At 37.1% G+C, this 72,089-nt stretch overlaps 2 protein-coding genes across 2 annotated transcripts; one reads left to right on the forward strand and one right to left on the reverse strand.

The window, feature by feature from the left end:
* Positions 1–249: 249 nt before the first annotated feature.
* Positions 250–28,086, forward strand: LOC110941646 (truncated transcription factor CAULIFLOWER A). The gene is made up of 8 exons (XM_022183312.2): positions 250–621; positions 23,182–23,260; positions 23,352–23,416; positions 24,522–24,621; positions 24,758–24,799; positions 27,288–27,329; positions 27,420–27,508; positions 27,821–28,086. The coding sequence occupies exons 1-8, from the start codon at positions 437–439 to the stop codon at positions 27,927–27,929; spliced, it is 711 nt and encodes a 236-aa protein (XP_022039004.1). The 5' UTR covers positions 250–436; the 3' UTR covers positions 27,930–28,086.
* A 6,453-nt stretch (positions 28,087–34,539) lies between these two features.
* Positions 34,540–37,704, reverse strand: LOC110941645 (isoaspartyl peptidase/L-asparaginase 1). Its single transcript, XM_022183311.2, has 4 exons — positions 37,510–37,704; positions 36,048–36,281; positions 35,843–35,929; positions 34,540–35,154 (listed from the first exon to the last, which is right to left on the reverse strand). Exons 1-4 carry the CDS (start codon positions 37,669–37,671, stop codon positions 34,696–34,698), a joined length of 942 nt encoding a protein of 313 aa, XP_022039003.1. The 5' UTR covers positions 37,672–37,704; the 3' UTR covers positions 34,540–34,695.
* Between the last annotated feature and the right edge of the window lie 34,385 nt (positions 37,705–72,089).

Genomic DNA, 72,089 nt, shown 5'->3' on the forward strand with positions numbered 1-72,089 from the left:
AATTGCAGGGTAGCAATGATGAAAGAGATGTAAATGCTCTAAAATCGGTCGAAAAGAGTGTCTCCATCTCTTGCTAGCATGATTTTGAACCCAATAAGTAACGAGTAAATGATACTTAACGAGTGTGAAACTCTACATTAAATGAGATTACGAAATCACGACCTATACCTGATGTCGGTCTTTTAAGACCGCAAAACATAATTACCACTAGAAGATAGAATTAAAGTCAAATTTGCAATATATTCGTACATACACACCCAAATTAATATGTGGAGTAGAATTGTTAAAAATAGAAAGGGGGTACATTTACGTGTAACATTATAGCAAGTGATAATAATATTCCCAAATTAGGTGATATAATAATATATTCTTCCACCACCACCACCAGCAACAGAAGCATCATAAACAACTGGTGGTTGTTACCGGCGGTTACACCATGGGGAGAGGTAAGGTGACGTTGAAGAGAATCGAAAACAAAATCAATCGACAGGTAACCTTCTCGAAACGGAGGTCTGGATTGTTGAAGAAAGCTCACGAGATCTCCGTACTGTGTGACGTTGATGTCGCTCTCATCGTCTTCTCCACCAAAGGAAAGCTTTCTGAATACGCTACTAATGCTTCGTACGATTTCTCTCTCTTTTTCTCCCTAATTTTGCCCTAATTTCTGCTCGCTTTTGTTCGTAATTACTACATCTTACGATATGTAGACAGTAGTAGACCTAAATCACTGTTATCTTCATGACTTCATGTTTGTTCATAACTCGATCTAAACGATTTAGGTTAACCTAACTGATTTGTTTATCGATCGTGTGTTCGATTTCTATATGATGACTGTTTATATGGATTTGCAGTTATTTTATGCTGTAGAAACTGTAAACATAGGTTGTTCGAGTGAGGATTTAGGGTTTATGGATTATAGTTAGGTTATGATTTATGAATCCGTACACAGTGCGAGTAAACGAATTATCGATTATGTTTTTCGGTTTCGGTTTTGGTTTGATGATATCTGGATTCAAATTTTGCATCTACTCCATCTTTTTAAATTTAAACACAGTGATTTAATTTAATTTCTTCCTTTTGTTAAACATATTTCTGATGATGATATGTTTGACTATAAAAGGAAATGAAATATTTTTGGTTTTTGAACTTGTCACATGTGATAATAAACCTTATTGATGATATGAAGCTGAGAATTGTTGTTTAATTATTCAAAAACAATGAATTAACCAGCTTTTTTCTGTCATAGTACATAAGTTTAATTCAACTTTGAGAAAGCTATATATATGTTTTAACTTATAGTACTTGCTTGCTATGCTCATACAGTACCAGGCATGCTATATATGTTTATATATATTCATACTATAAATATATTACTTTGATTTTACAAAATTTACTCTAAATATGAAATGTAAAATTCAAAAGAGAGACCATGTTTTTATTTTAATATATTTAGATTAGATTAGTTCTGTCACTGATTTCTTCTTTTAAATTGTATAATATTTGTCTATATTTTTATTAATGTATATACTGTCTCTACAGTTAAAGTGTTAGATATAAACTGTTTTCTTTGTATTTAGCATATTACTAGTTGTTAATTGTTAATAGTGTGCATTCTTTAGGGTCTTTCAACACTTCAAAGCATCTTAAAACTGCATGCTCATGAATTATTATATGAATAGATATTATGAGAACAGGAGTGTATATAACTCGATCAGTTCGGTATATGAGACTGCGCGAACTAACTATTTGTTCAACGTCTTTGACACGAATAGTCATCGATTATTCGAAACGGAAGATCAAATTTATAGTGATTGGAATGATAGAATAAACCGGTTTTGCTAACTTTCTTCATACTGTATACTTTACGGAAAGTCATGGCCTAGGTTTATTGACTAAAATGCCGAAGACAAATATTTTTCTCATGTTGACAACTCACTAGAAGTAATTTTCTCATCCGACATGTTTTCGTTAGTTCTAGATTGCTGGTAAGAGAAGAAAACAAAGAGCAAATAGAAATATGAAAAAAGGGTTTAAAAATTATAATCTAAGGGGGTGTTTGGTGTTGCGTTTTCAAAATAAATTATGCGCTTTCAAAATAGATTTTTGTGTTTTCTAAACTGCGTTTTGAAAAAGCATGTAGGTACATGCTTCTTCAAAACTGCGTTTTGGAGGCAGATAATCACTTTTTCTTTCAAACACTTTTTTAGATTATTTATGTTTTACAAACGGAATAATCAAATAATCACTTCAAAATGTAATCCCAAACACCCTCTAAAAGGTTTTGTAGAATACAAATTTTACATTTTCTATAAATGCTTAAATTCTTAAAACTCGTAAGGCATTAAATTAAAATAACTAGCACTAAGTATGAGGTAAGACATAACACTATAACGTACGTAAATTAAATAAAGATGCTCACCTTATTTTACGAGAAGCATACAAGATTGTTTATACAAATCACATAATTATTATAAAATGTTACAATACGTATTACATAAACATAAATCAAAGAATTTAAACCATTATCTACAAATCTAAGAATTGAACAAGCAAGATACTCTCCTTTGATAAAACTAGGGCTGTAAACGAGTCGAGCCGAGTCGAGCCAGGGTGGGGTCGAGCTCAAGCTCGAAACTAATTCAGGCGGTTAAATTTGGCTTGAGCTTTACGTCGGAGTTAAACGAGCCTAAGAACGAGCCAACGAGCCGAGCCATGGGCCGAGCCGAGCTTAGCTCGAGCTGGGCTTGGTTACAAAATGAGCCAACTTGGTTCACGTCATCTCAAATTGAGTTTTTTTAGCTAGTTTTTTTCGAGCTTCTTTCGAGCGAGCTACGAGTCGTGAGCTTTATGAACAGCCCTAGATAAAACAACCACAGCATCAATTACACTCTGAGAGACGAGTTCGGTAGTCTTAGATAGCACCGAATCATTCTGTGTTTAATCTCTTAAGTAAATAATAGTAATAATAATAGTAATAGTAGTAGGTAGGCATAAATTTACATAGGGGCATTGCCTCTAGAGGAGCTTGTAATCGGCTCCTCTCGATCCATACTCGATCAGTTCGGAGTTAGTCCCCAACCGAGGTGTTGCAATCTTGGAATTCATGATCATGTCAACGATTAGGTCCTTTCCAAAAAAAATCAGACTCCACAACTCAACACTTCTGTTCCTATGTGATGCATGTATTGTAAATTCCAAAGCTTCGAATAATCATTTCTACCAACAACAAGAAGAAAATCTTTTAGATACTAAACATCCAACGGAAACGGTTTTGTTTAATTTATCTTAACTTGGGCTATCCCCTTTCCCTCATTGTTAATTTTTTTTATCTTTGGCTTTGCGCCTTTTGTGATTCTTATTTTTCTTTCGGCTTTTGCCATTACTAATATCCATTGTTCTTAGGGGTGCAAACGAGCCGAGCGGCTCGCGTGTTACTCAAGATCGGCTCGAGAAAAAGCTCGAAACGAGCCAAGCCTTATCGAGCCCGAGCCGAGCTTGAGCCTAAAATAAAGCTCGTTTATTTATCGAGCCCGAACTCGAGCCTCGCATGTGAAGCTCGTTAGGCTCGGCGAGCCTTAGTGTAAACGAGCCAAGTCGACCCGAGCTTATTTAAACTTGTTTACAAGCTGACCTTGAACCTAAAAATAAGCTTATTTAGTAAACGAGCCCGAGCCCGAGCTTCACTTATCAAGCTCGTGAGCCTAAAAAAGTCTATAATTTATATTATTTTTATTTAATATATTAATTAATATATTAATTAATAGATAATAAACGAGCCGAGCCCGAGCCGAGCTCTAGCTCTCATAAGTTAATCGAACTCGAAGCTCGGGCTCGGCTCAGCTCGTTTTCACCTCTAGTTGTTCTTCTTTCAGGGAAATAAACTTTCACGTAACATGGTTTTTCTTGGTTTTTTTTTTTAGTGATCTACTCCTCGACTCATAAATATTTTCAATTATGATTTTCACGTATAAATGTCGTTGCTTTTAATAAATAATTGTAATACATATTGACAAACATTTAGTGATAAATTCTTCATTTATTATCATCAAAGTCCCCAACTTACATATAAATGCTTGCGATCTCATCACCAGGATTCACGGATCGTATTGAAATTCCTGTTGCTTCATCACTAACAACGCTGTCTTTTTTAAATGTGTGAAAGAGAGTTTTCATCTCATTCTTTATTTGATGTCCATCAACAACAACCTTCGACATGTTCTTTGATATACTTTTCGACTCCTTCATCTTCATCACTTTGAGTTCTTTTTAAACATAGTTTACTCAATCGACCCTTTTATAGATCTTCTATAAGATATCCCACATCCATTTTAATCATGTGGCCCTGTCAATGTCTATTAAGCATGAATCATCAAACCACAAATATATTGATTCTAGAGGTTGATCCTTTTACTTAATTCTAGAGGCATGTGTATCTATTGTGTCTTCATCGCTAATATATCATGGAATGTATAATCTAATATATCAAGCTACTTTTATAATACAATAAGCTTCCTTTTACAAGAGAATGTTAAATTTAACAAGTATCTCAAAACCTCAAAATTCAAAAACGTTTCATTAAAAAACGTCTGCGATCGAACTCTTCTTGGTGCAGACTTGGCCCAGTCACTTTTAAGATCTTCTAAGGTCTGCAGAGGGTTAAACACCATCACCCACCACCACCACCGTCCACCACCCACCACCGTCCACCACCCAGCACCACCACCGTCCACCACCACCAGTTTATTTTAGAAGTCTACAAACGTTAAAAAACAAACAGTCTTCGTCTTACAGACTGCAGAGATTTGGTCCACCTCTTCTTCTACAGATGTCTGCAGATGTGATCCGAAGACTGCAGAGATTTTACCTCTTAAAAAAACAAACTGCACCTAAAACTAAAGAAAAAATTTGAGCAAACCACCAATGGTGTTTGTCATATGATTCGTCCCATAGAGACATCTCCATCAATTACTTATTAGCTTGTAACTCCAAATGTAGCGAAAGTTATGCTATTTTTTATAAGGTGGATCATTGTTTCGCCAACTTGCCTCTGTTTAGTTGGTCTAAATATGAGTCCACTAGCTATTAGATCGATTTGTATCGCCAATTTCTCAAATTCCATATATATCTTGCAATTATAGTATGGTTTTCATTCTAGAGCACTATTATCATCTCTAAGGGTGAAAGGGGTGGTCATCACTCATCAGACTCCATCATACACAACACCCAATCACCATTTGACACCTCACTCCATCACATTCCATCACATTTTACTTTATCACACTTGCAATGGTCATTACTCATCGCTCACACTCACCACACCAAATCACAACTTAAAACCTCAACACCAAAGTCAAACCCACACACATATTCTCCTATCACATACGCGGTACACATCACGTCTTCAAGCTCCATCATGCGTGATCAAGGGCTTGCGGCGGTGTTCCATCGGTCATCACTTTCACGTGCCCACCCCGACCACCCTAATATGGGTGACAAATTTTCACAATCTTGTCTCATACCTTTTTTCGTGACTTTTCAACACGTCATTGTTATTCGTTGGACCCCCATTAAAACGATCACCAATCAAAGAGAATCAGTGTGTTTGGTGTCTCCTATCGCCAATTAGACGACTCAAGTGCTTGCCCATGCCGATGTTTTGTCAGTATATTACCAAGAGCATTAAGCCATTAACATTGGAATCCTCATTCGCAATCCCATAATTTAGCTAAAAGACCACATTTATCCTTACAATTTGTTCACCTTTAATACCCCCCCCCCCACACACACACACACATTTGATTCCTCATATCTATTCATATTCAATTAACTAATTTTTTTATTGATTATTTTTTCTCTTTCTTTAACTCACAACGCCTCATAAAAATTATAGGGAATATATACCGAGTGAATAGTAATTTTGGTATATAGAATAAACTCTTCACTCCTTATGTATGTTCCCTGTTTGAGGGAATCAGATGTACACTTGGTTTTATAAAGCGCGAGGCGTACTAAAGTGACGAGTTCTAAAACCGAGGCGTAAAACCCAAAAGCGGCGGGCTTTTAGTACCTGAGGCGCACAGTGATTAAGTAATTTTTTATATATCAGGTAGGTTTTTACTCCCTCTATCAAAATATAGATATAAATAAGGTTTTCATATGATTTTCCCTACATGTATAAGCCAGAAAACCAAGGGTACAAAACTTTCCTGCACAAAAACGCTTCAAGTACATGAGGTGCCTCAGGCAAAAAAAAACCCAAAAATCTACGCCATTTAGAAGCTTTTTGTATCTACCTTAGGCGCTATGCAAAAAAACCCTAACTGAGACGCGCCTTTCAAAACCAAGATGTACTACAAAAGCTAATGAAAACCTTCTATTTTTTCTTAATGGGGACAATGGAAGAATTCCAATACAAATATACAATTTTGGAAATTTTGAATGAAAGTCAATTCTAAGACCATGTGTAGTGGTGAAGAAAAATAATGCCCCCACCATGGGGCATTATCCGAAAAAAAATTACACTACTTGAAATAAAAAAAAAAACAGAAAAAAAATAAAGTTAAAAAAAAGAAGATTATCTAGAGTCCATATTTTTCTCGAATTTTTTGGCGACGCATTTGCGCAAGGATCAACGCATCGCCTTGGAGGTGGTCGATACGTTTGGACAAAAACTCAATGTCCTTTTCCATTTGCCTCGCCTCTTGCATCCCATTAAACTTTTTGGTTTCGGCCACTCGTTCTTTCATAATCTCATAACGTTGGTGGCCGAGGTCGCGAATGTCTTGGAGACGACGGTTCATCTCCTCGAAATCTTCCTTTAACTCGAGATCGGAAGACGACTCGACCGTTTTTTTCCCGGTTCGCTTATCCTTTCTTCTACCGGTGGGTCGGGTCAACTCTTCTTGAATTTCCTCGTCAACGTCCACCACCTCATTTAAATCGACATTGCGGGCATCCGATATCGGAGTTGAAGGGTCAACGGAGGATGATGTTTTTGACCTTTTAGCTCGACCTCTACTACTAGACGTCATTGGATTAACTAGCGCCCACTTTGGACTTTTCCGTAGTAGATCCCAACACTTATAGTACGTGAAAGGGCATTTCGTCCTCTCGAACTCCTCCAAAGTCCTCGTTAAAACCCCGACGTCACTTTCACCGCTCGGGCGAGTATCGTAGTTACGTTGGTAAACTTCTTGGAACGCGTGAGACTTGTTGTTGATGTCGGTCCATTTGCTAGAAATGGAATCTTTGTCCCGATGTTCGCCTTGACCCCACGTGCTAAAAAAGAGTGCACGAACCCTATCCCAAAAAACGGGACCCATTTGAAAGTTTGCTACAAATTAAAAAAAGTAAAAATATAAGTTGTATGTTAAAAATAAAAGTAAAAAATAAGTAAAAAAAATAATAAAAGAGTTACCGGTTTCTTCGTCCTTCGAAATGTCGAGCCACGCCTGAGTCAACGTGAATTCCTCCTCCTTCGTCCATTTAATGGTAGTTTTTGTACGTCGAGGTTCGTCCTTATCCTTCTTCTTATGCGACCTTCTGCCGCGTTTTGATTTGTCTTGCACCGGTTCGGGTTGCGTCTCCGGCACGACATCGACATCGGGTTCGGATTCGGATTCGGGTTGTTGTTGTGACGGTTGCGACCCGCCGGCTTGACCATAGCCGAAGGTGGGAGGTACAAACGGAGTGGCGCCAGTCAAGTAAGCCGCGTACGGTAAAAAGCTCGGGTCCATGGCTTGAAGGTTATACGGGTTTTGCGGTTGGGTTGTGTTCGGGTTCGTGGGTCTTGCGGGGACACCAAAAGGGGGTCGGAATGGATGCATGATTGTATAAAAAATAGGAGAAAGTGGGTGTTTTTTATAAAAAATAGAAGAAAGTAGGAGAGAAAGTAGGAGTTTTTTATAAAAAATATGAGAAAGTGGGTTGATATATATATAGTGGGTAAATTTTTAAATTAAAAAAAAATTAATTAATTTGACCGTTTGGCAACGGTACAATTTCGATCCCCAAGAATTTTTTAGCGTTTTAATTAAAACGCCATAGTAATTTTTTTTTCGAAAATAACGCCCAGTAACGTCGGGTGTAATGGCGGCCGGGGCGTTATGGAGCGTTTGTTTTTTGAAATTTTTTTAAAATCACGCCCCACTATAGGTGGTTTAAAAGAAAATAGTATGCTCCTCTATTTCTAAAGAAAATAATATGCTCCACTTTAAAATATCACCATCCTAAGAATTTATAAACTCATCCATTAATATCCAATAAAATATAATCTAATACCCTTTTGTTGTTAATAGAAAAATTAAATGTGACAAGATATCATCACATTTGAGATAATACACATGTCTTTCATTTTTCTCTTAAAAAACTATATGCTTAGATAGGACTAGAAAATAAAAGAAAATTTTTAACAAGAGTAGACCAAACAATAGAAGGATGGGAGATAAGGGGTTGTTTGGTAGCACCTTAATGACCATTCAGATGCTACATTTTAATGGTTTAAAACCTCTGAATGAATAAGAGGTAACCTCAAGTCTGAATGGTTAAGAGGTAACCTCTGAATGGTAAATCATCACATGTCACATTCTTCTACCTTCTCATTGGTAAAATTCTTAATGGTTCCATTAAGAGGTAGCCTCTTAATGACAATTCAGAGGCTACCAAACAACCCCAGATTGAGTGCCACATAGGCAAATGTTATGGGGCGACTGGGATGGACGAGGATGGTTGTACTAGTCAAGAGAAAATTGTGAAGGGGAAGAAGAGAGACCAAGATGGAGTGGACCGGGAGTGCGAGTACACCGTCACCACTCCAAACCACCATCGGTATTACCCTAAATTGGTCATCCTGAAACCATTCCGTGTGCATTAGGTGTGTGGATTTATACTATATGGCGTTTAATTGTATATACTACTACTATGTTATTGACTCACGTATCACATGAGGTTGTACAATAGAAATGATATAATTTATACGTGTAAAAAAATCATATAACCGTGTTTTTATTATCATATGAGAGTTCACAACTAACTTGAGCTTTTCACAAAAACTGACCTATGTTAATTAGTAATGCTGAGATGCCATAATAGTCCGTGTATTATACACAGATTAATACTGAAAAATATATAATGCATTTATATGTTTGCCATATGATAAGTATTAAATTACATATGATAGTGTATACAAATAATATTGTTTTTATTAATGTGTGCACTCTATATATAAGTTTTATTTAAAGTAAATAAAAATAAATTCATTGGTATGTCATAAAGTATATTTTTATGCTTATTAATAATTGTTATGCAAATTTAATTAATAATTAGTTATTATAAAATTATAATCTAAGTTAACGGTTCACATATGACAAATAAAATATTTTCATAATTAGTGGTTAATATACTAGGTAAAAAAATTATTATCAATATTAAATTAGGATTAAGTTCCTATTTCACATTTTATAAAACATTTTTTATTTAGAGTCATAAAGGGAATTTAACAATAGGGTACTAGAGTAGATTTTATTAAGATTGTTGTTACTTTGTGCTTAGATTTAACAGTAAGGTTAATTTCATACTGGTAATAGATATAACCATTAAAAGTTTTAGTTTTATGTCATCATGATCATTTAGAGGCTATTTTTAGCATTTTTTTCCTCGGAGTTCAACACCTGTCTTACATAATCTCTCTCTAAATCTTAGTCGTATCACTATCATGCCAGTTAGAGCTGTAAATAAACCGAACAAACACATACAAGACATTTTCATGTTTGTTCATTAAGGAGTAACATGTTCATGAATGTTTACCGAACAAGATTTCTTGTTTGTGTTTATTCATTAAAGAAATGAACATGTTCACAAATTGTTCGTGAACACTTACCACTTAGTGAATGTAAACGAACACAAACAAATGTTCATGAACAAAATTTGCATTTCTCATCAGAAAGATTACGAATAATCCACCAAAAATAAAAAAAGTACCTGACATAACTATCCAAAGATAGTTGACATGATTATCATAAACATAATTAACACAAAAATTAAGAAATTTGTCAAGCTTTAACACCAACTGAAATTGAAATGGTAAAATGAGGGATGTTGGTAGAGACGCATAGTATAACTATGGTTCATATTTTTTAAAACTAAAACCAATAAAATAGAAATATAAAAAAACCTTTAAACAAACATAAATGAACATAAACGAGCTAACGTAAATGAACACTTTACCGAACGTTCACGAACCTAAACAAACGAACGCAACCTCTGTTCATGTTCGTTTGTTTCGGAATTTCTTGTCCGTGTGTTCGTTTATTAAACGAACAAACATAAACGAACTTCCCGCCGAACGTTTCACAAAGTGTTCATTGAACGTTTGATTCGTTTACAACCCTAACACCAGTACCACCTTCCCCGGACTTTGTTGTCATCTCATCCGACTTTCCTCTCTCCATCCTCTTTCACCACAATTTAGGGATGAGGTCGGTACTGGTACCATACCGAATTCGTACCGTATCGCATAGTACCAATACCAAAGTTTAGTTAAAACCAAAACCGAATACCCTATCGTATGTGTTCGGTCGGTTCCGGTACGATACCAGTGACTAGTCACGAACCAGTACCATTCAGCATAGTACCTATACCGAAATTGAGCTAAATTCTAAACCGCATACTGAGGTCGGTAATGGTATGGTATCAATACGACACCGGTATTCGGTTCAAAATTTCTCATCCTTGGTCTACATCACTTATTGTGCTTTTCCTTATACTTAATTCTAGAATTTTAAGTTTTTAATCTTCTTTTTAACAAAACATTTTTTTTTTCTTAAACCAGTAGAAACCATCATCAAAAACTCATAGGGCACTACTAATACCCTACTAATTAATAAGATTATATAAAGCACAGTGTTTACGTTAGGCAGGTGATCTTCAAGAGAAATCTTTTTACGGTGGTCTTTGAAGTGTCATTGAGGTGTCAAAACTCAAAAATCTGTTAATCCTCCAGGGGCCAACTCTTTATTCTCCTCACACTGAGCATAGGCCAAACCCCATCTACAAAAAGGAGATTTGTGGAGGGCCAATAAATATCCTTTTTGAGACGTGTCCATTTACTCCTAAAAAGAGTATTCATACAAGTTTAATTGGCAGTCTCTTATTTTCTTTCAAGTCTTTTATATCCCCTCAAGTTCCATATGAGATTAGACTTCTCTTCTCCTGGTTCTTTTGCCGGAATGAGTAATGATCATCTAGTAGATCATGTATGACGGACCGTCATGACATGACAACAAAATGTGCATCATGAACTGATTATAGCCGGAGTAGTAATCCTTTGGCAGTGATCGCTTGGTACGTGGTGGTCCGTGGTGGTGGTTTGGATGATGATGAACTACCGGAGAGCGGTTGCATACTCTTGAGCATAACTAAGATAATCAATTGGTTTCTCATCACCTTTCATAGAGATTTTTAGAAGTTGTGTTTTCAATGTAAACTAATGTGAGGCCGTTGATGGGGCATATGCACGTTCCAAACGAAGCCACACATCACAGGCAGTTGCTCCTTGAACGTGTTGGAATGAGGATTTTGAGACAGTTGAGATAATAAGCATACGCACATGAACATCATTAGCAACCCATGCGGTATAGTTAGGGTTTGTGGTTATGGCATCTGTGGTTGTGAGTTTTTCATCAGGGCAAGACAGTGCGTTATCAACATAACAATAAAGGGAATTGGCTTTCAGGAATGGTTCAATCAGGGCCTTCCAGTGACCGTAATTGTTAGGGTTAAGGGTAAATGCGAACTTATGTGAGGTTCGTTCTTGAATTGTAAATGCAGTAATCGTTGTCATATTGAATAATAATCGATAATTACCTAGGGTTGATAAACCGATGAACGGACGTGATAAACCGAGAGAATCGAACCGATGAAGCTGTGTCGTTGTTGCAGATGATTTGATCGAACGGTTTTTTTTTTTTTTTTTTTTTTTTTTGCGACTGCTGTCGGAACAATGGCCGGACAAATGACCGGCGATTATTTTGTGACCGGCGATATTGGTTTAGGGTTTACAAGTTGATATGCTCTGATACCATATCAACTCATAATTTCATTCATTAATTAGATAAGAATAAACACGCGTTTATATACCCTACAAGTTACAGTCAACCCTTAAGAATATAATGAAAATACAATATAGTCTAATACAATGCCACTAGCTAGTTGTTGTGGATGATAGTGGCGACAATAGTGAGGAAGTAAGCGATTTCAATTCTTTTGGTTGAATTCCTTCTCTAGTTGAGATAATTATTAAAAGAGCTAAAGGAAATTTATTTCGATTTTAACTTCTTTTTGGAATTTGAGATAATTACTAAAAGAGTTAAAGGAATTTATTTCGATTTTAACTTCTTTTTCCAATAAAACATGTTATCTTTTAGATTCTAATTGGCAAATTGGAAAATAATAATCCCACCATTGTGAAATTGGCCAATAATAATCCCAAGTCAGGAATTAGCCAATAATAATCCCACCTCGTCCATTTTTGGAAAATAATACTTCAAATGCTGACGTGGCACTTTTGTCGTTTAGTGACTGTGGATTATTATTTTCCAAAAATGGACGAGGTGGGATTATTATTGGCTAATTCCTGACTTGGGATTATTATTGGCCAATTTCACAATGGTGGGATTATTATTTTCCAATTTGCCATTCTAATTTAAACAAATTATACAAACCAAACAAATAAGAAAGGCAAACTGGAAATAAATAATCCCAACTCACTGTTATTGGCCAATAATAATCCCAACTCATTTAATCACCAATAATAATCCGAATTATTCACTTTTATTTGTAAAATACTCCCACGTTAAAAAAACACTAACTAGGTTAAAATATTGCTGATGTGGCTTAACATGTGTGGATTGATATGGCTGGTTAACATCTTACCTGTGTATAAAATGATTATCAGCCTCATTTGCACACGCAATCGCACTCTCCTTCAAAACCCTAATTCTACAAATTGGGCAAATTCAGTCGATTGTGCGTGCAAATGAGGCTGATAATCATTTTATACACATGTAAGATGTTAACCAGCCACGTCAGTCCACACATGTTAAGCCACATCAGCAATATTTTAACCTAGTTAGTGCTTTTTTAACGTGGGAGTATTTTACAAACAAAAGTGAATAGTTCGGATTATTATTGGTGATTAAATGAGTTAGGATTATTATTGGCCAATAACAGTGAGTTGGGATTATTTATTTCCAATTTGCTAATAAAAAATTGTTATAAATGATGATAATGGACATACATCATGTACGATAATTCTCCTAATTATAAGTTAACGCTAGTTACAATTAGCATGTGTATATATAGATTACACATGGAATGGTTGATAGATAGACGAATAAATAGAATTATTTTCCATGTTTTTCTTCTTGTTTACTTTTGAAATAGAATTCATTTTCCATTTTTAATAAATTCCAAAAAAACTAACAAATCAATTGTCTCCTTAGTTTTTTAACTCCCTGATTTCCATCTATGTTATGTTGAGTATATGGTAAATAATATAAGGCGTGAAATTGACACTAAAAAATAAGATAACTATGTTTGACCACGTTCACGAACTTCATACTTGTTAGTAATACAATATTTGTATACACTATGGTATTTCTTCCAACTCAAGAATTGTTATTTGTAGATGCTTTTACAATGCACATGAAGATCGAAAGTTAAGCACGTATTTCTTGATGGGCCGCGTTTACGTTATGTTTATTTTAGTTAATGGGTCAGACTTTATTATTATGTTTAGTTTATTTCGGTTGGGCCGTAGGCCATGTTTGTCCAGGTTATGTTTAGTCCAGTATGGGTCAAAGAACAATGTCCGTGTCAGTTTGTTTATAGTCCAGTCCGATAGAATTATGATACGGGTCAAGGGTTTATAAAGCCCAAAGGTGAAACGGTGTGTCTCTTTGTTGTAACTGCTGCAACGGTTATTCAGGATACACCGTTTAAGGAAAAGACGCGACCGTATAGAGGCACCGTTTCACACCTATAAGAACCCTGCATCATTGTTCTATTTCGTAGCGTTGTAACAGACATTTGTTGAAGGTATTCGAAGTCAGTTTATGTTATTATCGAGTGCTGCAAGTATTTCTGTTTGTTTTTCGATCAATAAGTTTTTCATTCAAATCATTCGTATTACTGTTCGTTCATTATTGTTACAATGAAGTTCTGCGATCGTTGTTATATGATTGATTGTGATTGTGAATATAATAACAACCCGGTCCGTTCCGAATGGTCCTGGGTGTCAGACGATTCTGATACCATCAGAGCCGAAGGTTCACACGGACACGGAAAGGGTTGTAGTCATGGGAACGCGTGTCTTCGCGGTAAAGGAAAAGGGGTAGAAATCGGTAGTAGTAGTGATGTTGGGAACGTTGGAAAGTGCGGCCGGGGCTGCAACCGTGGGAAACGAGTTGCGCAGGGGAAGCCAACCAAACGTTCGGTGAAGTCATCCGGGAAGGATTATGCGAAGAAGAAGGTTCCTAAAGGCGTTGGAAAGAAAGTTAACCGGAAAGGGAAGGCACCGGTTGGACGGCCGAGGAAGGCCGGGGTGACATGTTTTATTTGTAAGCAATTTGGGCACATAGCCTCCATTTGCCCTAGTAGATATATCAATTTAGGCCCGTTACCGGAAGAAGATGATTACTTAGTCGATGGTACGAGCGGTGGTTTGTTTAGCGAAATGTGGGTCGTTGATCCAAGTTTCAAGACACACATGACCGGGAACCGTAGTTTGTTCAAACGGTTCAAGAGGCATTTCGGGGTAATCACGAACGAGAAAAAGAAGAATTTTTCGTTTGTTCATGGCATTGGTGAAGTGAGAATACCGGTCGATGGTAGAGATAAAACAATCTCGTGTATAAGTTATGTACCGAAGATGGAGAAAAATGTTCTTAGTTTGGAACAACTTTTGTTCCAAGGGATCGAGACGGTCACTACGGGTGACAAATGTATGTTAAAGCGAATGTTCGGTGCACAAGTCAAGAACTTTGATGTGTATGAAGATAAATCAAATGTTGATTTAGAAGAGGATTACTTGAATCGGTTTTATGATCAGTTTGATGTCGATAACGGTTATCGGATGGAGAAGGAGAAACTTAAAGAGTACATAGAAGATTACTATGAAGGAGAGTTTAAGAAGGAACGTGAAGAAAGAAGGAAGGCGAACGGCGAAGGAACATCGGGAACAAAAAAGGATGAAGTTGTGTTTTCAAAAAAGCATAAAGTTTGCTTTATGATCTACTACGAGGGGATGAAAGATAACCCTCTTCAATCTAGGCAAGAGTTACGTGAAAGGGCGGTGGTCCTTTCCCAAGATGAAGATGACGTGATCGAGAACGGCTTGATTATGGATAGTTGTTTAGAGCCGTTGGATTTGCTCTTAATGCACGAAGAATTGGCGGGTTATGACAAGTTTTATGATGCCAACTTTGATGATGTTTTGATATGGTTTTTACCAAGTTTTCTTGGTATTGTTAAGTCAAGAGAGATGCCACCGAAATTGCTAGACGGAAGAGATGTGAATTTGCTACTTTTGTACCGTATTGTGAATCTCAAGGGTGGAATTAAAAAGGTATTAGAAGATGATTCGTGGGCTGAAGTTGCACTCGAGTATGGGTACGAGAAGGTTGATGGCTTCGAGATGAAGGTTTCGTATGTTCACTATATCGAGTTGTTTGAATGGTACTTCGAATATATGAAGGAAAAGGGCGATAAGAATGCAAAAGCAAAAGAGAAAGATGGAAAGAAGAATGCTCAAGTCAAGGAGGTCAAGACCGAGGATGATGCGGACTTGGTGATCACATTCGTGGTCACCGATGACGAAGATGCGTGAAGATTGTTGCGGGTCAAGAAGATTCGTGCTTAAGGGGGAGAATGAAGATCGAAAGTTAAGCACGTATTTCTTGATGGGCCGCGTTTACGTTATGTTTATTTTAGTTAATGGGTCAGACTTTATTATTATGTTTAGTTTATTTCGGTTGGGCCGTAGGCCATGTTTGTCCAGGTTATGTTTAGTCCAGTATGGGTCAAAGAACAATGTCCGTGTCAGTTTGTTTATAGTCCAGTCCGATAGAATTATGATACGGGTCAAGGGTTTATAAAGCCCAAAGGTGAAACGGTGTGTCTCTTTGTTGTAACTGCTGCAACGGTTATTCAGGATACACCGTTTAAGGAAAAGACGCGACCGTATAGAGGCACCGTTTCACACCTATAAGAACCCTGCATCATTGTTCTATTTCGTAGCGTTGTAACAGACATTTGTTGAAGGTATTCGAAGTCAGTTTATGTTATTATCGAGTGCTGCAAGTATTTCTGTTTGTTTTTCGATCAGTAAGTTTTTCATTCAAATCATTCGTATTACTGTTCGTTCATTATTGTTACAATGAAGTTCTGCGATCGTTGTTATATGATTGATTGTGATTGTGAATATAATAACAACCCGGTCCGTTCCGAATGGTCCTGGGTGTCCGACGATTCTGATACCAACAGCACACACTCTTAACTCTTTAACTCAAGAATTGGTATTTGTAAATTAGATTATGGCACACAAGAATCCCTCCCGGGTAGGAAATGCATCCTTGTCCTCAAAGATGAAAATTGAATGTCTTGGCGATAAACTACAGTGGCCGCCACTCGGTTTCTCCCGCCACAATAGGAGAAGTATTAACGGAGTGCCACGGCGGACACCACTCAGGTTTCCCGACTACACCATTTTTAATGGTTGTTATCGTTGCCTTTGCAGTCGAGGAAGTTTCAGACTTCTTCAACCGGATCCGGACCTCCTTTAGTTTACTCATTACTGATTGTGATTGTAGCAGTGGTCACAACATCAACTCGTGGTGGGAGATGATGGAAGGCTAAGTGGAACGAATGATGCTGCTAGTTTCTGTAAAAGTGTCGTGGCTAGTACTAGCGTCAGCGGTGGGGTTGGTCCGGTGCAAGTTTTGGTGCTAACCGGGGGATTGAAGGGAATGGTGGTTTGAGTGTAGACGGTTTGGTTGATGGGGCCCATTTGGTACTAATGCGATTTTTGGGGTTGGTTTTGCGGGTAATGGTTCGGGAGCGGAAGCGGGTGGTGATCTTGCAGTTAATCTCGTGATAAATCGGTTATCTATTCCCTAATTGTAGGAATAGTGGTACGCAGTTAATCTCGTGATAAATCGGTTATCTATTCCCTAATTGTAGGAATAGTGGTACCGATATTATCGGTGATATTGACTACTATATCGCTGGTATTTTGCTTCTCTAATATCGGTTTATCTTCTCGCCGATATTATAGATTTAGTCCATTTTAATAGTTTTACTGCCCAAAGCCCATTCCCTTAAAATTTTTGGCCCAAATACCCAAAGTCCAACTCCAGTTGATGAATTCGTATAATGTATGCCCACCCAGTCCAACTCCAGTTGATGAATTCGTATATTGTATGCCCAAACTCAATCGCGCAGAATCGGTTCATCCAACTTCAATGTTTGATCGTAAACCCTAAATCCGACTCCAATCCCACAATTAGATGCCATGGTTGATGTAGACTCGGAGAAAGATTTCATGGCTTATGATTAGATATTTTTCTAATTAAAATATTGACATTTTTGATTTTACTATTAATATTATCTAGGTTTTTGTGTTTTAAAATTATATATGTAAATATATGCATGATATTAAAATTACTGATATTTCATAGCGATAACCGATATCTCAAATATCGGTCTTTGACCGGTATCCGATATTTTTCCGCACTAACTGCATAGGTGGTGATGGGATAAGGGTTTGGAGGGCTTCCCACACGGTTTGGTTCGATCGGAGCTCGTTGAAATGGTTCGATCGGAACTCCAGTCTGACAAAGGATTTATTCAACCAATGACGGAACTCAGTATCGGATTGGGTGTTAACAGCCATGGATCACAACGGTGGCTCTGATACAACTGATATATACCAAAGTTGAACAAAAATTAGAGAAAATCTAGAAAAATTATAAAGAGAAATTAGAGAACTCAATTCATATTTTTCTATCATAAGCTAAACCAAAATACCAAAGGCTGATATATAACGTTAGCAATCTAAATAAAACTATACCACTAACTCACTTACTACACTAATTAATAAATAAAAACACATAAATATAGACTTAGCAATCTAAATTAAACTATATCACTAACTCACTTACTACACTAATTAATAAATAAAAGAGTTAACTGCCATTTTCGTCCATGTGGTTTGGTCACTTTGGCCATTTCAGTCCATTTTTCAAAAATGCGCCATTTTCGTCCCCCACGTTCTGGAAAGGTGCCATTTCAGTCCAAAAATCATAACCCAGTTAAGTCAGTTAGTAAATAAGGACTGATTGTGTAAATTTGTAACATAAAAGGACTGATTGTGTAAATTTGTAACACCACCACCACTAGCCCTGCCACCACCACCACTCCGCTGCCACCACAGCCACCACCGCCACCACAGCCACTGCCACCACCACCACCACCGCCACCACAGCCACCACCGCCACCACCGTCGCCACTGCCACCACCACCACCACCACCATCATCACCGTTTCTAAAATACCCTACACCGTGAGATCCCGATGATATAGACTCGATGATGAACGGAAGTGGTGGTGAAGGTGATCGGAGGTGAGGAGGTTGCGGTGCTAACGGTTGGTAGTAGAAATTTGAACGGAGGTTGAAGGTGAACAGAGATCGGAATGTGTCGGAGAATAGAGATGATCGGCAACGGTGACGATGAATGAATGGTGGTGACCGGAGTTCGACGATGATGCTCGACGGAGATGAATAACAGGAACTGAGATGAATACGGTGATGGTGCTAATGAACGTGATGTCCGAGGAGGTCGCGGAGAAGATGACCGATACTACGGATGATGATTCTGGTTGAACGACGGTGTAGTGATGCGGTGTCGTAGTTGTGACGGGTGGAACACCGGAGACGAAGAAGATGATGAAGTGTGCGGTTTTGGTGTGCGAAACCGGAATCGGTGTCGATGTGGGTTGATGAAGTTGCAGGTTCTAATGGAGATGATATGGAGGAACGGTGACTGATGATGATACGTTGATGAAGAACACAGATGATATGTTATTGAATGATGATGATGAACTTCTGATCGCACAAGCCAGATGATATGTTATTGAATGATGATGATGATACGTTGGCAGTGGCTGTGGTTCGAAGAACTGTTGATGATGATCAACGTGATGATTGACGGTGGTGGCAGTGGCTGTGGTGGCGGTGTGGCTGTGGTTGCGGTGGTGGCGGTGGTGGCAGTGGTGGCTGTGGTGGTGGTGGTGGTGGCTGTGGTGGCGGTGGTGGCTGTGGTGGCGGTGGTGGTGGTGGTGGCAGTGGCTGTGGTGGCGGTGGTGGCTGTGGTGGCGGTGGTGGCGGTGGTGGCAGCGGAGTGGTGGTGGTGGCAGGGCTAGTGGTGGTGGTGTTACAAATTTACACAATCAGTCCTTTTATGTTACAAATTTACACAATCAGTCCTTATTTACTAACTGACTTAACTGGGTTATGATTTTTGGACTGAAATGGCACCTTTCCAGAACGTGGGGGACGAAAATGGCGCATTTTTGAAAAATGGACTGAAATGGCCAAAGTGACCAAACCACAGGGACGAAAATGGCACTTAACTCTAAATAAAAACATATAAATAAAGGAAATACATAAAATGTGGATTAGGCATGGAGATTTGAAAAATGGCTATGTGGCACCAAAGTTGGGATAGAAATTAGAGGGTAACCATAAGAATTAGAGATGGGCATAAAAACCGGTTCCTACCCGATTCCAGTGGACCCGACCCGGACCCGGACCCGGTTCCGGTTCCTACCCGATGCTCAGAGGAACCGGTCCCAGGTTTAAAAAACCCGACGGGTATTACCCGGTTCCCATTTTTTCAAAAAAAAAAGTCAACCGTACCCGGTTCCTATCCGTACCCGGTTTCTACCCGTACCCGGTTCCTACTCGTACCCGGTTCCTATCTGTACCCGGTATGTTACCGTTGGAACCGATTCTTATATGGATCAGACCGTTGTACCCGGTTCCTTGATATATGGTAACTCATTTAATGCAAATCTGACCGTTGGAACCGGTTCCGTTATGACCGTTGGAACCGGTTATACTATAAATATCACACTTTTTTTTATTTTTTTTCACAACTCATCTTCTTCTTGTATTTATTTTTTCACCTTCTTTACATATTTCTAATGGCTTCCAAGAACTCTAAAAGCACAAACTCCCCATCCGTCAATAATGTTCCAAAAGGTTCAAATGCTCCATTTGTGGTGGGAACATTATCGCATAGCCGCAATATGGATGTTTGGTGCAATTGGGATTTAGTCGAGATGAGCGATGGTTCGCAAACGAGATATTATTTCACAAACATAACACTTAAACATTACACATCAAACACTTCAAACATCACACATAAAACATACATCAAACATAACTAAACAAACGCATCCACCAAACTACATATTAGAAGAACCCGATCCTTCGCCCTTTTCTTCCTTTTTTGCCTTTGTCACCGGGCAATGTTTGTCGGTATGCTTCTTGAGGGTGGAGTTTGCCGCCGCCTTCATGAACTTACCACAATTCTTGCAACGAGCCATCTCATGGTTATCCGACATCAAACACAAATCAAAATTTTTCCAAATAGCGGGGTTACGCTTGGTTTCTAATATCAAAACAACTTCTTCTTCCGATGCCATAGTGTTCTTCCGGGTTTGATTGTTTGAATGTAAATGGGAAATGTTAGAGAAAGAAGAGTGATGGAAGATGAAATGTTTGAGAGTTTGATGAAATAATCGATTTTTATATTTGAAAACCGGTTCCAACGGTACAAATTTAAAAAAAAAAACAGCTTTTCTGCAGGAACCGGTTACTAACAGTAACGTCAGTCGCTTTTCTGAAATACGCAGTGGAACCGGTTCTGCACAGTACCCGAAACCGGTTCCCCACAGTACCCGGACCCGGTTCTATAGTACCCGAAACCGGTTCCCCCGGTTCTAAAAAAATGACGTGTACCCGGGTTATACCCGGACCCGGTTCCACTAACAACCCGGTTCCATTCACTTGTACCCATACCCGGTTCCGGGTTGGAACCGGTTCCAGGTTTTAAAAATACCCGAAAATGCCCATCTCTAATAAGAATTATAGAGAGAAATTAGAGAATTCAATATATACTTTTCATCATAAAAAGAATCAAAATATCAAGGGCTATTATATAGCATTATAAATCTAAATATTAACTACATCATTAACCAAAGGGGAAGTGCTTAGCGATAGGTATGTGATCTTTTTAGGAGAGGTCGCCGGTTCAAGTCTCGTTCGTGACAAAACGTCATGCGTGAACTAGGGGTTTTAGCACATGGGCCTTCAGGCGTTGTTTTCCTTGAAATTGATGACATGTCGGGTCACTAGCGCTATCTGCGATCGCACATGTTATTTTTAGTTAATTACATATAATTGGTTATCTATTTATATTGTAAAATCAAACTATTTCGTTAAACATGTTATTTTTAGTTAATTATAAATACAAAAATTACTTTTGGTTTTGTATTTGATATATATAAAATTTTAATCCCTTGTTGAACAAAATATATATAGATATATTTTTGACATTAGTACTGTAGTTGTTTAGATTTACTCATAAATAGACATTTTAAAAGAAATTATACATTATACTAGAGGGGGCAACTCCAGACATCAGTACATATATCTAATCCATCTAATAAACAAGTCATGTGTCAAATTGACATGTTTAACCCATTTAATTAAAGGGGTCTTGTTCAGGTTAACGTGTTTAAAGCGCTTAACACTTGCACATTTCTAACATTTTTCTTTGATTTTTATTCAACTCTTGCTTTAAGAACATAAACAATGTTTTAACAAGATTTGGAAATGGGGCACATCGCTTGCGGTATGCTCATATAATGTATATATGTGTGGGCGCTCGGTGGGCAAAAGTGAAAGTGCACTAATTTTAACGTTATTTTACTCATTTCGTGAAAATAACGTTAAAAGAGGGGAATGGTTAATCATGCATCATGTGGTGGCGTTGATAGCCAAAAGACAAGGGGGTACATGCACTAATCGGCGTTTGTCTCAATTGCTGAGTGTTATGTGCCTTATGTCCAAGGCTTGATGCAAAACTACAATCGAGCCGGGGGTCTCATTGGAAGCAGCCTCTCTATTCCTACGGGGTAGAGGTAAGGCTGTCTACATCTCACCCTCCTCAGACCCTACCTTAGCTTTGCTATTGGTGGGATATACTGAGTATGATGATGATGATGGAAATGGGGCACATGTTATTTACTCTTATGGGTCTTTAGATCATGTGTGGTGGTGGTACACATGAATAATGCTCCCACCTATAGCGTTGTGTGATACGTGTCATCCCAATCAGTAAAGGGGCATTTTGGGGCGTTTTTCATATATGGGTGTAGTGGGATAATGCCCGATAATGCCCCCATCAATGATTACCCAATTATTATCTTAAAAAAAATAAAACAAAAAATAATACTTGAAAGCTTTTGATTGGTCAAACAATAATGGAGAAACATTGCACCGGTGTTCTTTACACAACACCTCCCCCCCCCCCCTCTTTTCTGAAAACAACGCACAGGGGGCGATGGCGGCGGGCGTTTTAGGGAGTGGATTTCAGAGAAAACGCCCAAAAATTAGGCCACTACGGATGTTGTTAACGTTCATTCTTAGATCCTAGCTTAATTAAATGCAGACTTATTCACTTTTATTCTCTCTAGAACTCCAGTAGATTATGTAAAATGACATACAAAACCCTAAAGACAATGATTTCTTCAAATCCAAGACTTCATTATTTGACATCTTTAATCCCTTGACTTGTTTTCTTGGCATAAAACCCCACTTTGCATTAAATTATACATATGCTTTTATTGCATCAAGCAACCACTCTTAGCAAGTTTTAGAAGAGTACATAACCCATTGTATAAATTGAGTAGACTTAAATTGACCCATTGTATAATTTGAGTTAGATCCAGATGAACCTGTATAACTTGAAGAATGGATTGTGAATGCCACCCATAAGAAGCTTGAGATAACATGTATATATTTCTGACAACATCTTTCTTTATATATTTTGACAAAAAGAATGGTAAGGATCCTTGAAAGGTATGAACAACATTCATACACAGAAAAGGAGCTTAATGGGACCAATAATCAATCTAAAGTAAGAAATAATTTTTATTGTAGCTTTTTTTTTTTAATTTTCTTACCAAATTTATGCTACTGTTTAAACCCCAAAATCTAAATAATTTTAGGGAAGCTGGACTCTGGAACATGCAAAATTGAAGGCTAAATTTGAGCTCTTGCAGAAAAACCAAAGGTACATATATATCATATATATATATATATATATAGTGGAGAGTTCAAATGAGAAGAAATTATAAATTAAGAATAAAAAGAATAAAGGGTACAAAGGTAATTAGAACAAATCATTTAATGAGCTTATCCTTTATTTTTGCTATTCAAACTAATTAACCTTAATCATTTAATAAGTCATCCTATAAAATAATTTTGCACCTTACACAATAAAAACAATCATGTACATGTTCTTACATATTCAATGTTTCCTACACCATAAAAACAATGTTTTGGTGTAAGGTAGAGAATGTGTAGGACCCAACACTTTTAAATAATTTGTTGACTCATAAAAAAATATGTGTAGGACACAATACTTTTAAAAATTTTTGTCACTTCTAATGAAATTGGTGTAGGACCAACAAATTAATGGTGGTGAAAGAGGAAATTATTGTGTCATTAATAAGAATTGAGTAACTCTTTATAACATTTATTAATATTCTAAATCAAAATGTCTATCCTACCCTTATTAATTAAATCATTAATTAAAAGTAGACAATAATTATATCTTGATTCAAAACCATTGATCAAAAAAATAAAGGGCCTAGATTAATTTATTTTTTCTTCTTATAAGAAGATTCTTCTCAAATGAACCTCCCCCTATATATATATATATATATATATATATATATATATATATATAATATACCCACAAAATAGTGAAATGTAATCATATTTTGTCATATGTGTGACTGCAGTTTTTAAAGGTGGCAAATGGGTCAGGGAATGAGTCAAACAAGGGGGGGGGGGGGGGGGTGTTGAAAGTAGCATGAAATTTTATACAACATTATTATAAAATTTAGATTATTAATGTAAAGATATTGATTTTTAATCATAATAACTGCATTATTAATTATTTCATATGAGTTTTAAAAAAGGTTAGTAAAGTCTTACAACTGACTGGCCCGTTTTGGATCGTACTAAAACGGACTAGGAGCCCGTGTAAGTTTGTGACCACTCGATCTTGCCACCTCTTGATGGTTTTTTTTTTTTTTTTTTTTTTTTTTTGAGGATGGTGTTCACTAAAAGATGCAATAAAGCAATGATACTATGTTGTTTGCTCATCATAGGAATTTTATGGGAGAAGACCTTGATTCCTTGAGTATCAAAGAGCTTCTGAATTTGGAACAGCAGCTTGAAGCGGCTCTTAGACGTCTTAGACTGAAAAAGGTACACATGTGTCATTTAAGGTGGTGTCTGGGAGTTGAGATTGCTTGTGACTTCTTAAACGAACAACCTCCAAAGAAGTCTTTAGTTTCGAGTTTAAAAAGATGATATATGTTAAGCGAAACCTCTTTATCTGCAGAACCAGATGATGCTTGAATCAATTTCGGAGCTCCAAAAGAAGGTATGTGTAACACCCCAACCCGGAAGGGCTGACGTGTCACAATAACGGTAACATAAACAAAAGTCATAATTCCATTTATTTATTTGATAAGGATACAACCACACGACCATTAAAATTAAGATTAATATACAAGCGGAGACATTCATCTTAGTTAACTAACATCTTCAGATTTATTCCTAGGCTTTATTCTTCTCTCTTTTCCCCTCCCAAAATAATCTGTGGACCTGTATATACAAAAAGTTTACGGAATGAGCCGAATGCTCAGTACGGAATTTTAGGCTCAAATAACAAATAATGCTTCATATGAAATCTTATCCGGATGGAACTTTAGGCGAAAATGATATGATGCAAGAACAAAATTTCATAATCATATCTTACGGATGTACCCATGAGCAAACTTAAAACGTGACAATACACAGGTAGCTACTCCTGCATAATTATCACATGAGATGGCGAATTGGCATACCCGTTATCCACCTCCTTATACTTATACTTAAACTCTAGGATCGATCCATACGCCTCCTAATAGCTTTATGTACCACACTTGTACTTAAGAGACGCCGTGAACTAATCTCTCCGTCACGGATGGAGCACATGATGTTGATGCCACAACAACATGCTCGTGGGACACTCCACGAGAAGCGATACTCAGGGTATCAGAGTACAAATGGTCTTATTCACATAACTTATAAAACTTATTTTCATAATAAAACGGAACATATATCGGAACATGCGATAATGAGTGTAACAACATAATACTATCGCATGACATGAAAACTAAATCAATTGATAGGAATCGAACGGACTGTCAAATGAATCGATAATCAAAGACGTGAGGAGTTTTTAACAGATATAGTAATTTAGTGGTTTTATAACAATTTGAATATGAAGCAATAAAGAGTGGGGTAAGGATCCGTACCTTAATAACTCCAAAGTGAAGCTACCTTATGCTAATATTTTAGATTTATATGGGCAGAGTTTCGACTATTGATTAATCTTTTAACCCACAGACTAGGTTAGTAACTTAATACAGCATTTACGTCAATTCATGAGATCAAACCCTCACAACTATTATCAAGTGCAATACTTAATAATTCAATCGGATTCACAACGAATAACAGAGCATAGTCCGAATTCGAACAGCACTCAAATATTCAAGTTGAAATCACGACGAATAATCAAAGTAGAAGCTCAATTTGAGCAGCACTCAGACAATCGTTGGATAGTTATAATCGATCGGACGTTGAATCGTAATAGCGATCGAGTTATTACCCTGATTGTGGCAGCACTTTGTGGTGTGTGTGTTTGGGTAGTGGAAGAAGTATAACTCGACGTCAATTGAGAATTTGAGCGTCGTTTTTGTGCACAGAAGCAAGTCCCAAAGCCTGCTATTTATACACAAATTTTTGGGACATGCCTACCTACCTGCTTGACATGCCTACCTACCTGCTTGACATGCCTACCTACCTGCTTGATTGACATGCCTACCTACCTACTTGACATGCCTACCTACCTGCTTGATTAACATGCCTACCTACCTGCTTGATTGACATGCCTACCTACCTGCTTGACATGCCTACCTACCTACCTGCTTGACATGCCTACCTACCTGCTTGATTGACATGCCTACCACCTGCTTGACATGCCTACCTACCTGCTTGATTGACATGCCTACCTACCTGCTTGATTGACATGCCTACCTACCTGCTTGATTGACATGCCTACCTACCTGCTTGACATGCCTACCTACTTGCTTGATTGACATGCCTACCTACCTGATTGACATGCCTACCTACCTGCTTGACATGCCTACCTATTTGCTTGATTGACATGCCTACCTACTTGCTTGATTGACATGCCTACCTACCTGCTTGATTGACATGCTTGGGTGTCTTAATTAGGGTTTTCTAGTGGTTTATATTTACTATTATTCTTTTTATTTCTAGAATAATGATTTTAAATTTATGGGCATTACAGTATGCCCATTCTCATGTGACATAATTTAGACCAGGTGTAACATGTTTAAATATGAGGACAAAATACACAAATGCCACTGACATGTCATACAGGCTATATGGCCCAGATGGGCCGTATGACATGGGAAAAATGGTCATATGAGCTCGTATGACATGGAGAATATGGCCATATTGGCCGTATGACATGGCCAAAAGTGACCATATGGGTTGTATGAGGGACAAATCGTACGGCTCATATGATGTTTTGACTGACAAAGAAATGACTAATATGACCACCGAGGAACCCATTTGGCCTATGTGACCATTCTTCTCCTTATCATAAGGCCCGTATGATGTGACATGAGGGTTGGTGTATCTTTAACTACACCCTTAAATATTCAATCCGATTATGTGCGAATTAAGGGCGTTTTAGTAAATGTCTTATGCTTCTTTCTCGCAAAATTTGAACAAAGTGTGCCACTTGGGTCAAAAGTAAATGCATTATGTGATAATTAATATGATTTTTACCACAGGACAAGTCTTTGCAGTATCAAAATAGCTTGCTCTTGAAGAAGGTAAGATACATAGCTTGCCCTTGAATCGTCCAATTTACAGGTTACCTGTATACTCGTCTAGTTATTTAAAATCTTAAACTAAACGCGCAGATTAAAGGAAAGGAAAAAGAATTAGCCGAACCGCCTCTTGTGGACCAGCAAACTCAAGAGAATATGGTCTCATTCCAGTTAAACCTTGGGTTAGCCTCTCACCTCTCACCCTTGGGTTGCATAAAAGTTGTTTTCTCAACAGGGCTGATCGATCCGTAAGGGGCAAGAGGGGAATTGAAACGGATCATTCTTAATTTGTTTAAATACTTAACGTGTTAGATATGGTTATCACCGTAACAAGAAAAAAGTATTTTTATTTAGGAGGGTAAATACATCAACCACATACTTTACATAACTCTTGACCCGTTCACCCCATTTGATCCGTTTTCCTTTTTTATATAATATTTTTTTATTTTGACCCGTTTGAGATAAAAACAATATATGATGAGATTCGTATGCAGTGAGGCATACCAAGCTGCAGGATGTGATGGAGAATTGGAAGATACACAGAGAGAAAGTCAACCGTTGACCGTCATTCCTTATTGGATGCTTAATCTCATGAGCCAGTAGATGAATTTCTATATATATATATAAAGACAGACAGGTACGGTTGATGAGGAATGAAGAGGTTAAGTCTTTATATATATGTTTCCCGAACATAACAGACGTAGATGTTAAAACAATATAGTATGTTTATACAAGTTGCAATAAATGTGTATGTAATTTACAACCTGGGTCTACTTTTGTTTGATTTTCTTGTAAATTACTAATTAGTGGTGTTCATCAAAAAACTTTTCATGTTATCCCGAGTTCAAAATTTTAAAATAATGACTTCTATATGCAATAATATAATGACTTAAGAGGCCGGCGAATCTAGAAAATCCTTATAGGGCAACGTTCCAAAAAAAAAAGGTAACGAAATCGAAAAAACGTCAAATTTTTTCAAAATTTATACTACCACCGAAGCGTAAAGAGGTAGCGGGGGCTACCCCTATTTACAAGCTATATCCGTCCTGCCTATGTATATAAAAAATGGATTTTCCATGTGAAGTGTATGAAGTGGAGGACAAAGTATACAACATAAATAGCGTACATTTATAAATATAATTACGCAACTACCCCTATAATAAAGGGATGCCCAGTTGTATGTAACTAAAGCACTATATTTCTTTTTTTTAACCGGTTTCTAAATATATGTAATAGTTTCTAAATATATCTTACATTAAAGGTAATAACATCTTCAATTTATGATATAATAATTTGAAAAATAGTATAGAATAAAAAAGTTATAGAGTAGCTATCTGTGTACCCCTTTGTTTCTGGCTTTGGGTGCTTCTGTGTTACACGATTTATTTTATTGATATATATACCTGTCGTGTAAGTTAGTATATGCTCTTGTATGTGAATATGTTCAGTATCTGTTCTGATATGTTTTGTACGCATCTTGTTATGTTTCCGATCATGTATCGGGTTATGCTTCTGATTATGTTCAGTATTTGTTCAGATATGTTTTGTACGCACTTGGTTTTGTTTCCGATCATGTATCTGGTTAATTATGCTTCTGATTATGTTAAGTATCCGATTTTGTTCTGTATCAGTCACGTCTGTTTTGGCTCAGTGTCTGTACCGGTTAGTATAAGTTTCGTCCGAGTATTAGTCTTGATTTGGATTTAGATTCTGTGTTATACGTTTAGTTTGTATACGTCAGTACTTGTATTCAGTATTTGATTCAATGTCTGCTATACACTTATCGTTGAATCTGTCTTTCTTTCATGTGGATTCTCCCGATCGATTAAGAAATTCCGTAAGGATTAAATTATTACGCTTTTAAACTCAACTTCTCTAAGTTATTTTGTTTATTAAATATAAATCTCCAAAGCTATAAAAAATGTTATTTTGATTAAATAATAACTTTTGAAATATGACAAATTGATAGATAGTAATTTAAATCCAAACATTTATTTAAAAATAATATTTTTAACTGTTCATTTCTTTTAAACGTTATAGGATTTTAAACCATATTTAAAATGTTTCGGTCAATCTATTTGTTTTTAATTCCGTATCGGTTTCCCATGTTGGTCTGCAAAATTATCATAAATATTAGGTTTTGAAAATCAAGTTATTTGAATTATTCTATTTCTTAAATATAACTTTTTAGTATTAGAAAATTAGTTATTTGGTCTAATTGTGATTTACTATGAAGCACGATAAATTATTATATTTTGATAAAATTCAAACCTTCTATATAAGAAAATAGTTTTGCCAAGTACCTCATATTAAAAATATTAGAATTATTAAACGATGTTTTAAAATGAGTCCGTTTATACAAGAAAAATGGTTTTAGTCATCATGGTCAATAACGTATCAGTCTCTACATCGGTTTTGTGTTGGGACCAGCATGAGTTATGTATATGGCTGACTTTTGTTTCCGTATAAGTGTCTGTTACAGTTTCAGATCAGTTCTTGTATCAGCTTTCGTAGTCTTGTGTATGCATCTGTTTTCAGTACCCATGTCAGTAATCGTTTCAGTTCTGTTCTGTTAATTTATGTTTGCTTTCCGCTACTTTGACTTTACTTGTACTGTTGACTTCTCTGTTACTGAGCAATTGCCGTAGTTTTTAGTTTTTTTTTTTTTTGTGTGTGTGTGTGTGTTTGTCTATATGTTTTACAGGTAATCTGGGAAATTTGGGGAATCAGTGTGGAGCGTTAAAAGAAGTTGAAGATCAGGATTTATTTGTTTATTTCGGTAATGTAATAAAATGTAATTAGGATCTTTTATATTGGACTGATTTTGGTTTTGATATCTGTAAGAGTAACACGTCAGCCCTAGCGGAGTTGGAGTGTTACACGGTGTTACATGATTAATCGGCTACCCGTGCAAAATATTGGGTATATATTTCCATTTGAAACGTCGTTCAATATTAAACCCAATGTTAGTTATATCTAAGGGTTTTCAAGTGTGTATGCTACATATTCATACCAAACCACCTACGTGAGAAGATGGAAAAGAAGGCAATTCGTTGTATATCCGTTGGGTATAATGAGCAACAAATATGTTGGAGGTGTTGCGACCGGGCAGGATTAATAGGGAGTGAAATAAAGGGTTTTGGGCCTCTGCTTCCCTAGGGCCCCAAGTTCTAAAAAATATATACTTTTTTTTTTTTTGAAAGTCAAGTATTGAACCTGACCCAAAGCTAGTCACAGTCAAGACCATGGCCGTCCAAAAGCCATGGCCAGGCCCAAACAACATATGCGGAATTCGAAAGCCTGTCAACGGGGCTGAGACGCTCGGATCACGTCATAATGCCTAATCTGAAATATGTGGTAAACATGGCAATTGTGGAACCAGTCAACAAGGTCTAAACACATCGAAGTTCAATATCTTTTTATTAGATAAAAGGTGCTAGGTGGGTAAATTGATTTTTGATGTATGATGACACAAGTCAACAAGTAAATGACAACATGTTTACTTAAGAGTTTGGTACACGCAAAGTTGGTTGGTTTCTCCGAGAAGGTTAACATGAAGATGGTCAATATTGAGACTTGAGAGTAAAGTAATATTGTCATAAGTGTGGTACAGTTCGATCTCAAGGGTGGTAGGAGGAGATCTGCCTAAATCAGTGGCGAAGTTTGAGATTTCCGACCGCGGGTCGAAAACGTATTTTCCTAAAAAATTCTATACGAAAACTACATACCGCTCACTAATGAGCGAAAACTTCGGGGGGCCACCCCCCCCCCCCCCCGGGGCATGATCCATATACTTACACACCATACATGATACGAAAACTATATATTATCTTGATCATACCACCGCCCTAGGGCATGATCCATGTACTTACACACCATACATGACATGATCCTTCACTAAACTAACTAGGGTGTATTAGGCACAATCAGATGACATACGAGTACAAGTCACATTCATATGATTTACACTCGTTTAAAGGTTTAAACACAAACAATATTCAACTAAGTAGGATTACAACTAGATAGCTCAATGTGCAACATAAGGATTCGATTGGTTACTTAGACATAACCTATATTAATTTGATTGATTAACTTAGAACATGAATTCTGTACATTCCTACAACTTGTTTTTTACTAAATTACACCAAGTATGTTGGAATTAATAATTGCATCATAACAATGATAATATATTATACAGTTTGCGCAGAGAATCAGCATGTTTTTTCCCTTTTGCCTTTGATACATTTGGCTCCCTAGCGCCAGAAGCTATCACTTCTTGACCAGAGTCCAACGGGTCATCCATTCCACAGCAATTGTTCAACCCCAGGGGGCAGGGGTTTGTTTGTCTTTGGTTGGTTAGGGTTGGCAATTCAGAAAGGGGTGGTGGCGCAACTTGTAGCCCGTCTACCTTCTGTTTTGTTGTAACTTGACAAGTTTGTGTATTATTATGTTAAAAAAACCTCTCAAAAAAATTAATTAATCACACAATCAAACAACAATCACGAGAATAAATACAAACCCAACTGTCACAACTCGATACAAATTTAAATGTGGACTACAGATATGTGCATCAAACTTAAAACAAAAGCTAAACAAATGGTAGTTCCAGTAGTGATCACGTGTAATGGCCCAATCTAATTTAATAAAACTCAGTCCAAAATTTCATTTTTGTTCCGGCCCACTTTATTCTTTGTTTGTAAAAATCTTTTGGCCCATCTGCAAGTTTCTAATAATATTTTCTCACTTTTTGAGTTCTTTTTCTTCGATAAGGACCGTATAAAACCTCCAAGACCTCATAATCTTGTTTTTCATTTGGTGTTTCAGTCGGGCGTTTAGAATTCGATTCGGATTTCGAAAAATTCAAAATTCGATTCGATTATCAAAAATTCATTTCGATTATTAAGAATTCGAATTCAAATTATACACATTTATTTATTAAATTTATATATACCATAATATAATACACACATATAGCTTTAATTTGGGCTATAGTAAACTTTAATCTATAAATTTATTCTAAGTCTTAAAATAGTCAATTACCAAGCCCAAATAGCTAGGGTTGTAAATGAAGTGAACGTTCGGGGAATAGTTCTTGAACCGTTCGGCGGGAAGTTCGTTTATGTTCATTTGTTTAATAAATGAACAAACATTAACAAGAAATTCCGTTCGATTAGTTAAATGAACGAGCATGAACAAAGGTCTCGTTCGTTCGATTGTGTTCGTGAACGTTTGATAAGGTGTTCATGAACGTTCATTCTCCGTGAAAGATTTTTGTACATTATTTATTATATCTATAAAGATTATATTCATTAAACCCTAACAATTAATGAGGAAGGAAAGGGGAACGATGTTAAAACAAAGTGGGAATAGGGTTTCCTATATTAATTGTTAGGGTTTAATGAATATAATTTTTTTAGATATAATAAATAATGCACAAAAATCTTTCACGGACAACTTAAACAAACGAACATGAATGAACGTTCATGAACACCTTACTGAACGTTTACGAACACAATCGAACGAACAAGACCTTTGTTCATGTTCATTCATTTAACTAATCGAACGAAATTTCTCTTTCATGTTTGTTTATTTATTAAACAAATGAACATAAACGATCTTCCCGCCGAACGGTTCACGAACTATTCGCCAAACGTTCACTTCATTTACAGCCCTATCATGTAAATTATATTGAGATGAGTTTTAATGCATACAGGATTTTCAAATAAACCCGATTGCCTTTTTCTTCATTCTTAACTCGTAGCACTATAGCTTACATGTTATCCACTTACATGTTTCCAAATACTTGTTGATTTTTTTTTTTTAGATTCTTATTTATTTTTAAGAATTTTTTAATTTTTAGAATTTTTTGATTTTTTTGTTTTTTCGATTTTTTTTAATTTATATTATTTTTTAGATTTTTTTTTATTTTTGTGATTTTTTTATTTTTTAGATTTTTTGGATTTTTGGATTTTTGGATTTTTTTTGTGATTTTTTGAGTTTTTTTATTATATTTTTTAAATATGGATCGATCCGGATAGTGATCCATCCATTTAAAATTATTTGGATATCAATCGAATCACGATCCAATATGTTAGATCATGGATCGGATCATGATCTATTTAATTTGGATCATTAATGGATCGGATCATGATCCAATACATATCCATCCATTTACAGGCCTAACCGCTAAGTCCCTCTCTAATTAGATCATTTTCATGTTCTGCGTATTTTATTACCTTTATCAACGACTTTAGTCGATTGAATTTAATATGAAACCTATTTTCTTCACCATCAAACACTTGCATTGTAATGGTGTTCCTGAATTAACCCAAGGTCAAATACATCAATTTCGGGCCTTAAATCAATTTCGCCACCACCACTTAAGAAAACAACGTGATTTAAGTTTGTGCTTAATCGCTTCCAAGATCCGAGTAAACAACTAGTTAGGAATGGCAATGGGCCGGGTATTAGTAATCCCAAGCCCGTACCCGGTTGTAATTCTTTGGCCCAGCCCGTTACCCGTCGGGTATTTACCCATCGGGTATCGGGTATGCCCGCGGTTAACGGGTATACCCATTAATTTGTTAAAAATATCATTGAAACTCTCATGTGCAGTTTTTTACTCTAATGTTTATATAATTTACTACTTTAATCACTACAACAAAGGAAAATATGACCAATAACATACAAACATATCATATGCCGACATAATTATCTAGTTGTCAACAAGTACAAAATCATGAGTGGTGTGATAAGCGGATTGAACCCACCGTGTTTTCAAGTAACGAGAAATCTTGTGATATGCCGACATAATTATCTAGTAGTATGTTACAACATAAACAAAGTTTTGGTATGTCTGTCACTATAATTTGTTGGTCACTAAACTCCTTTGGCCATTCAAAAGGTAACGTCACGAAACCCCTTCAAATAGACACCTTTAAGAAGAGTCACAATGGTTTGTTGGTAAACTGTCAACCGAAAGGTCACGACCCTTTAAACCATCACCTTGTGACAACCACAACCCTCAATAGATGCGACTAATCAAACCGGTGCATTTAATGGACCAACGAACGTGAACCACATGAACAGTCACGGCCCTTGAATTAAGCCCACAACGGCAGCTGCGTACCTTTGAACCTACCAAACTGTTGCAAAGCCAATTCTGTTTTTTTTTTCTTATTTTATTTTATTTTTCATGACTCAACCCAAAATATACACATTTGTTTTTGTCATTTTAAGGATATTCACAACAGTTTAATTCTTTAATCATACTATGGTTTATTCCAAATCCATGAATGAAACAAATGTGACCATAACATAAGGAGCTTTTAATGGCGTTTTATGCATATTAACGCTTAAGCGACCACGATCATCCGGATTTCCAAATTGCAACCTCACTGAGCCCATCTTCAGTAGCACAAGCTCTGAACATACCAGTTGTATTAAAAGGCATGGTAACTTCACCTGTCGAAGATACACCTATCAAGCCAGTGGTTCCTTTTGGTGCAACTTCATCAACAATATATGCAGCCGCTTCTTTCAGACCTAGCCCTTTGTACTCCATGACTGCAGCCACATCCCTAGCCACCGTCTCACGGATTATGGCTTCACCTATGCCAGTTGCAGAGATGGCGCAAAACTTATTGGCATATGTCCCTGCACCAACGATCGGGGTGTCCCCAATCCTTCCCGCCATTTTGTTCACCAGACCACCAGTTGAAGTTGCAGCCGCTAGGTTCCCTAGACCGTCTACAGCCACACATCCAACCGTTCCAAGTTTGCTATCCCCATCTGGCACTTTGGGTTTTATAGGTTGTGTATAATCTTGCTACAAGTTAAGTAATAGATATAATCATTTATAATTATCTCCTCAGGCAAAATAGTTCCACTGTGATATTAAATAAAGCATCTTAGGCGTAGGGATGAGCACGGTACCCGTTCGGTACCGAAAAATGGGAAAAGTGGGTACCGGTACTGAATATACCCGTTCGGTACTGAAAAATGGGAAAAGTGGGTACCGGTATTTACCGGTGTTTTACCCGTAAATACCGGTACCGTTACCGAAAAACGGGGAAAGTGGGTACCGGTACCGAATATACCCGGTACGGTTCGGTACCGGTACCCGGTACCAAATGCTCATCCCTAACCCATTCTGGCCTAAGTTAGGCCAGAATGGGTTAAAACAGAGAGGGTCAGGTTGACCCATAACACTTTGTCCAAATTTGATGAATTTATGTTATTAAAAGTAGTGTTTTAAGTACTATTAAGAAAATTATAATATTATAATAAATATATTTAGGAGGTTTAATACATTGAAAATACACTTCCGGTGTCTTTCAACTCATTTTTTTAAACTACTAATTTTATTTTACTTGTTTGACCCGTCACCCGTTGGAGATGATATATAAACAAAATCATGGAACGCGGAACGGGTCAAAATTTCCACCGCTATTCACAGGTAAAAGTTTTCGATTAATAATAAATGATATTTTTTATATGAATTTGAATGAGCATACCTGAACTCGGTTTGCTTCCTTTGCTTGCTTTAGCCTCTCGATGTTTTCAGGAGTGATGAAATGACTCTTATCTACAGTTTCAAGTCCCTAAACAAGTAATTGTAGAAGCATTCAGAACAGAAAATACATTGCAAATAATGATTATAAACACAAAGATACATGTAGTACGACTGTATGATGCATCAAACAAGAATGTGTAACTTGCCTGGTCTCTTGCAAAGGCCTCGGCTCCATCAAATGCAAGATAAACATGGGGAGTTTTTTCCATGACCCGTCTTGCCAAAGAGACGGGATTGACAACTGTGGTGACACCAGAAACCGCACCGCATTTTTTTGAACTCCCATCCATGATGCAAGCTTCCATTTCAACAGTTCCATTGGCGGTCAGAACAGATCCTTTACCAGCATTGAAGTGTGGACAATTTTCTAGCTCACGTACCTTAAATCGTACAGCAGTTTACAAGGGATTAGGAGTCTTAACACAGTAACTTGTTGCAGAAAATGAACAAAAGGCCATCTACAGAAGTAGATTATGCTAATAAAAACTTGTCACATTCAAACTGTTAATATGCATTATGAAAGAATTAGCAAGCTAAGAAATGAAACGCAAAAGAAAGTGCACTATTACAAGCCTTTTAACTGTTTCTGGATTTGCCCCCATTCTGCTGTTTGGATTGTCTTATAGTATTTGAAACTGAAAATTTTCATTGTTTTTCATATATTGATCAACCATGATCCACCTCTTTTTATATAAAGTTGTAACCGAATAATAAGATGATGAGATAATGAGGTAAGGATAAAAACGTCAATCCCACCAATAGCACAGCTAAGGTAGGGTCTGAGGAGGGTGAGATGTAGACAGCCTTACCTCTACCCCGTAGGAATAGAGAGGCTGCTTCCAATGAGACCCCCGGCTCGATAGTAGTTTTGCATCAAGCCTTGGACATAAGACACATAACACTCAGCAATTAAGACAAAAGCCGATTAGTGCATGTACTCCCTTGTCTTTCGGCTATCAACGCCACCACATGATGCATGATTAACCATCCCCCTCTTTTAATATTATTTTCACGAAATTAGTAAAATAACGTTAAAATTAGTGCACTTTCACTTTCGCCCCCCGAGCGCCCGCACATACATACATTATATGTGCATACCGCAAGCAAGGCGTATAAAAACGTCAATAACTATCCTAATATTCAAACCGGAGACAGAATAATGACTAACGATCAAAGTTAAAGATATACGATAAATCGAATAACAATAAACTCTAAAAGGTAATAAACTCGCCTAACAAGGTTCTTTTAACCCTAATCATAATTCATGACCACAAAACATAACATTCATGTGTAAATTTGTCACAATTTACAAAACAAAACAAAACAAAACATCCTATCTATCAATTATCAATGGCATCTACGACTAATAATCAACTCAAATATCTCATACCGTTATAATTTAACACAACTCTCTCTAATCTACATACAGAAAATTCATCAAACTGAAATTGATGTGTAGATTTAACATCGTCTAATCGCACGATCACAATCATGACGATGATCTTCATAACAAGAGATTGAGAAGAGATCATGAAAGTGAAATGAACAATAATTATGAATACGTGATGATATGAAATGAGAGGAGTTGATAAGAGAATATATATATACCACAAGTTCAACGACATCTAATGGAGACTGTTTGGCGTTAAGAGCGGAGACGCCGATCTGAAGGATACGGCGGAGAGCGGCTTCTCGAGGCTCACGGCGTTCCGCCGGTATATCCACCGGAATATCGCCCGCTCCGCCGTGCAAAGCGATCGCCCATCCCATGCTTACTACTTCCGACCTCCAATGTGTCCAAAACCTCTTCCCTTTTATATAGTTTTTATTTATTATTATTAATTTATAATTTATTTTTCTGATTATTAATTAACCATTAATACTTAATTAAATAAATAAATAATATTATTAGGCCCAAAGTGTCACATTAACCCTCCGTCCCGAGCATGTCACCCACTTCCCTGTTTCATTTGTTGTTTCTTCACTTAGACCACACGGGGCGTGGAAGCCACTCCACACCAGGTACATCCGCCCGTCTATGGCGTCGAAGGCGTCTTGTGGATGTGGCTTGAGGATCTTCACTGGCGTGGGGCATGTGTGTGGGCAAGGTGGCGGCGTTTCATTGGTGGGTGAATTTTTGGTTGATTTTGATTGGTTCTTGTTTATTTTTATTATTTTTTTTATAAAAACGTCATTTTCATGCCCCTACCACTCTTTGTTGTTTTTTACCACAGCTTGCTGACGTAGCTGTCACATGACGTCTAATGCCTCCTTTTCATGCCCCCCACCCCGTATATTCTTAAGTATGACAATCTCGATTTCACCAATTACATCTTCCATCTACGTCTTCCATCACACTCTACATCGTCTTATTTCACCATCGTGGCATCTTGAACCATCTTGAATCCACTATCCTCATCCTTAGGCCATCCATAGTCATAAAGCCCCTTTGTGGGCGTTATGCGACACGTGTCGTGCCACGTCATACAGGGGCTTTATGGGCGTTATATCACTAGAGCCCGTAATCATAAAGCCCCTACCCATCATTACCTAATTATTAATTTCCAATTTTATTAATTAATTATAAAAACCCTTAACTATTTTTGATTGGTCAAAGTTTTAAAACTTCCCTCCATAACGCTGCAAAGGAGATGGCACTGCACATTTTTTCCCCAATAAAGCCCCTCGTTGTGGTATTCTAGGCGCCAGTAGGCGCTATGGGCCAAAAAACCATCCAAATAGCGCCCCGGGGACCTTACTTACAAAGGTATTTGTTGTGATAAATTATTTGTAAAAGTAATTTGTTAATGTATGTTTTAAATTTGTATAATTTACCTACACTGTATTATAAATTGTACATATTCTTCAAACTAGTTTGTTCACTTTTGTTTCAGTTTTATGAGCGACGAGTAATAATAATAAACAATAAGCATTGCATTTATACTTTCTTTTTTATATTTAATTAACTAGGTTATAACCCGTGTATTACACGGGTTGAATAAATAAATTTTATATACTAAATAATAAAATAATATATCTTTAAAAACCTTCTTTATTGTATAGTTTAAATAAATTTAATTTTGTACATATTAAATAATAAAAACTTATATCTATAAGAATCATATGTATTGTACGGGTTGAATAAATGTAATTATACCAAATAAAAAAAATTATCTTTAAAACCATGTGTATTACAAGGGTTGAATAAATGTAATATTGTTTACCAAATAATAAAAAAGTTATATCTTTAAAAACCCTTGTGTATTACACGGGTTGAATAATATTATTTTATATACTAAATAATAAGAAAATTATATTTAAAAAAACTAATGGATATACTCGGTACGCCATATATATGGTGATTACGAAGATGATTATTGAAAAGAATATACAGTGGTCAAACATGTTATTCAAGAAGCAAATAAGCAGCTATTTGAGTGATAAAACATAAAATAGATTATATTTTAAAAACACCCAAAATAAATCTAATTTTATATATAAAGTAATATACAAGTTGTTTAAGAATTATGTAATAAAATCAATATAATAATTTTTTTAATAATGAAAATAAAAATAAACAATATATTATCACAAAGTTTGGTTTTGATGATTAAACTAAATAATATTTAGTAGGAGAGTTATTATAATTAATTAGAATAGATTAAACTAAATAATGATTATCCATAAGAGATTAAACTAAATAGTAATTATCTATAACACATGGCCTAATATGATGACAAGTGTCCCGAAAATGGTTTCTTTTATTATATGTATAGATTTAAGATTTAAGATTTAGAAAGTAAATAGATTATTTTTGTCGGAATAATTTAGGTTATGATTTATGTGTACATATATTAGTCAGATATTCATTATCTTATCATGTATCATATCATCATCATACTCACTAAATCCCGCGAATAGCAAAGCTAAGGTAGGGTTTGAGGATGGTAAAATGTAGACAACCTTACCTCTACCTCGTAGGAATAGAGTGGCTACTTCCAGTAAGACCCCCGGCTCGATAGTAATTTTGCATCAAGCCTTGGACATAAGGCACATAACACTCAGCAATTGGAACAAAAGCCGATTAGTGCATGTACCCCTTTGTTTTTTGGCTATCAGTGTCACCACATGATGCATGATTAACCGTCCCTCGCTTTTTAACGTTATTTTCACGAAATTAGTAAAGTAACGTTAAAATTAGTACACTTTCACTTTTGCTCCTTGATGGCCTACACAAATATACATTATATGCGTATACCGCAAAAGATAATTATTGAATGTGTATGATATATTGATTGGTAAACTTTTGTGTAGTTTAAAATGGATGCGGAATCTAATAGTATTTGCAATTTTGGATTCTTTCCCTTGTTTGGATTCCATTGGTGGACAATATTCGATCACTTTAGAATATTCAGAAAAACAAACAAACTCACATATATAAAGAAAGTAAGTTCACATGTACTTTTTTAATTTAATTTGATTTATTATTTTTTAATTAGCATTAAGTTTTAATAAAATACACTAGAACATGGCTGAACTCCAAAATTATCCCTGCATTTTTTACCTTAAACCCACTTTTTATATAACCTTACACTAAACATTAATATATTATTGGATATTCTACACATGATACACTTATAATACTGATACAATTCATTTGTATGCAGTGACGGATCTAGAAATTTTTTACTAAGAGTGTGGATATTTTTAAAGATTTTAGGCTCTTAGCTATATAAAAAAAATTGGTTCATAGCGGGTCGGATCGGGTCATATAAGACAAAAGAACATCAAGCTAAAATTTATATAATCATAAAAAACACGTCAAACGTCATTACAAACATATTTAAAATTGTGCCCTACAGGTTTTCATTTTTTGAATCTATCTAAAACATCATCTAGAGATACTAAGCACTCCGTAAATTCATTACATTCTTACTCATGGTTCCTATCACATATAAATCGCTCCATAAGTTCATAAAACAACACTAAACACTTAAACAAAATAAAACAATCATGTTCAACCATAGTCCATAATTTTCAATTTTATTTTCAAACATTCAAACTCTAGTATTAAATGTTGATTACTTGTAACTAATCATTTAAACAAACAAGGCTATAAATAAAATAACAAAATCATTGAACTACAAGTCTAGAACAACCAAAAATATAAAAACAGCAAACCCTTATACATCTACATTTTCTCCTAATCATTACATAAAACAAAAAAATAATCAATAAAGAAATCATACTGGTTCTATATTGGAATTCTAGCGTAATACGGGTCGGTCCTGCTGGAATTTTGGTTTTTCCGGCAAAAACAAAAAAAAGTCGTCCGGTCGTGAGTAGTGGCGTCAAGTCGCTGGGAGTTTTTTTTTCTTTTGCGGGATTTGGAAATGGAAGTGGTGGATGGGTTTGGGTTATTTTATTTAGTTCAAATTTCTTTTGGTTGGGTTTTGGCTTGGATTAATAAAATTAGATTGTAGATTGGGCTTTGATCAGGTTAAGTAATTAAGTGAATAAGTGGTTAAATAATAATTATATAAGTTGTGTTATTTACTTATATATTAAATAATAATCAGTGTTTAATTATTTTTATAAATTCATAATATTTTTTCTAAGTGGGGCGGTTGAAAATTATGTAAGATTCAAAAAATAAAAAGTATAATTTAAAATTTAATAATCTTTCTTATATGTTTACATTTAACTTATTATTTGTACCCTTTTTAATTAATATTGTTCACATACACATAACCTTATAATCTATTTTTATGCTTCTCCAAAGTCTTTAGTAAGACATTTTCTTTTATATACTTTGAAGATTATTTAATTTTTATATTAAATGTTGTTATTTCTTGTAGGCAATAAATAAATTATCTCAATTATAAATAAACATGTTAATATTTTTATTATAAATACTTAACATTTAAGAGTAAAATTAACAGTTTCTACTAACATGGGTTAAACACTTAAACAACTAAAACTCAAACATAACAATATATGGATTAAGCCTACTATTATAACTTATCGGTTCATGTCACACCCCAACCAATGGCGGAAACATCGGGATGAGACGAAGTGTGAAGATTGCTAGAGACATCATAACGTTATTTGTGACAATATTTAATAAACCGATTTCATTTCATAATTCATTTGTCAACGTTACAAAGAAATCAAATAACGTCAAGTTCAAAGGAATTACAATACAACATAATCAAAATTGATACAACGATTAAACCTAAACGTCTATATGTGTATTTAGGCATCAACGCTACTTCATTTCTTAGCATCATCATCCTCAACCTGTAACATGTTTAAAATAAAGTTCAATGCAAAAGCAAAGGCGAGTATACAAGTTTAAGTATAAGTATAAGTATAAGTACAAAAGTTTAAAACGAATCCACATGGCAACTTAGTTTATACGAGATCAACCTATCGTGGCATTCAATATTTCTTGCCAACCTCTGTTTACGCAAGAAAGTTTAATTAATTCAACATGACCCAAGTTTAAGGGGGGCGGTGCGTTACTCCTATAGCGCTATACATGTCAAATGGAGGCTCGTGAAAGCTAATGACTAAAACATATCACATAAGTATGGTCCACGTAAGCATCAAGTATAACAACATAGTATTCATGTATAAGGATTGTTTTCGTGCATTGCATAAAGAATAAGTTTAAGTGTAGTTTAATAGGTAAACATGTTACACCCCAAAAGTGGTAAACATAAAAAGGGGGTTGCGAGTATACTCACAAAGTGTAACATTTGTGCTTGTAATCATTGTGAACAGTTCAGTTATCAATAAAACAATGTTATTTGATCCCAATGTTTGTTTGGTTGTGTTTTACATTTTTCATGTTTTGACTTTTGTTCAAATTCAAACTCTACATCGCTTTCTGGAGAATTATACGCAAACTGGTGCGTAAACGTACTCAGTTTAATGCGACAAATACTCCGGAACATCAACATATACTCAACATACCTTAAATAACCTTTACATAACTTAGAAATAAGTTTTGAAAGCTTTGGTATGGCAAAAACAAGATAATTCGCTTACAGGGACTAAACTTGACAAACTGCGAAAGTATGCCAATTTGAACTGTAACGAACATTCCGGAACATGTCCATAAGTTAAACATACCATAAATATCCTTTACATAGCTTAGAAATAGGCTTTGAGGGGTTTGGTATGCTAAAACAAACTTTTGGATCATTCAGGGACTAAAAGTGTCAAAAAGTGCACAAGTTTGCACTTTCGCGCATAACTTACGTTCTGAATACATCCGGACATCCAAAAATTTATGTAAGCATTATAATATTATGCCTTAGTGTTTGGCATGAAAAAAAATCCATTCGTCGCGTCATTTGGATCGTTTTTCGCGCTTATGCGCATTCCGTCGTAATTAACCGAACATCGCGATCGTACGGACAAACTGTAACACCCCCAAAATTCCACCTGCGGAAACCCCGCGAGGCGTGTTACGCATCAGAGTTCGAGCCACCAATCACATTGAACCAATAATAAATATTTAAATAAGTCATGACATTAATTACTAAAATAAGATGTCAACATGTTATCAATTCTCAAAAGTTGTGTAGCGGAAGCATGTAATCGTTTAGCAATCGTTTCATAATAATAATCAAAATCAATGCATTGTTTATAAGTGAATCCAAGAGTCTCGATCCATGACCACTCCAGCACTCCCAGATAGCAAGTCCATGTTCCAAACGTTAATGACCTACAAGCATGCAAACAAGTGTGTCAGACTACGCTGGTGAGTTCAAGGTTTTGTTAACGTGTTGAGTTACCAGATGTATGTTAATGCGATTCAATGTTGCGTTACGATGTTGCTCATGTTAGATACCCTAGGGAATGTGCCCATATGTATCCGGGGAGTGGGTACCCCTTAACGACCGTTTGCTATGTTGCCTTCGTTAGATACCCTAGGGAGAGTGCCCATATGTATCCGAGGAGTGTGCCTCTAACAACCATAGCCATACCCAGATAATTAGTTCACGTCCGTCCTTACGGCCCGGTGTGAGGTTTCCCACCTAATAGTGCTATCAACTAATCACCCCCATTGCCCTCCAGGCAATAACCAAAACCGATTAAGTTATTTACCCAATGTTTCCCTTCCAAATGTTTACCAGTTGTCCCAAACCACCGGGACGCATGCTTGAGAAAATGCAATGAACTCACCTGTGATTGCTCGGTATGTAAAGTTACTTGTTCCACATTAATCAACCCAATCCTAATGTGATTACCAAAGACAGTCAGTTTTGTATATACATGTATTTACGTATTCCACATTCACAAGTAGTGTGCACATATCATCATTTGAATTATAATAGTCGTTCATGACATCCAGCAGTAACATATGCTATACTATCACATAATTATCGCATTGTACTCCATGTAACTCATCCAGTAACACATATCAGGTGTTTCGTATGTTCACAGATTCATATTACAAGCTTCACATTTCAAGACATATGAACTAAGATGCAAGTCTATATATACACGTATCACATAACAGTCCAACCATAATAAACATTGAGTGGTGCGGCCCAGGCGTCCAGGCCCACATGTCTTGTGCGACCCGAATACCCTTGTGCGATCCAATAGTGTCTAAGGCCCAGTTAACTACCAGCCCAAGACTTGTGCGACTAGTCTTTATGTTGTGCGATCCACTAGCCCAGCCCAAATATGCACCCGGCCCAACAGTTATCATAACATAACAGTTTGTCATACATGATCCAAATGGCCTATAGATCAAATGCACTTTAACATAACAGTTTCATGTAGGTATTATTTAACAAGTCCATCTAATGTGCATGTATTCAACAAGTGCAAATCATCCAGTAACCATATGTATTAGCAGTTTCACTCACAACTAAACAAACACCCTTATCACTAAATCATTCATTAACAAAACCATGCTAACCGATTCTGAGATCATCATCACATCAACTTAATTCTTATCTCATTAAAATATTGGCTAGTCTGACAACATACACATGGGCCGCCCATTTGTTTGTTGAAAGTTATCCCCTTTGACCAATCCAATCAATCACACACCATAATATTGAACCGACCACTATCATGTATTATAATTATGAGTTACATACCAATTAATAATTACCATGCAATTTGAAACCTAATGGCCGACACAAGGAGTGATCATCATAATTTTGGTTGCACTTTCAATACTTATCACATGTATTAATATTACAAAATATTGAGTTCCACAAAACAAGGCAAATAATGATACAGTAATATTGCTCACCGAATCACGTGATCCATCAGAAGCATTCAAGAATCATGTAAATCAGAATCACATAAATCATGTTTGCTAGCACAAAAGTTATTATGAGCCTACACCGAAACAATAGCAATTACTCGAAGTTTAACAAGACAATTCACTAACCTTCAACTGACCAAGTCACGCTTACAAACAGTGTTACTCGATGTCTAATATTCGATCGAATGAATGAGGGCTGCCGTTCTTAGTTTGATGTGATAATAGGGTTTACGTATGCCTCAAATAGAAGAAAAGGATGGGCCGGTTGTAATTTGCAATACCAAACAACAACTTGGGCCGAGAGCAGCTTTGGGTTTCACAAAGTGTGAATTGGACCAAGATCATGAGGTGCATAGAAAGGAGCCGGCCCATTTTTTTTTCACTTCTCGGTTGGACTCTAACAAGCCCAAACATGAGTTCGATGCTATAAGGTGTACCCATGGGCTCCGGGTGTGAGTATGTATGCGTATGGGCCGATACAAACATTGCAAGGATTTAAGGTGTGAACACGTGACCCATAAATGTGGCCCAATGGACAAACGAACCAACATCCGACATATTTCTGAGCATGTTTCATGTCCACAATGTTTAGGCATCATTTTAGGGCCTCAAAGTTGGCTTTACGGGTCTTAGAAGTGTCGGAAATGGCTTAAACATGCAACAGGGACCAAAACTGCCAATTCTAAAACTATGTGCAGATCAGACATAGCCAGGCGGCCCGCCTGAGTTTTGTCAGATCCTGATGCGGGCCGCATGGCCCCTTCAGTAACAGAAATTTTGTCTTTCTTGCAAATTTGGCCTTTCAAACACACCAAAGGGCAATGCCCTTTCACCATTTCAGGAGCTAAGGGTCATTTTGAGCCACCACAACTTTGTGACAAGTGTACGCTCAAGATCATGGCACGAAATTCAAGAAACGATCCTAACGGCTTTACTTTTCCTATAAATACCCCCCCTTTTGAGTAAAACCCACAAAAATCTGATCAAGAGCTCTAAGTTGAAACCTTTGTTTCATACCTGAGCCATTTTGATCTAGATTAGCATTCGGGGACCCTCCGTAAGTATTCTTTCATTCTTTTATTCGCTTTTCGAGTCCGAAAGTCAACGTTTTGTTGACTTTCTGCATTGACCAGCCTATGGTCAACGCGAAGTTCATTAGAACTTCATAACGTGAGCGTGATCACGATGGTTATAGTCCGTAGTGACTATACCTACTGATTACCACGTTATCAAGGCTCAGTGACGAGTCGTAGTTTCGGCCAAAATGCGCATTCTTGCGTATTTTGTAACCAAACTACTCGTGGGCATCAAAGCCGTTTGTTTTGATGCCAAACCTGTTTTCTAAACTTAGTTAAGCATGTTCTAACATGCTTAGCTCGTCACTTTTAGTTTAGTGCATATATAGGGTCGTAAGGTAAGCGATCTAAACAATCGCTTATACTTTCGAACCCGACCCATTTGGTCGATCATTAGGATCCGACCAAACACGTTAGGTGACCATAGCTATAACCTTCCGAGGTTATGCCTTGTGGTCACGATGTTAGGCGTTCCAAACGCGTTCTACGCGAACGACGCGTTAAGGTAGCATAAGCTACCTAAACGGGTCGTAATGGGCCGCAAGCACTTAGGTTAGGTTTCATTTTAGTATTGTCACACCCCAATTTTCCACGTGTCACCGGTGGGCCCGGTGGGGAGTATAGTGACGTAGTTGGCATCATCATAGACAAACAACACAATATATAAATGCACAGCGGAAGCAAAAGATAAGTATATTACATTCCGAATATAAGTAATGTCAAAGTATTACAACGGAAGGTAAAGGATCCACAGGCGGATCAATAGAAGAAAACTGTTCAATAGGCTTTAGGCATCTAGAACTTGCAAGATTCCCTAGTGACGCCCCGAGCTCCCAGCCAATTACGCATAGTACCTGCCACTTAACCTTTTGGAAAATACGTCAGTTTACACTGGTAAATACAATTAACTGACTCAATTTGGAAAAAGAGTTTGAAAAGTGATTCGAGTGCAAACGGCACAAAATATCTTGACACATTGATTAAAATGCACAGAGGCAAAATTAATCTTTATACTTGGGACAATTTTATTAATAAAAATCTTGTATCCGATTTACATGGTTGTCCAACATTTAGGGCCGATGATTATACAATACAAGCCGGACAAGATTAATCGACACACCACAAATATAATCTCACAAGAAGATACTCTCACGAGTGAGTATACGTTATACATATGCAACAGGAGGTGTTTTGCCTACACCTTGTGCTTACGTCGTGGCCATTCACTTTTTAAAATGAGCCAAGGATATCCAGGACACGGTCATTAACCCCCAATGTTATTTGTTATCAATCAACACAGATTAAAACGGGATTATGCAATTTAATCATCTCCGATTAAACAGTTTCTACACCCGACCAAGCGGTATTTTTATAATACCGTATCCCAAGCCCGTATAAGGGAAAATAAGTTAAAAGTATTTACCTGAGCTAGCTCCTGTCTTAAATAGCAAGAATAATAACTCAGCCGTATTCACTTAAGTAAGCGTAGGTACAATTTACCGGAAGGCTCTATTCTGGAATAATGGTATAAATAACCAATTAGAGTGCTAACGGGTCTTTAATTAAGCCTAAGCTTAGACCGGTTAGTCTTAAAGAAATATACGGTTAAGACGCACGATTAAGCGAAAGACCGGATAGAATGTGATTTAGACCCGACAAGTTTGAATACTTGTATAATATGGGTATACTAAATACATTCTGGATTTTGAGATAAAAATGATAACGTTTGACCCGTTTCGGTCAATTTACGCAAACTAGTTACGTAAACCGAACCGAACGCAAAAAGGGCGTTACGGGTAACCAAAAGAGTCATATGCAAGTTCCCTGAGATAATATGCTTTAAATATGATATAATATCAGCAAGTTATGTCCTATTATGCCCCAAATGTATTTAAACTCAATTTACGCCTCATAAGGGCATTTTGGTCATTTAAAAGATTATGAAAGAGTCAATTTGGTAATCTGAGTTACAGGTCTGATTTATACAGTAAATATACTTAATTTGCCATATTATAACAGTAGGGTATGACCCGTAGACAAAACTTATCATTTAAAATCAAACTATGCACCATAGGGGTATTTTAGTAATTTCACAAGGGCTAAAAACGACAAAACTGGAAATCTGAGTTCAAAATCTTATACTTACTGTTATTATATGAAAATATGCTAAATACATCAGTAGGTATGAGTCTTATATGTTTAATATGAGTATAACGCTTACAATGCGCTAAAAACGCTAAAAATGCGATTTAGAGCCGTTTCCGGGTTTTTAAAAGAAAGCTGAGATTTTTATATTTCCAGAATGCCCAAAATAATTTATTTAACAAATAAAATCAGTAGAAAAAGGTTTGGGGTCAAAAGAATGTATAAAACTCATTTTATGGCTTAAACGGTCAAAACCGGCATTAACCGAATCGACTTAGCGACGTATGATCCGATCAGCCAAAAATTAAATAAAAATCTTCAAAAATCCCAGAATATTATATAACATCAGTGGGTAAAAAGTTTTATATCGAAAAGTGGCCTGAAATAGGTTATACGCTAAATGCGCTGTTTATTTAACATAAAGATATAGTTTTACGCTATCGGCCATAACTCAAAATCTGGACCACCAACTGATCTCAAATTTACGGTGCAAGTTTATAAATTAATAATAAAGATTTCTACTCTTTCACTTTTCCAAAAATCACGTTTTATATCAAAAAGGGCAAAATAGTCAACTTTTAAGCATAATCGGAAACATGCATATACATCGGTTAAGCATAGACTCAAGATGCAAAAATTCCAGAGAGTTAAACTAAAATAAAAATGGTCAAAAATAAACTCTAATACAGATCTCAAACATGCATGCATGGATCCGAATCGAGAGTCAACGAAAAAGTCGTTTTACAAGACTTTCGGTTCCGATCCGAGTTTATACTAATGATTGTCGAGTTGATTATGCTAAATCACATTTTTTTATTCATTATAAGTTATTTTTGATGATCAAACTGATTGCATGTCATCTACATTACCATTTATGCTATATTTCGCAAAAACGATTTCTGTTGACTTTTTAAGAACATCTTTGACTCGACAAATAGCATGCTTAGAGTGGGAATCAGAGAATACCCTTTGAGGGTTTGTTTCCCACATAAACACCAACTTATAAGTGGTTTCAATTTGAGAAATGACAGAGCCAAACTCGTTTAATCGAAAAGTCAAACTATATGAACAACGGTTTGACTCTTAACTAATAATCTATGCTAGAACGGATTTGAGGATGATATGAATGCTTACAAAGGTCCTAATGAAGCTTAGATAACACTAGGGGCTGCCTTGACGATCAGATTGCTCCTGGAAAAGCCTTGTGAAGTTTTGATAGTTGGGTGTTCTTGTTTACAATCACAAGTGCCTCAAAAAAATGGAGAAATGAGCTGATTTATAAAGGAAATCAGATGTTGTAAGGAGTCTACAGGTGCCTATACTTGCATGTCCATCCATTGGTGCATTTAGGAGGTGATCCCAGCTGTTTCCCACAAAAAAAATGGACTAAACAGCCCCTGATTCGCAAAAAGCTGCACCTGGGCTGCCAAACTTGGATTAAAAATGGCAGCTTTGGTCCCTGTCTTTGCACGCGCGGTTTCGGCTATTTATTTTGACTCGTAAACCCTCAAATCTGGTTTTTAAGTACCTTGGGACATTTACCAACATGGTAATGTCCTCGGATAACTTTGCGCTCACCCGAAAAGCCATGAAATTCGACGTTGACGCTTTTAACCCCTCAAGTACGGTTTTGGCCATAACTTTCTCATACGATAACGAAACTTCATGAAACTTTTACCACATATTCTAGTGAGTATATTTTAGCATCACAAAGCTTCGGGTCTGCCAAAAGTTCACTCAGAGGTATAAATTCAACATGTTGACACTTTTAGCCCCTATAGTTTGTAATTCCTCACTTTTGTGCAATTTCCGCTTCGTATGATCCATGATCCATCCGTTTAAGGTTATAAACATTATGTAGGGTTATTATAGAGTCTATTTATCCATTGTTGACACTTTGGACCCTTACGTTCCATAGTTTCCACCGTTTGTCAACTTTAGTCCCTCTAAAGTTTGTTTTTGCATATGCAAAGTCTATGACACGTGTCAATACATCATTGGACGTAAATTTTCGAGGTGTTACATCCTCACCCCCTTAAAAGAAATCTCGACCTCGAGATTTACTGAAACAAATGAGGATATTTCTCTTTCATTGTGGATTCCACTTCCCACGTGTATTCGGGACCTCTACGGGCATCCCATTTGACCTTAACAATAGGCACGTGCTTCCTTCGAAGCTTCTTCACCTGTCGATCCTCAATCGACAAAGGTTTTTCCACGAACTTCAAACTCTCATCTATGTGCATATCTGTGTGCAGTATATCCAATGATTCGTCAGCGAAACACTTCTTCAAATTACAGATGTGGAACACATTATGAATAGCGCTAAGTTCTTCAGGCAAGTTCAACTTATAAGCGACTGACCCGACACGTTCGACAAATCTCGAAAGGTCCTTTGTATCTCGGGCTTAGCTTGCCTTTCTTACCAAATCGCATCACCTCCTTCCAGGGCGATACCTTAAGTAACACTTTTCCACCTACTTTGACGTGAAAATCTTTGCGCCTTGGCTCCGCATTCGGTATGGGTTTATCATTATATCACAAGTCTTCCAACCATTATGTGATAGTGCTTCTTGACTTATTGGCGAAACATATCCCTTCATCCTTAGGGTGTAATACATTGCGAGCTCCACCAAGCTCCTTAAATAGGTTTTAGCTCATAAGTTATTTGATCTTTATATATATTCGATTACTTCGAATGGTTTTATATATTCAGAGCTTACTAGCCTGACAATTAACAGATTGGCACACCTTTCCAGGGTGATATCTATTGTTGAACCTTATTTCTTAACAAGAACTTAGGAGGTTTGCTATTTACATGAATCCTTGATTCTCTGCCGAATACTGGCAACTTATAGATGGCTATGGATTTGCTCGATCTTATTCGTTGTTTCCAAGGCAACTTTTAGATCCTGATAATTGGACTTACCAATTTTCTGTCTAGCAATAGATGTTTAATATCTTATCTATACAAGGTCTCCCAAGGAGCAGCCTTGACATTTATATCCACTTTTATCGAAAATCTTATCATAAGGTGAGGTGGTTATTCGAACCACTGCTTAAAGCTAATTTTAAGGAAATAGCTAATCCCTTCAGTTAGTCGAACAAATCGACGATCCTGGGCAACTGATAGAATTTCTTAATTGTTGCCTAATTAGGGTTGCGGTAATCAAATGTATAAGCAAATGAACCGTCTTTCTTACTTAACCGAATCAAATATCAGGATATCGAGTTAGGCTATATGAATCCTCTATCTTAAAACTTAGTAAATCAGGGTTCGATTCATCCAGTGATGGTACCAGCCGTCTTGGAGAGTTCATAATAATACGGCCTTAAATGGAATATAAATCTTAATTCTACCTGCCTCTTAGGGTAAACAAGGAAATCTTAGGAGAAGATCGTCACGATACGAGGAGGTTACAGAGATTTTCATATCTCAGACTCCAGTTCACCCATCATTGCTTGTGTCAATTAAGTGACACAATTATGTTATGAGTCCTCATATTCCATTATCAGGGAATATTTATTGGGATAACTCTATTCTGGATATCTTCTTCGAATACTACTAGTCAACTCTAGTACAATACGATCATTGGGATATCTTAGGGGTTCCATGTATTAAACCTCCATACTGATCAGGCATGAAAGTAATCCATGGAACACACTAAAATACGCCAATCCTCATATGGCACTTTTATCAAACATAGTTTGGCATTCGCAGGCGATATAAAACAATGAGAAGAAAAAAAGAGAAGAAAAAAATATAATTAAAATAACATATGTTGTCATATTCTATGCGAAGAAAGAGTACTCTTAGATCTTTCGGAAGGATCCCTTGCCGATACTAGAAGAATCGGTTACTAAGGTTTCCTTGGTAATTTATACCTTGTGGCTAATATAAAAGTTTACTAGGCTTATGGTTTATGAAGGTTTATTATTATACACGTGCTTATATTTAATCAAAATGGAAGTTTTCACAAACTAGACGCCTAGCTCGGTTGGCTATGCGCACGAAAGGGTGCGGCCTAGACCCAGATTCGATTCCGGGGACGGCCGATTCTACCATTTTTGCGACTTATCGATTTCTTACAGGAATGGAAAATAGTCCTGGTAAATTTTCTACTTGTAAGTTTTACCTTACACTTAATATATATATATATATATATATATATATATATATATATAGTCCTTATGAAGAGTTTTAAAAAAAAATTGTGATACTTATAGTTTATGAAGGATTTACTAGTATCCGAACCAAAATAACACTCTTAGCATTTAAATTACTGATAAAATGACAAGGAATGTACCTGATGTCATTATTTATGGGCTAGCTTAGGCATTTTAGGCGCTTTCAATTTTTGGCTTTACTTCCTCCGCCGCATTTCCTTTGACATATTTAGGGCAGGTAGTCTTGATGTGGCCTTTCTCATTACAGCCAAAACAAACTGCATTCTTCATGTCCTTACAGTCCAATGTTTTATGTCCCTTAGACCTGCAGATCCCACAAGCCCTGGGCTGCGATTTGGATTTTGGTTCGAACCTGCATTTCCCATGATGGCGCTTCTTGCAGGTCTCACATACTGGTTTCTTGTCAGACTTTTGTTTGTTCTTTTTCTTAGAACTCTGGGAGTTATCTACCTCCCTTTTCCTTTTTAGTTCATCCTTTGCATCCGAGGTATGAACGAGATCCTCCTTAAGAGTAAGGAAATGTGGTCCTAGATAAAACTTGGACCGAGCAGCATGGGGCTCCTTTAACTTTTTCACAGCCTTCTTCACAGCTTTTCCAACGGCTGCGTCTATCATAGTCTGAAGAACATCTTTGGAAATTCTAAGGTTTACAATTTCAGCATCATTAGCATGCGTCGCGTCATCAATGGCGCGATTGACTGTTATCTTACCCGAGTTTGCCATACTCGATATTGGTTCCTAATACCAATAAAACAATTTCTTAGTTGAAATCCAACAACTGCTATTTTTCACCCTGATGGCCTTAATATATACTAACCATGGTGTCAATCACCTATACAGGCTATTATAGCACTAACATTATTAATGAACGTTATTTAAAATATATTAATATTACTTAGCCTAGGTCGCAAAAGACCATCAATGGCATTAAAGATTTGGACCTAGTCCATTACTTTTCTGACAGAGAATCAAAACGTCATATCTGTCTTTATTATATTAAAGAATTTAGGTAGCTTGAAAGCTTGCCATAGGAATATCAGAAAAGAGTGATTCCTATTTAGATATAAAATATCCATCTAAGGTTTGTTGGAGCATTTTCTGAAGTATCATCGGCCAATTTCTACTTCGTATAAAATGACCGAAGTCCTACTAAGACGAAGACAACAGTTCTCAACAGTGATCGTTCATTATTGAATCACATGTGTCAGTATCAATTAAATTTCTGCATAAACTGCTTGATAAGGAAAAGTACCTGCTATATAGTTATCTTTCCTGGCATTCATACGGAAGACTCATGCATTTGTTTTCCTGGCCTCTCAGGCTTCTTTATAAGCTTTGGGCAGTTGGTTTTGATGTGCCCTTCCTCGTTACAGTTGTAGCATGTGGCGTTCTTTAACCCCTTGCAATCTAAGGTTTTGTGGCCCTTGGTCTTGCAAATTCCACACAATTTAGCGCGTGGGTCTATTGTACATTTTCCAAAATGCTGCTTTTTGCAGTTATTGCATTTGGGTCTGTTATCCGACAGACTCGAGTTCTTCCTAAACTCGGAATCTTTCCCACGCTCCGAGCTTCCCTTCTTCTTCTTGTTAGTTTGATGAGAGTTTTCCTCCTCTCTTTCTCTTCTTCTCTCGCCAGAAGCCTTAACAGACTTAATTCTGATTGCATCTAAGGTGAGAGATAAGGATAAGTCCACCGCGGACCTATATGTGGTTGGCCTAGATGCTTTAACATTTCCTTTTATCTCTGGTGCTAGGCCTCCAATGAAACGCGCTATGCGTTTAGGTTCAGGGGTGACTAAATAAGGAACTAGGCGGGACATAGTGTTGAAACTTGTCACATATGCCGGACAATTCAAATTTTCCATGACTAAAGTCAAGAAGTCTGATTCTATCTTTTCTACTTCATGCTGAGGGCAATAGTTTTCCTTAACTAAAGCAACAAATTGACCCCAAGATAGGTTGTAGAGTAGAACTTTCCCCGTGGCTTGGAGCAATGATCTCCACCATGCCAACGCTTCTCCTTTAAATGATTGTGAAACAAATTTCACAACATCTTGCTCCGCACAACCGCTGATGTCAACAACGGCGTCCATCTCATCGAGCCATGTCATGCAATCGATGGCCCCATTTTCTCCTGTAAAGTCTCTGGGCTTGCAAGAGATAAAATATTTATATGAACAGGTCTTAACTGGTGCCTCTTGATGAAACACAACTTGTCTAGACGGAATACTCCTTTGATTTGACAAGTCATGATCATCGTCCCCCCTTGACTCATATGTTTTAGGAGGGGGCTTACTACGAGCCATAGATAGAGTCTTGGAGTGGGTATCATTTGATTCATCATTCTGTCGATCAAGAGCTCGAGTAACAGCATAATCTATTATTGCCTGCAGTTCTGCTCCAGTTACACTAATTCTGGTAGTATCATTGCTCTCCTTCATGTGACTGTTAACCTCATCTAATCTAGCCATGTAGCTTGATTGCTACATAAATATTAACAATGATTTATTCAGAGATTATTATGGAATCATCATCTTTGACGATTTATCAACCATTGTAATATAAACCATATTGGTTGACTTGTTAGTTATATTTAATTAGTATTTTCCATTATAATTTATCCTAGTTATAAAACATTAAGGATATTAAAGTGGCGCATAAGGCCTAGTCACAAGGACAGTTCTAAATTTTTGTAAGCCATGATTTCAGAGAATCGATGCATTAAGGTTTGAATCACGTTCATTACCTTCTCTTGACAGGGAGTTGTAGACTTCAACTGTCGTTTGTCTTTTAGGACAGTAGGTATAGCCCGTGGGCATTTCCCTTCTGAGGGGTGTTATTTTCCATTCATTTCATATTTCATGTTTAGAATGAAAACTTAATTTAATCAATCCATTATATGAAAATAAAAGTACAAAGTTGACCTAAGCGGGTCTTTGAAGGGATAATGTGTCCTCGAAGGGACCGAAAGATAAATATGTCCTTATAAGGACTATTAAGGAAACGATCTTCAGCAAAAGGAGTTTCTTCTTCAAGTTATTTCTGAATGCTCCCTCCTTGGATGCTCGTTTCACCCCCGCCGCGCTACGAAGCTCAGCACTTAAAGGCTCCAGATTGTGGAGAATTTCTAATACAGCTTCTTCGCTTGGCGACGTATCCAAAAAAAAATTTGGAAGTAGAATTTTCCAGATTAGGACTGGAAGTATTCCTATGTTAAGTCTAGACTCAAGTATGTGCAATTGTGTCACTGAGATTAAACACATTAGGATAGTGTTTAATTCACTCAATGTTGGCTCTGATACCAACCTGTCACACCCCAATTTTCCACGTGTCACTGGTGGGCCCGGTGGGGAGTATAGTGACGTAGTTGGCATCATCATAGACAAACAACACAATATATAAATGCACAGCGGAAGCAAAAGATAAGTATATTACATTCCGAATATAAGTAATGTCAAAGTATTACAACGGAAGGTAAAGGATCCACAGGCGGATCAATAGAAGAAAACTGTTCAATAGGCTTTAGGCATCTAGAACTTGCAAGATTCCCTAGTGACGCCCCGAGCTCCCAGCCAATTACGCATAGTACCTGCCACTTAACCTTTTGGAAAATACGTCAGTTTACACTGGTAAATACAATTAACTGACTCAATTTGGAAAAAGAGTTTGAAAAGTGATTCGAGTGCAAACGGCACAAAATATCTTGACACATTGATTAAAATGCACAGAGGCAAAATTAATCTTTATACTTGGGACAATTTTATTAATAAAAATCTTGTATCCGATTTACATGGTTGTCCAACATTTAGGGCCGGTGATTATACAATACAAGCCGGACAAGATTAATCGACACACCACAAATATAATCTCACAAGAAGATACTCTCACGAGTGAGTATACGTTATACATATGCAACAGGAGGTGTTTTGCCTACACCTTGTGCTTACGTCGTGGCCATTCACTTTTTAAAATGAGCCAAGGATATCCAGGACACGGTCATTAACCCCCAATGTTATTTGTTATCAATCAACACAGATTAAAACGGGATTATGCAATTTAATCATCTCCGATTAAACAGTTTCTACACCCGACCAAGCGGTATTTTTATAATACCGTATCCCAAGCCCGTATAAGGGAAAATAAGTTAAAAGTATTTACCTGAGCTAGCTCCTGTCTTAAATAGCAAGAATAATAACTCAGCCGTATTCACTTAAGTAAGCGTAGGTACAATTTACCGGAAGGCTCTATTCTGGAATAATGGTATAAATAACCAATTAGACTGCTAACGGGTCTTTAATTAAGCCTAAGCTTAGACCGGTTAGTCTCAAAGAAATATACGGCTAAGACGCACGATTAAGCGAAAGACCGGATAGAATGTGATTTAGACCCGACAAGTTTGAATACTTGTATAATATGGGTATACTAAATACATTCTGGATTTTGAGATAAAAATGATAACGTTTGACCCGTTTCGGTCAATTTACGCAAACTAGTTACGTAAACCGAACCGAACGCAAAAAGGGCGTTACGGGTAACCAAAAGAGTCATATGCAAGTTCCCTGAGATAATATGCTTTAAATATGATATAATATCAGCAAGTTATGTCCTATTATGCCCCAAATGTATTTAAACTCAATTTACGCCTCATAAGGGCATTTTGGTCATTTAAAAGATTATGAAAGAGTCAATTTGGTAATCTGAGTTACAGGTCTGATTTATACAGTAAATATACTTAATTTGCCATATTATAACAGTAGGGTATGACCCGTAGACAAAACTTATCATTTAAAATCAAACTATGCACCATAGGGGTATTTTAGTAATTTCACAAGGGCTAAAAACGACAAAACTGGAAATCTGAGTTCAAAATCTTATACTTACTGTTATTATATGAAAATATGCTAAATACATCAGTAGGTATGAGTCTTATATGTTTAATATGAGTATAAAGCTTACAATGCGCTAAAAACGCTAAAAATGCGATTTAGAGCCGTTTCCGGGTTTTTAAAAGAAAGCTGAGATTTTTATATTTCCAGAATGCCCAAAATAATTTATTTAACAAATAAAATCAGTAGAAAAAGGTTTGGGGTCAAAAGAATGTATAAAACTCATTTTATGGCTTAAACGGTCAAAACCGGCATTAACCGAATCGACTTAGCGACGTATGATCCGATCAGCCAAAAATTAAATAAAAATCTTCAAAAATCCCAGAATATTATATAACATCAGTGGGTAAAAAGTTTTATATCGAAAAGTGGCCTGAAATAGGTTATACGCTAAATGCGCTGTTTATTTAACATAAAGATATAGTTTTACGCTATCGGCCATAACTCAAAATCTGGACCACCAACTGATCTCAAATTTTCGGTGCAAGTTTATAAATTAATAATAAAGATTTCTACTCTTTCACTTTTCCAAAAATCACGTTTTATATCAAAAAGGGCAAAATAGTCAACTTTTAAGCATAATCGGAAACATGCATATACATTGGTTAAGCATAGACTCAAGATGCAAAAATTCCAGAGAGTTAAACTAAAATAAAAATGGTCAAAAATAAACTCTAATACAGATCTCAAACATGCATGCATGGATCCGAATCGAGAGTCAACGAAAAAGTCGTTTTACAAGACTTTCGGTTCCGATCCGAGTTTATACTAATGATTGTCGAGTTGATTATGCTAAATCACATTTTTTTTATTCATTATAAGTTATTTTTGATGATCAAACTGATTGCATGTCATCTACATTACCATTTATGCTATATTTCGCAAAAACGATTTCTGTTGACTTTTTAAGAACATCTTTGACTCGACAAATAGCATGCTTAGAGTGGGAATCAGAGAATACCCTTTGAGGGTTTGTTTCCCACATAAACACCAACTTATAAGTGGTTTCAATTTGAGAAATGACAGAGCCAAACTCGTTTAATCGAAAAGTCAAACTATATGAACAACGGTTTGACTCTTAACTAATAATCTATGCTAGAACGGATTTGAGGATGATATGAATGCTTACAAAGGTCCTAATGAAGCTTAGATAACACTAGGGGCTGCCTTGACGATCAGATTGCTCCTGGAAAAGCCTTGTGAAGTTTTGATAGTTGGGTGTTCTTGTTTACAATCACAAGTGCCTCAAAAAAATGGAGAAATGAGCTGATTTATAAAGGAAATCAGATGTTGTAAGGAGTCTACAGGTGCCTATACTTGCATGTCCATCCATTGGTGCATTTAGGAGGTGATCCCAGCTGTTTCCCACAAAAAAATGGACTAAACAGCCCCTGATTCGCAAAAAGCTGCACCTGGGCTGCCAAACTTGGATTAAAAATGGCAGCTTTGGTCCCTGTCTTTGCACGCGCGGTTTCGGCTATTTATTTTGACTCGTAAACCCTCAAATCTGGTTTTTAAGTACCTTGGGACATTTACCAACATGGTAATGTCCTCGGATAACTTTGCGCTCACCCGAAAAGCCATGAAATTCGACGTTGACGCTTTTAACCCCTCAAGTACGGTTTTGGCCATAACTTTCTCATACGATAACGAAACTTCATGAAATTTTTACCACATATTCTAGTGAGTATATTTTAGCATCACAAAGCTTCGGGTCTGCCAAAAGTTCACTCAGAGGTATAAATTCAACATGTTGACACTTTTAGCCCCTATAGTTTGTAATTCCTCACTTTTGTGCAATTTCCGCTTCGTATGATCCATGATCCATCCGTTTAAGGTTATAAACATTATGTAGGGTTATTATAGAGTCTATTTATCCATTGTTGACACTTTGGACCCTTACGTTCCATAGTTTCCACCGTTTGTCAACTTTAGTCCCTCTAAAGTTTGTTTTTGCATATGCAAAGTCTATGACACGTGTCAATACATCATTGGACGTAAATTTTCGAGGTGTTACATCCTCACCCCCTTAAAAGAAATCTCAAACTCGAGATTTACTGAAACAAATGTGGATATTTCTCTTTCATTGTGGATTCCACTTCCCACGTGTATTCGGGACCTCTACGGGCATCCCATTTGACCATAACAATAGGCACGTGCTTCCTTCGAACCTTCTTCACCTGTCGATCCTCAATCGACAAAGGTTTTTCCACGAACTTCAAACTCTCATCTATGTGCATATCTGTGTGCGGTATATCCAGTGATTCGTCAGCGAAACACTTCTTCAAATTACAGATGTGGAACACATTATGAATAGCGCTAAGTTCTTCAGGCAAGTTCAACTTATAAGCGACTGACCCGACACGTTCGACAAATCTCGAAAGGTCCTTTGTATCTCGGGCTTAGCTTGCCTTTCTTACCAAATCGCATCACCTCCTTCCAGGGCGATACCTTAAGTAACACTTTTCCACCTACTTTGACGTGAAAATCTTTGCGCCTTGGCTCCGCATTCGATATGGGTTTATCATTATATCACAAGTCTTCCAACCGTTATGTGATAGTGCTTCTTGACTTATTGGCGAAACATATCCCTTCATCCTTAGGGTGTAATACATTGCGAGCTCCACCAAGCTCCTTAAATAGGTTTTAGCTCATAAGTTATTTGATCTTTATATATATTCGATTACTTCGAATGGTTTTATATATTCAGAGCTTACTAGCCTGACAATTAACAGATTGGCACACCTTTCCAGGGTGATATCTATTGTTGAACCTTATTTCTTAACAAGAACTTAGGAGGTTTGCTATTTACATGAATCCTTGATTCTCTGCCGAATACTGGCAACTTATAGATGGCTATGGATTTGCTCGATCTTATTCGTTGTTTCCAAGGCAACTTTTAGATCCTGATAATTGGACTTACCAATTTTCTGTCTAGCAATAGATGTTTAATATCTTATCTATACAAGGTCTCCCAAGGAGCAGCCTTGACATTTATATCCACTTTTATCGAAAATCTTATCATAAGGTGAGGTGGTTATTCGAACCACTGCTTAAAGCTAATTTTAAGGAAATAGCTAATCCCTTCAGTTAGTCGAACAAATCGACGATCCTGGGCAACTGATAGAATTTCTTAATTGTTGCCTAATTAGGGTTGCGGTAATCAAATGTATAAGCAAATGAACCGTCTTTCTTACTTAACCGAATCAAATATCAGGATATCGAGTTAGGCTATATGAATCCTCTATCTTAAAACTTAGTAAATCAGGGTTCGATTCATCCAGTGATGGTACCAGCCATCTTGGAGAGTTCATAATAATACGGCCTTAAATGGGATATAAATCTTAATTCTACCTGCCTCTTAGGGTAAACAAGGAAATCTTAGGAGAAGATCGTCACGATACGAGGAGGTTACAGAGATTTTCAAATCTGGTTTTTAAGTACCTTGGGACATTTACCAACATGGTAATGTCCTCGGATAACTTTGCGCTCACCCGAAAAGCCATGAAATTCGACGTTGACGCTTTTAACCCCTCAAGTACGGTTTTGGCCATAACTTTCTCATACGATAACGAAACTTCATGAAATTTTTACCACATATTCTAGTGAGTATATTTTAGCATCACAAAGCTTCGGGTCTGCCAAAAGTTCACTCAGAGGTATAAATTCAACATGTTGACACTTTTAGCCCCTATAGTTTGTAATTCCTCACTTTTGTGCAATTTCCGCTTCGTATGATCCATGATCCATCCGTTTAAGGTTATAAACATTATGTAGGGTTATTATAGAGTCTATTTATCCATTGTTGACACTTTGGACCCTTACGTTCCATAGTTTCCACCGTTTGTCAACTTTAGTCCCTCTAAAGTTTGTTTTTGCATATGCAAAGTCTATGACACGTGTCAATACATCATTGGACGTAAATTTTCGAGGTGTTACAAGTATGTAGGCTTTGTTAAACCATATTTCACGAGTCTCCATACTCGTTTGGTTTACGAACCCGCATACTATCCGATCCTTCGATTTTGGTCCGGTATATTGATATAGCTACCTATTAGGTGCCGTTTGATATTCCGTGATCTCTAGCATTGTGTGATTATTACACAAGGAATTCAAAGCAATCTCAGGTGAGTATATTGAACCCCTCTTTTACTGTTTTTCAAACTGTTTTGGGGTGAAACACATGTGCCTACTTGTTACTTTCATGCTTTCCATGTTTTCACATCATATACCTGCTATGTTCGTTAGTACATTATAGTACATGATTACATTACATTTCATGCTGTGTATGCCCATTGTGTGCGTACTTAGTACATTGTTTTACACTACATTTCATGCTATGTATGCCCATTGTGTGCGTACTTAGTACATTGTTTTACACTACATTTCATGCTATGTATGCCCATTGTGTGCGTACTTAGTACATTGCTTTACATTACATTTCATGCTGTGTATGCCCATTGTGTGCGTACTTAGTACATTGTTTCACATTACATTTCATGCTATGTATGCCCATTGTGTGCATACTTAGTACATTGCTTTACATTACATTTCATGCTATTTATGCCCATTGTGTGCATACTTAGTACAATTGCTTACATCACATGCCTTCATTTTGGTATGACATTTGGTTTGTTTAACATGGAACAATACATTCATTAACATTAGCTACGCCGTTCGTTAGTAGGTAGTGGTACCATAGGAATTGACAACTCCCGTTCCTGAAATCCTGGGTTTGTTCGGATTGGAAGGAATGACCGAATTCGATATACATAAATTAGATAAACCTTTAATTTGTTTAAGGGTTTATCGCCACAGTCTCAAGGCTTGGATGTATGCATATTTCACAATACCGCACAAATGTTTATATCAGTAGAGCATGCATTGTTCCACAAAACATAACGTTGATTTAAACCATGTTTTACTTCAACACCTTGTTTTGTGCATTTTACATATGGTTTAGTTGATACATCTCACTTACCATACAAGATATATATTTTGGGTACACATTACATGATCTACATTAAACATAAACATTTTGACATTGATATACATACTTGGTGGTTTACATTGAACATAGACATTTCGACATGGTTTACACAATAACACTTGACATTTGGTTTATACATGAACAATTTACATGGTGGTTGGTTTGGGGTAAATGGTTGGTGTAACGTGGCATATGTAATATGATACAAACATGGTGGACACGCCGTTGGTACTTCCTATATATAAATGCTTGTATAGTATTACATATCGTAGCGTTATCCAAGTCATTTCAGTTTAGACACATTACATTTTACACAAATAACATACTCTTCACAAGACATTATTTTTTACAAACAACATATCTTATTCAACTCATTTTACTTGGTTACTCGTTTAACCTTGCACTTATCTATACATATCATCTGATATTATCGTTTTTCAAATGGTTTACAAAGCAAGACAAATTACAAGGTTCATGACTGACTGTTATTAAACATTTCTTTAAACTCAAGTCATGAATCCCATTTTCACAAAACCTATGTATCTCACAGGCATTTTTATGCTGACGTACCTACTTTCACATGTGTTTTCAGGAGCTGTTCCATAGGATGATGATCATGACACTAGGGCGGACCTGTGCCTTAGAGCCTAAAAACGAAGATAGACTAGTTTAATTATGTTATGAACTTTGCATTTCCTGTTTTGAAACGATGTAACACTCGTGTTTAATAAATAAAATGAAACTTTAATTTCCATGGTTATGAAACAATTAATTTTGTCCACAACACTCCCCGGCGTTTCCGCCTCGGTTGCATGTTATACGCGGCCGGGGTATGACACAAAGTTTGCGCATGCTTTCCGATTATCCAATTGTTGACGAGTAGAGATTTAGAGTCCGAATGTATAAGGGTTAAAGTTCAAGTATGCTTAGAGTCGAGACTCGGAATAAAACAACATGAAAATAACATATGAGAATAACATGTGAAAATAATCATCTAATACATATGATACTTGTTCTTGACACTATGTACTCCAAGGAGTTTATATGGTTTCATGGAACATGGTTCCATTAGAATCGTAACAAGTTATCATAGGATGATATAATCTAGTACTTGGACATATGAACACTAATTCATCATCTAAGATTCGATTATTTGGATTATGTGCTTATATATTACATATATTTTATACATATTATTAAGTCCAATATTTCAAGCATGAGGTAGAAGATTAAGATCCTCATTTAGATACCTCTAAATATCATGGAAATCATGTAGGAGGTAGGAAGAACAAGCTTCCATTTAGGTACCTCTAAGTGTTCACCACTACACTTGATGTAAAAACAACTAACGAGGGTCATGAACATACAATAAAGAATGAATTAGTACAACTAATCTAAGGAAAACATCAAGTAATGTGTGGACTTACAAGTAGGATAGCCCAAGCTAGTCCTATAATCACACAAACATCAAGCATTAGGCTTGTTCATTACTTGTGGGTTAAAACCCAAAAAAAAAACGAAAAGTATGTGAGGTTTACACCTTTGATTTCACATGTCTCAACCTTGTTTTAAGCCTAACCAACCATAAGATAGGTTGTAAGCATTAGGACATAGGTTTGAGTGAGTTAAACTCAAGTTTAAGTAAGTATTGATAAAGATTAATGAAACAAATTTGAACAGTGGACTTTGAAGCCTATTTGCCGGAGTTTCAGGGGTTTATTCATTGCGAAACACCCATGGAATCGAAGATAAGGTCAAGCCAAGCATTCTGGAAAAAGAATGAGCTAAAACGGATGAGAAATGAAGAAGTTATGCCCATTTTCGTAAAGCTCGATGAATCTATCCGAACTCTGATTTGTAGCAACGTTTTTTGGTGATTTGAGAGAGATTTAGATGGGTTTGTAAAGTGTTTAGGGTTTGGATTAGTGTGGTATTTATAGGGGAGAGTTTAGGGTTAATGATGTGTGTAAAATGCAACATATAAAACACATCAATTAAGGCATAAAACTAACCCTTTTTAAGTACTAATGTTGGAAAAAGAGTGTTTTTGTCTTCCTTTTGTATTTTCAGGATGAAATGAGCTCAAAATCACAAAAGAAGCAAAAAGACCACTAATTCTACCATAAATACAAGAAAAGGAACAAAAGTAAACTGCCCGGACCCTCAACGGCATCTCCCAAGACGAAGAGAAGAGAACAGAAGTCTGAACACGCCCCGTGTCCAGCGAACACGGGGGCGTGCCCAGGAAGCAGCAGAAAAGACAAACTAGTAGAAGCTTCCATTGCTCACCACGGGGCCGTGCCCAGCGGGCACGGGGGCGTGTTGAAAGTACAGCAGGCGCATTAATTGTAATTCGCAATTACAATTAATGAAGAGAGAGAATGTCAGACGGGCACGGGGCCGTGTCCAGCGGACACGGGGCCGTGTCCAGCGTTCTGTTCAGCCTATAAATAGAGGAGCTTGGTTTCATTCTCTCTCATCCCTTGGCACACCACCTCTCTCACACTTCATCCACCACCCATCACCACCATAACACCATCATCCACCACCATCATCCATTGTCCATCATAGAGTGTGTGAGTCGTCTCGGGATCCAAGATTGATCGTAAGAGTTCTTGACAATCAAGGCCATGTTTGCCTAAGTCTCTTACATCACTTGGTGAAGACAAGTGTTTAGTATAATACTTTTTATTTTTAATCTTTTGCACTTTTTATTTGGTTTTGTATTAATGACTTTAATAACTAGTTACTTATGTTGAAGGTGATCTTTCCTTATCGTTTGTCCGTGGTGTCTTGGCATTATTTTACTGTCTATATAAAATAAAAGATTTTCACCATTCATATCTCCACGGTCTATATGGAGGTATGTTGGCTACCTGGTCGGGGGTTAAGGGAACGGTTTGGTAAGGGTCTTGCCCTTGTTCAGCGTTTAGAGGTCCTGCTTGGGACCTGGGTCAAATTTAGTAGGATCTCCTTCAATACCCATAGGTATTGGATGGCGGGGATCCAAACTCTTTGACCCCCTCATAAGCTAACTACTATTAATACTATAACCCGGCTATTTAGGACTGTATCCCTGCTGACTCAGACTACTTAGTCGAGGGTAACGTCACCGCCAAAAGCGGGGCCTACCATAATTTGCATTAATAACTTAATTCATTATCTTTCAATAATCCGACCCTTTAGGATTGTATCCTTGCTGACTCAAACTACTGGGTTGAGGGTAACGTCGCCTTCAAAAGAGGGGCCTACTACAATAACTAAGATAATCTCTTAAACAAGTGCAAAAGTGCGAAAATAATCAAAGGTTATACTAATACACGTGTCGGATCCAAGTGATTCATCTTGTCTATCTGTTTTTATTTTATTTTATTTTTCAGCATTTAGTAGTTTTTATTTTTCTTAGTTTAAAACATTTTTCTAACTTTTTGATTTGATTAGACGTTGAGGATAAACCGGTATTAAAAGCTCTTGTGTCCTTGGACGACCTCGGTATCTTACCAACACTATACTACGTCCACGATGGGTGCACTTGCCCATATGTGTGTTTAGTGTTAGTGAATATCGTGTTTTATAAATTTAAAACTTGGTTAAAAGTGTAAAAAGGGCTTAATTATATATTAAAAACATATACACACTGACACGCATCAAGTTTTTGGCGCCGTTGCCGGGGACACAAGGATTTTAAGAAAGCTTAAAATCGACGGCCTAATCAGTTTTTCAAAACCTTTTCAAAACGCGCGCATTTTTCTGCATTTTAGTTTAGTTTTGCATTTACAGTAGCTCGAACACGGGGCCGTGCTCGCTGAACACGCCCCCGTGCTGCATATTTTTAGAGTAAATACCCAGATACAGAGTCTGACCACGGGGCCGTGTTCACTCAACACGCCCCCGTGCTCAAAGTGACCAGTTAATTTAATTAAAACGCCCAGATACAGTCCCTGAACACGGGGCCGTGTTCACCCAACACGGGGCCGTGTCCAGCTTCTGTTTCCGTCTTATTTTTGTTTTCTGGTCCCGAGACTCAGTTGTAGTCTGTTGAGTGATTCCTATGGATCAATACTCAAGAGATTACAACTACACCTATGATGAGGATGATTATAGAGGTAATTATTGCACTAATTGTCGTAATGCACGCTCGGTTCAATATAATAACTCATATCAACCATCCAATTCATACAACCATTATGAGGAGCCCAGGTACGAGCCATCAACTTCATATACATCCTATGAAGACCAAAGGTATGAACCTCCTTCCTCATACTCATATTTTGATGAACCAAGGTATGAGCCTTCATACTCATACTTTGAAGATTCAACATATGAGTCACCACCTTCATACACTTATTATGAGGAACCATGGCGTGAGCAACCCACCTCATATGAGTACTATGAAGAGCAAAGTTTCGACCCTTATTCATCATACACTTACAATGAAGAACAATGGTGTGAACCATCTACTTCATATGAGTACTATGAGGAACCAAGGATCGAACAACCGGATTCAAACTTTGATGATCCAAATTCTTTCAATCTCACCGAAGTAACTAATCGGATAATAGAACAACTTAAAACTATCGAACGTTGCATAAAAGAATCTCGCGCACGGGAAGAGGAATCCCGCGCGAGAGAGGAGTTAAAAAGTAATAATAACGTAGAGATAGTTGAAAGTGTAAAAATGGAAGAACAAGAAAGTGAAAAACCGACACATGAGTTAAACAACGAAAAGGGTGAGTCCGATAATGTTAAAATTCAAGAAGAGTCTAATTTTGAAGAAATTAATCTCTTGTCACCTACTTTCGAAAATCATTGTTTAATAACCCCTCATGCCAAGTTTTTAAAAGAGTTAAACACTAGTGCTAAAATCAAAGACTTAGTAAGTGTTAAGTTAACTAATGATCAAACCTCGCTAATAAAAGAAGATCCTTTTGAAATTAACATTACACCGGTTCCATGTTTCTTTCAAAATTCGTTTATTAGTAATATCACTATTGATAAAGATCTTTGTGTTAACATAATGGCCAACTACATTTTTGAAAAGTTAAGTATTAGTGATTTTACTCCACTTCAAATACCCATTTTTCTATCCGACCGAAAAGTAATGAAATCAATCGGTGTAGTCGAAGATATTTTGGTTCAAACAAATCAAATGGTAATCCCAACCGACTTCGTCATCTTAGATGATGCTCCACTAGTCTTGGGAAAACCTTTTGTACAAACTCACAAAGCTTTGAAAAACCGGAAATTCAACACTCTAACTCTTCAATTAGGGGCATTCAAAAGGAGCATAGACCTTGAGCGTTCAATGAAATATCCTTTTGGCAACAATGACCCCCTAATTGAAGATGAAGCGGAACCACCTGATACAAACCACGAGGAAGACCACTTTGTCGACGAAGAGGTAGCCATAGAACAAACTTTTAAAGTTCTTGATCTAAATGAGCCACAAAATAAGGTGTCTCCTAAAGACCCATCCATCGAGCTCAAAGAACTCCCTAAGGGTTTGGAATATGCTTTTCTAGGCAAAGATGGTAGTTTACCTGTAATTATTTCGTCTAAATTAACTAGCATAGAGAAAGAAAAATTAGTTAACCTACTTAAAAAACACAAAAATGCGATCGCTTGGAAGCTTGTAGATATTAAGGGAATAAGTCCTTCCATGTGCACGCACAAAATTTTAATGAATGATGACTACAAAACGGTGATTCAACCACAACGAAGAGTGAACCCCAATGTTCAAGAAGTGGTTAAAAATGAAGTCATCAAACTACTCGACGCCGGACTAATCTACCCTATCTCTGATAGCCCATGGGTAAGTCCCGTCCAAGTAGTCCCAAAGAAAGGAGGTATGACGGTAATAACTAACGAGAAAAATGAATTAATACCCACAAGAACCGTCACAGGATGGAGAGTCTGTATAGACTATAGAAGATTAAATGAAGCAACAAGGAAAGACCACTTTCCTTTGCCCTTCATTGATCAAATGTTAGAAAGATTATCCGGTCATAAATTTTATTGTTTCTTAGATGGTTTTTCAGGTTACTTCCAAATACCGATAGCACCAGAAGACCAAGAGAAAACAACTTTCACATGCCCCTACGGAACTTTTGCATATCGACGCATGCCATTCGGTCTATGTAATGCGCCTGCAACATTCCAACGTTGTATGGTCGCCATTTTCCATGATATGATTGAAAAAACCATGGAAGTCTTCATGGATGACTTTTCCATCTTTGGAGACTCATATGATCAATGCCTCGATAATCTTGAACGAATGCTATCCCGATGTGAGGAAACTAACCTCGCCCTTAACTGGGAAAAATGCCATTTCATGGTAACAGAGGGAATAGTACTCGGACATAAAATCTCAAGCGAAGGAATGGAAGTTGATCGAGCAAAAATTGAGACTATATCTCGATTACCTCCTCCATCCTCCGTGCGAGCAATCAGAAGTTTCCTAGGGCATGCCGGATTTTATAGAAGGTTTATCAAGGACTTTTCGAAAATCTCAAGACCTCTAACAAAATTGCTTGAAAAAGATGCACCCTTCATCTTTGACAAGGAATGCAATCAAGCATTTCTAACCCTCAAGGAAATGCTAGTCAATGCACCTATCATGATAGCACCAGATTGGAAATTTCCTTTCGAAATCATGTGCGATGCAAGCGACTTTGCTGTTGGAGCAGTATTGGGACAAAGAAAAGAAAAACATTTCCACCCAATTTATTATGCTAGTAAAACTCTAAATGATGCACAAGAAAATTATACAACTACAGAAAAAGAGTTACTAGCGGTGGTATTTGCTTTTGATAAATTTCGTTCTTATCTTGTTCTTTCTAAAACAATAGTTTATACAGACCATGCAGCCATCAGGTACCTCTTCAAGAAGCAAGACGCAAAACCCCGTTTGATAAGGTGGATTCTACTCCTCCAAGAATTCGACATTGAAATCAAGGACAAAAGAGGAGCAGAAAACACTGCTGCAGATCACCTCTCACGCTTAGAAGACCCAGCTTTGGAGACAACCAGGGACGACCAAATCAACGAAAAATTTCCCACGGAGTCCCTGGAAATGATGGAAAGCAGACAAGAACCATGGTATGCCGACTACGCTAATTTCTTAGCCAGCGGTATAGTCACCAAAGGATGGCCACATCATCAAAGAAAAAAATTCTTTGCTGATGTAAAGCATTACTTTTGGGAAGACCCCTATCTTTTCAAAATGTGTGCCGATCAACTCATCCGAAGGTGTGTCCATGGTAATGAAGCACGAAGAATACTCCGTCATTGTCACGAAAGTCCATACGGAGGACATCATGGTGCCGCAAGTACCGCAAGAAAGGTATTTGATTCAGGATTCTACTGGCCAACCATTTACAAGGATGCACAAAACCTTGTAAAGACATGTGATGCCTGCCAAAGATCAGGTAATATTTCTTCCAAAAACGAAATGCCCCAAAATGGCATTCTCGTTTGTGAAATCTTTGATGTGTGGGGACTCGATTTCATGGGACCTTTCCCACCTTCAAAAGGAAACAAATATATACTTGTAGCAGTCGATTACTTGTCTAAATGGGCAGAGGCCGAAGCTCTTCCAACAAATGATGGAAGAGTAGTGGTAAAATTCCTAAAAAAGTTGTTCTCTCGTTTCGGGACACCAAAAGCATTAATAAGTGATAGAGGTACCCATTTTTGCAATCATCAACTCGAAAAAATATTAACAAGGTATGGGGTCTATCACCGGGTCTCAACAGCATATCACCCTCAAACAAATGGGCAAGCCGAAGTGACTAATCGAGGTTTAAAACGAATACTTGAGAAAACCGTAGGAATAAATAAAAAAGAATGGGCTGACAAACTAGACGACGCTTTATGGGCTTTTCGAACCGCTTATAAAACCACCATAGGCACAACCCCATATAAACTAGTCTATGGAAAAAGTTGTCACTTGCCAGTAGAAATCGCTCACAAAGCCTACTGGGCAATAAAAAACGTAAACCTAGACTTAGAAGTTGCCGGTAAAAATCGATTTTGTCAAATAAACGAATTAGAAGAACTTAGGAATTATGCATATTCTAACTCCGAAATTTATAAAGAAAGAATGAAAAATTTGCATGATAAATATATTAAATCTAATGAATTTCGGGTTGGAGACCAAGTTCTATTGTTCAATTCGCGACTTCGATTGTTTCCTGGTAAGTTAAAATCTAGGTGGTCGGGACCTTTTTCAGTCACCCATGTTTTTCCACACGGTGCAGTAGAAATTAAAACTCGAAATGGGATACCATTTAAAGTCAATGGCCAACGGCTGAAACTCTACAGAGGATCCATTGAGGATGAGGAAGAGGAAATCGCACTTCAAACGGTCAACGAATAAACTCATACCCGACATGTTACAGGTAAGTATACATTCGAAACCTGTAAAATCATCTAACCATTATTCGGAAATAAGGGGCATGCACACGAACACGAAAAAAAAAAAAAAAAAAAAAATTTTAAAAAATTTTCACCCGGCACGGGGCCGTGTTCGCTGAACACGGGGCCGTGTCGAGGCGACTGTCGGGATAAAACCCTCTTTTTATATCAGTTACACCATTCCACACGCCCCGTTTCGCCGAAAACTCTCTGGTTAGAGCGATTTTCTGCAGATCTCGAACGTTACCACCAAGCCTAACAACGTCAAGATGTCCAAATTCACACGGTTCAATGCCAGCGAACTTGACGCCAGGGCTCGCTACGAGGTCCTACAAACAAGGCCCGAAGAGTATCCAAGGCGGGCATGTACCGATCTTCTGACAATGGTAAACCAACTGGACCGCTTCAACAACATAGTGACAGGTCCACTGCACGTCGCATTGACTACCCGACTTCGGTCGGTCCATCAATGCACATTGGAATTCTATAGCACGTTCATCTTCAGCTCGAGACGCGACCCGTTTAATCACGAGGCGGTCGAGTTTCGATGTGGGGGTACAACCTATAGAACCTCCATGGCGCAGTTCGGATCAATCATTGGGCTGTACAAAGACGAAGAAGCAGGGAATGAAGAGAATACCGGGGGATTGCGAGATTTGGACGCAACAGAACGCCAAGCCGCATGGGCTCAAATCGGTGAGGGGATATACAACTCCAGCAGCACAAAGAGTACCAAACTGAGAGACCCGTTATACCGCTACATCCACAGGCTCCTCACGTACTCGCTGAACCAACGCCATGACAGTAGTGGCGTTGTTGGGGTTAGAGATTTGGTTGTCCTTCACTGCATCCACAACCGGAAGCCTCTCGATGTTCCTTACCTCCTACTGCGGAACATGCACTTGAACCGCCTTGCCTCTGCTCCTACACCAATCTTCTTCGGGGGATGGGTGTACCGTCTTTTCAAGCACTTCGCGAACATCCCGAAGTCCTTCGAAAGGAGTCCATGGTCGGGACGGGTTGATTACCATATCTGCCGGGCCATGAACTTGCTCTATGAAGCGGAGGACGGGACGGTAAGCTTTCAGAGGACACAAGGCTACGCATGGAACCCGCAAGAGGCTCTAGTTCTTCATGCACCACCTCCACAGTACCAATACCCTCCCCAAGGCGATCAGGGTCAATCCTCCT

The sequence above is a fragment of the Helianthus annuus genome, chromosome 5 (assembly GCF_002127325.2).
Source record: "Helianthus annuus cultivar XRQ/B chromosome 5, HanXRQr2.0-SUNRISE, whole genome shotgun sequence".
Taxonomy (NCBI): Eukaryota; Viridiplantae; Streptophyta; class Magnoliopsida; order Asterales; family Asteraceae; genus Helianthus; species Helianthus annuus.

What these genes read in the sequence shown, in the direction of transcription:
- LOC110941646 (XM_022183312.2), top strand. Translation starts at nt 437, where the DNA reads ATGGGGAGAGGTAAGGTGACGTTGAAGAGAATCGAAAACAAAATCAAT. An exon ending in GGACCAATAATCAATCTAAA is followed by an intron (nt 23,261 to 23,351) that starts GTAAGAAATAAT and finishes AAATAATTTTAG; the next exon opens with GGAAGCTGGACTCTGGAACA. An exon ending in GACGTCTTAGACTGAAAAAG is followed by an intron (nt 24,622 to 24,757) that starts GTACACATGTGT and finishes CTTTATCTGCAG; the next exon opens with AACCAGATGATGCTTGAATC.
- LOC110941645 (XM_022183311.2), bottom strand. Translation starts at nt 37,671, where the DNA reads ATGGGATGGGCGATCGCTTTGCACGGCGGAGCGGGCGATATTCCGGTG. An exon ending in TAGATGTCGTTGAACTTGTG is followed by an intron (nt 36,282 to 37,509) that starts GTATATATATAT and finishes GTACGATTTAAG; the next exon opens with GTACGTGAGCTAGAAAATTG. An exon ending in AGGAAGCAAACCGAGTTCAG is followed by an intron (nt 35,155 to 35,842) that starts GTATGCTCATTC and finishes CTTAACTTGTAG; the next exon opens with CAAGATTATACACAACCTAT.